This window comes from Onychomys torridus, chromosome 2 (assembly GCF_903995425.1).
Source record: "Onychomys torridus chromosome 2, mOncTor1.1, whole genome shotgun sequence".
NCBI lineage: Eukaryota > Metazoa > Chordata > Mammalia > Rodentia > Cricetidae > Onychomys > Onychomys torridus.
This window is the reverse complement of record NC_050444.1, coordinates 26,045,627-26,116,828: the sequence shown is the minus strand read 5'-3', so window position 1 is coordinate 26,116,828 and position 71,202 is coordinate 26,045,627. Positions and strand designations below refer to the sequence as shown.

The 71,202-nt window shown below is 42.4% G+C and overlaps 4 protein-coding genes across 7 annotated transcripts in view; 1 reads left to right on the top strand and 3 right to left on the bottom strand.

Moving 5' to 3' along the window:
• Positions 1-10,336, bottom strand: part of Impa1 (inositol monophosphatase 1) — a 20,455-nt gene extending 10,119 nt beyond the window's left edge. The window contains exons 1-6 of the mRNA XM_036179727.1: positions 10,225-10,336; positions 7,734-7,799; positions 7,133-7,266; positions 4,957-5,061; positions 2,745-2,790; positions 608-716 (exon numbers count right to left, since the gene is read on the bottom strand). Coding sequence (XP_036035620.1) covers positions 608-716; positions 2,745-2,790; positions 4,957-5,061; positions 7,133-7,266; positions 7,734-7,796 — 457 coding nt within the window. The 5' untranslated portion in view covers positions 7,797-7,799; positions 10,225-10,336. The remainder of the gene's footprint in view (positions 1-607; positions 717-2,744; positions 2,791-4,956; positions 5,062-7,132; positions 7,267-7,733; positions 7,800-10,224) is intronic.
• Positions 10,337-14,356: 4,020 nt separating this feature from the next.
• Slc10a5 (solute carrier family 10 member 5) lies at positions 14,357-15,990 on the bottom strand. The gene has a single exon (XM_036179779.1). The coding sequence runs from the start codon at positions 15,760-15,762 to the stop codon at positions 14,458-14,460; it is 1,305 nt and encodes a 434-aa protein (XP_036035672.1). The 5' UTR covers positions 15,763-15,990; the 3' UTR covers positions 14,357-14,457.
• A 3,786-nt stretch (positions 15,991-19,776) lies between these two features.
• On the bottom strand, positions 19,777-31,172 carry Zfand1 (zinc finger AN1-type containing 1). 4 transcript variants are annotated; one of them, XM_036179759.1, is made up of 8 exons: positions 31,100-31,172; positions 28,339-28,381; positions 27,547-27,586; positions 25,312-25,439; positions 25,137-25,228; positions 23,623-23,744; positions 20,276-20,431; positions 19,777-20,202 (listed from the first exon to the last, which is right to left on the bottom strand). In XM_036179759.1, exons 1-8 carry the CDS (start codon positions 31,152-31,154, stop codon positions 20,029-20,031), a joined length of 810 nt encoding a protein of 269 aa, XP_036035652.1. In that variant the 5' UTR covers positions 31,155-31,172; the 3' UTR covers positions 19,777-20,028. The 4 variants fall into 4 exon arrangements, with proteins under 4 accessions (XP_036035652.1, XP_036035653.1, XP_036035655.1 ...); XM_036179760.1 differs by having other exon boundaries at positions 19,777-20,199; XM_036179762.1 differs by having other exon boundaries at positions 19,777-20,199; positions 31,027-31,167.
• Positions 31,173-42,458: 11,286 nt separating this feature from the next.
• Positions 42,459-70,044, top strand: Chmp4c (charged multivesicular body protein 4C). Its single transcript, XM_036177281.1, has 5 exons — positions 42,459-42,648; positions 64,718-64,895; positions 67,081-67,195; positions 69,638-69,791; positions 69,983-70,044. The coding sequence occupies exons 1-5, from the start codon at positions 42,459-42,461 to the stop codon at positions 70,042-70,044; spliced, it is 699 nt and encodes a 232-aa protein (XP_036033174.1).
• Positions 70,045-71,202: the final 1,158 nt, after the last annotated feature.

The window sequence follows — 71,202 nt, the reverse complement described above, 5'->3', positions numbered from 1 at the left end:
TACATTATTTTATATGAAGGACTTGACCCTCACATAGACTGAGAAACTACTGGGTATCATTCTTAGGGATTCTCAGGTGGTTTTGCTTATTGGGAAGAGGTATAGATTTTTTTTTTTCCTCTGGTAAAGGTTTGTACAAAGCATAGGTTGCCCTAGAACTTGCTTTGCCCAGGCTGGCCTCAAACTCCTGATCCTCCTGCCTCTACCTACTGAGGGTTGGGATTCCAGGAATATGCCCCCATGTCCAACTGATCTCTGCTTTCACTGCATTATTTATGACTTATTGGCCAATAACGGGCTGAGGGGCATCCAGTCAACTGCAGGAATTCCAGGAGACTGAGATGGTGTGGCTGAAGCGCTAAGTCACGCGCCCCAGAACAGGAACCTGACGGACATCAACGTCTTTCCTTTGACGTCACCTAACACTGCGTGCACTTGCTCGATGATATTTGCTTTTCCATGTTTTATCACACTAAAAACTGAGGTCAGGAGAGGAAATAATACAATCTTGGGTCAGCTAATACTCCTACGTCCAGAGGTTAACATACACACACGTAAATTCAAGCACACTTGGCCAAGGGTACCAAGCGCCGGAAGACACACCTACCTTCCTGTTGTGAGACCCGAAGCTTCTGCCCATTACAAAAGGCACCTTTTCCTTTCCTGCCAGTATACATCTTATCTTCCACACAGCTATACACAACTCCAAACTCCATCTGCATAGGAAAGCAGGCTCTTTTAGCAAATTTGAGTTTTTTCAATTAATTAAAGTAACAAGAACATCTAGTATATTAATAAAATGAACAAATGCTCGACTGCAGCCCAAACACAGCAAGTCATCAGACCTTAATCCTTAGCTCCCCTCCCACTCAAGTCCAGACGAGGAAAACACACTGTCCCTCTCTCCTAGCCTTGGATGGAGGCAGCTTTTTGTTATTTTCTACAATGAACACTGTGTCTGCCTGCATCAGGATCCTTGCTCATCCCTCCTCTGACAAACTCAATCCACGGATCCTCCTCTTCTGGTATCTTTTCACATCCTTGTTGCTCATTTGAGTTCTTGCCCCCTACACCTTCATGCTGAATTTAATAGCTAACAGAAAGGTTCTGGGAGGTGTCGCTTTTAAGAGGCACCTGCCTTCTATCGTGTAAGGATTCAGCCTTCTTCCTCTCCAGCAGCCTAAGACGCACAGCCTCGGAAGAGAATGGTTTCACGGGCCACTAACCTTAAACCCCAGCCTCCACTGTGTGCCGATGTATTTATATTATTCACCCAGTCTCCTGGGTTCTATTAAAGCAGCCCCTTCACTATCAAAGGACGAAAAGTCACATTTTGTACTTCCTGATCTGCTAAGACCCTGCAGTCTGAGTTCTGCACTGCCCAGTCAGGCTACTGTAACTGTAAAAAGTCTCTGCTGACCCCAAGTGCTGAAGACAGACAGGCTGCCATCCTCAGAGCTCTTTAATACTCATCCAAAAGCTCCATGTTTCCCTGAGGTGTCCTTTAAAAGTAGACACCTCAGGCTTTCTACCCGTCTTGCATGGCATCCATTTCCCTGCTAGCACTTCAGATTCTCATGGTGCCTTCAAATCCACACATTCAACTACCAAGAATAATTCTGCCTCCCATAAATCCCATCACAGGAGTCTACGCTTTTTAGCTGTCTTGCGGAAACCTCTTTCAAAGAGGTCAAAATAATATCAACTTTGCCAAACTGTTCTTTCTGATAAAACTCCTTTTCTTCTTCCTCTTCTTCTTTTTTTTTAAAGCTGGCAAATTTCTAATTTTCTAAGTGGCAACTAACATAGCCAACTTCTAAGATGCCCTATGTTATGAACAGTCCCCCCATTGCACTATGGACAGAACTGTTTATATCCTTATATGCCTTCCTCTACATGTTCCCTTTCCCTGATAGCACACCCGACTGTAACAAACTAAGGATTCAAAAGAAGAGGCCACTTTCTGCTGAGGCTGAATTTATGCTAAAGGCTTATTTAGGACCACCTGGCGTGCTACGTGACCAATGCAGCCAGTAACCAAAAGCTTTGTACTAACATGTTTTTAGTGTGTGTGTGTGTGTGTGTGTGTGTGTGTGTGTGTGTGTGTGTACACGCATGCCGTGCATGCATGCTGCTAATGATTCACCTGAGAGGTTTATATACGCTAGGCAAGCACTCTACCACTTAGCCTTGGGTTTTTATTTCTGAAATACATTTTTGTTCATATTGATGAAATGCAGTACACGAGCTCCTGGAAGACAGCAGCCAAACAGCAGGGAATGAACAAAAAAGGGACCAAGCAGCCAACAGATTTCACTCTACTGGATTTCCCATGTAAGAATTCAATTATGTACATTCCTAAACACACCCTAATTCCAGCCATCCTTGAGCCCCCGACACCTCACTGCCTTTCAATGTCTCCCTACACTAACATCATGAAGACATGCTTAGAAATGTCCCACCTCATCTCTGAGACATTTTAAAGTCACATTAACTCCTGTCGTAGCTACGTGTGTCAAAAGTATGATAGTGGTTTGTGTTTCCTTTACTTGTGTTCACTTTCTCTTTCCAACTATGTCTTCTCAGGAAACAACCTTATCCACTGGAAATGCATGTGAAGATGTCCCCAGTCTTGTAGCTTATGTTTATAGTGATGTGGTGGCACAAACTGAACACCAGAAAGACTTACTTTTTCTCAGAAAAGGGAAGCAAGATATTTTATGAACCATACGTTTAAGACATACCTGTTTATTTACAACGAAGCCAATAGAAACAGCTACAAAAGGAAACCTTAAAAAAAAAAAAAAAACATAAACAAACTAACCAAGACAGAATTTAATTTCAACAAGTACTTATAAGATTATTTCAAATTAATTCTCATGACCCTGAAGATGGAATATATCATGAATTATGCATATAAATAGGAGAAAGAAGCAACACACACACACACACACACACACACACACACACACACACACACACACATGATGCTTCTACAGACATTAACATGACCGAAAGGGTCATAAGGAACTGGCAACAACGTCACTTCCAGAAATGGATCCTCTACCAGGCGATGGAGTGGGAAGACAATTGTACTGCACACCATCCAGCCCACAGCTCCTTATGTCAAATACTGGAAAGAAAGTAGCTATGTAGAGGCTTGTTTTTCAAAATACAACTTCAAAGTTCCTCAACACTGGTCACAGTTAGAAGGAAACATTCCTTTTAGTTTCCTCACAAGCAGTGAACCAGAGAGAAAAAAATTATCTGTTCCTGTTCTGACATGGAACTCGGAGCTGAGTGTTAGAAAAATAAACACAGTTAGCCAGTGATTTTTATGGTTTTTAGTTTGCACACAGATATTTTATATTCTCACACATAAGAGAATCAGAATTTTTTAAAAATTAGGTAAAATAGGTTCAAACATAACTGAAATAAGCTTAAATACTGATGAAAATCAGTATTTAACATGGAATTTTTATTTTAATAAAAACACATTACAATCTTTTGTTTTATTCAATGTCTCTCAAGTAGCTTCCATATTTAAAAGGCACAGTGCCTTGTCATATGTGGAGTCTATGCCTTATAGCTTTATAGACTTCAGTAACTGTCTATGCAGCATACACACATGTATGCATGCGCATGCAGTTACAACTTATCCTTACCACACCAAGCACTATACTTAGTTCTTACAAAAGTGTACAACAAGAATCCCAGAGAAGGAATTCTATGAACCAGGTGCTATTAATATGGCCATCTTACAAGGTCTTTTAAAAACTAAGGTATCACTAGGTAGTTTATGCTAGCCTGGAATTCAATGTGTAGCCCAGGCTGGTCTCAAACCCACGATCCTCATGCCTCTACCTCCCGAGTGCTAGAATGATATTATCATACCCAGGGTCATACTTCTGTCAACCTGATACATACCTAGACTCATCTGAGAAGAGGAAATTGCAACTGAGGAATTGTCGACATCAAACTGGCCTCTGAGAATGTCTGTGGGGCATTTTCTTAATGACTAACTGATGTAAGGGAGGCCAGCCCACTGTGAATGGTGTCATCTCTGGGCAGGTAGGCTTGAGCTACAGAAGAAAGGTAGCGGAGCAAGCCAGGGGAAGCAAGCCAGAGAGCATCCTCCATGGCTTGTGCCTCGGTGCCCTCAATGGTGAACTGTAAGGACTAAGATGAAGTAAGCCCGTTCCTCTCAAGTTGCTTTTGGTGATGGTTTTATCAAGGTAACAGATAGCAAACTAGAACATTTGGACTCTAAACATTTTTAACCTTTATTTCTATTTTATGTGTATGGGTGTTTAAATATCATGTTCATGCAGTGTTTGTGCAGATCAGCAGAGGGTGTTGGATTCCACAGGACTGAAGTTCCACATAGCTGTGAGAGGCCATGTGTGTGCTGGGAATCTAATCTGGGTCCTCTGGAAGAGCAGCCCGTGCTCTTAACCACTGAGCCATCTCTCCAGCCTGGTTTTATGTAATTTTTAAACTGAGGCTTAGGAAGACTAACTGCGCTAAGTCACAAAGCCAGTAAATAAGCTGCAGGGTTCAAATCTCAGTCGATCTGTAGATCCCAACACCCACCCCTTTTAGTGCCCTTTTTTCTCTTAGAGTGAACTTGCTGTACACACAGAGTATCCATCAGTGACCTGACCAATTCCTTTGCTGACCTGGAGCACCCATGTCATTCCCTCACACGTTTATATAGTCTCCACAGTAAGAAAAAGAATGGCGACCAGGCACAAGTCCATAGAGTACCCTTCCTTCACTTCCTCTTCATCTTAGAAAACACCTGCACAGGAAATGTACATCTACCGCTACATTTTATACAGTTTCTTAGAATAAGAAACAAAAACAATTTATACAACTTCCTAAAGCATGTATCTCCTTGCACAGAGAATCATCCAGTTAACAACAACAGTGATTCCATTAAAATTAAAGGCATACCTATGTACAAAGTTGGTCGTGCCGTCAATAGGGTCAATGATCCACGTGGGGTTGTCTGTGAAGACCGTCTTTTCCCCAGCCGCCACAGATTCTTCCCCAATGAAACTGAAAGCAAGAAACACAGACTTCTAACCTCTAAATTAGTGTTGGAACTTTAAGCTTCCTCTCCTTAGCTACAGGTCTACCATGAAACACAAGCCAAAGCTAGACTACGCTCTACTGTCGCTCGCTCGCTTGTTTTTTTCCCCCTTTTTTTTGGGGGGGGGGGGTCAAGACAGGGTTTCTCTGTGTAGCCCTGGCTGTCCTGGAACTTGCTTTGTAAATCAGGCTGGCCTTGAACTCACAGAGATCCACCTGCCTCTGCCTCCTGAGTGCTGGGACTGAAGGGGTACGCCACCATCACCTGGCCTATTTTCTTTCTAAAAATAAAACACACACACACACACACACACACACACACACACACACACACCATGCACGCAGGCACGCACACACACACACTGGCGCACGATGAAGATGACAAAGCTCTACTTTCTCCAGAACAAAGGCATGTGAAACAGTACAGACTCCTACATTCTAAATGCAATGCTGGCATAAATGCAGGATCTCCTTAAAATGACAAATTAAGGAAATACAGTGATTTCAAAAGTAAGAGCACAGGGAGGGTATGGCTGCAGTGCCTAAAATCCCAGCACTCTGGAGGTTCAAGTGAAAACATGAATTCCGGGAGAGGCTGGGCAAGAGTGTGACTTTGTCTTAAAATCAAACAAACTGAAATAAATAATAAAAAGCCACAATTCTCTAGTACGTATCAAGATGTAGAGCCCACAGCATTTTCTTTTGGGTGTGACTCTGACTTCTAGTGCACAGAACACAGCAGAAGTGACAGTTGCACGGCCTTCTCACTGGCCTGGTAGTTCTGTCTTGTTCACACTGCCTCTCCTCCCCCTATCCCAGGAGAAGCCAGCTTCCATGTAGCTCTGAGAGGATGCCACAAAAGTGCAGAACTGGGGAAGCTGCCAGGAGACAACCCACAGGGAACTGCAGCTGCCAGCAACCACAGATGTGAAAGGATCCTCCAGACCTACTGGAGCCTTGGTGACTGCACCTCTGGACCACTGACTGCAAGTTTCAGAGACCGCAGCCGGGGCCACGCAGCCCGGCTCCTCCCATCTTCCCAGCTCTGGTGAAACTGTGACCTACTAAGCTGATTTTATAAATGGTGTCTGAGTTCATTAGTTTCTTCTCTGTATTCTTTTTTGAATTTTTCATTGTTTGACATTGAACTGTCCTAATAAATATTTGTCCTCTTTCTCTAGGAAGAAGGAAGTATGTTCAGTCACAATTTTCAATATTTTTCCTTCTCAGTGGTTAAAAGGAGGCTGACATCGGCCAATGCCACAGGAAGAAGGGGCAGAACTACAGCCTACAGCTTTCAGAGGATGGCTTTTAACTCCTTAAAGATCTGGGGATCAGACTCGGGGACCTGCACATGCGGAGTGCTCCAGCGCTGACCTGTGTAAAGCCCGGAGTTCCCTGAGTCGGGGTCTCCTGGGTAGCCCTGGCCGGCTACACATCCCCATGCCTCTTAACTCCATCTCCCAAGTGTCAGAATTAGGGGCATCTGCCTGCCAGTCAACAGTGTTTCTGCTACATTTCTGTGTCTGCGCAGAGTCCTGACTTTAGGAATGTCTCTCAAACTTCCCAACGCTACCATTTCTCTCACACAGAAGGAACTCTGCAATGCAGGGGTTTAACTGAGCTTTTCTACTGTGCCTGCAGCAGCAGACAACTGCTTCCACCATCTAAGGAATCCAGAGACCCCTCTTCCCCCATCCCTAGAACCACAGTACAGGCAATCGACCTAACTCAGCACCAGGGGCTCCTTCTGAGGATTTGGAATCTTAACTAGTCAGGTACAAATACATAAAAGACTGGTCAGAAACAGTCAATGCCATCAGTCAAGACCACACACACTATCCAATGGCCCCGACATCACCCACAGGTGTGTCTTCTTCCTTCCCATCATCTTGGCCTGAGGGGCTCAATATCCTCAAACAGGCTCCTTTTCAAGCTTTAGTCAACTTATAAATCTGTGCCTAGAAACAATACTGGTCTCATGCAGAGATTACAACCTAAGCTTACTTTTATCACTTTAAACTGGTGCAAGAAATACCTGTGAGATGGGTACTTTTCCTTTATAGAAGAGAGAAGCATTTGTTCAACTTTCTGGTCGGTGACTGTTACCAAGTCAGCTGGAGAACTTTTAATCATAACATTCATGTCATTTTTCAGAGCTTCGCAGATCATCTAAAAAGACATTGTTGGTAAGCAAGTAAAAAATGTGTAAGTAATTTTAAACCAAACAAAAAGGTACATTACAAAAATAATTTCAAGCATTCAGTCAGTCTTGCATAATGTTCTCAATTTTTCTTTCAAAACTGTCTATGAAATAAGGCATTTTAGTGTTATGACCTTCTAGGTAAAATATTACATAATTTCATATCCTATTTTAGATTCAGGACTGTCATCACAAAAGCTTAACAATACACACTGGAGAATCCAGCTGGGGATGTCATGTAGTGCCAGTGCCTGCCTAACACACACACAGTCCCAGGTTCCATCCCTGCTGCCACACACACACACAATTCCACGTATTTAAAGTGTTCAGTAAGACAAAAAACCTAGACTAATCAGAACATGCTTTACCGAACAAGGCTGTACTGCAGTATCTACACACATCACACTCCAGCAAGGAAACTGTAGTTCAGACATACCTCTCCGGCCCGTCTTGCGAGGGTGACCGCATAGTCCATACACTCCTGCCAGGGGTCTGCCATCTTCTGAACATATCCAACACAGGGAAGCACAAAACAGTTACACACTCGGCGAGCATTCATTGACACAAGCGTCTCAATGAGAAACTCACTTGGTTTTGATTCAGCCCTTCGCTGGTTTACAGTTCAACATTTTTGCCCTGGATAGAGGCCCAGCAGACATCATTTTGAGACATCACATATCTCACCTCTACAGTAGAAAAATGTTTGTTACTACTGCTGTTCTGAGTCAGTGTCTCATAGTCCAGGCTGGTCTCAAACTCAATAAATAGTCAAGGATGACCTTGAACTCCTAATCCCCTGCCTCTACTGCCCAAGTGCCAGGATTACAGACATGTGCCACTATACTCAACTTAATAGAAGAATTATCAAAGCAAAAATAAGTTCTATTAAGTTGTCTCCCAAAGTGTCCATACAGTATCACATTTTGGGAAGTGGCCATGCTATATCATTTTGTGGGGATGGTGGGGATCCAACTGAGGCTTAGGTAGGTCAAGATGAGATCAAGAAATAGTCTAAAGGTTAGGTATGTGAGCAGGTGGGGAACAAGAAAGGAACCCCAGGAAGGCTGAAATAAAAGCAGGTTTAAAGACAAAGGACCAAAAGATGTCTGTGTTAACTGAATTCCGGGAAGCTAAGTGCTTTGCACATGATTTTTTTTTTTTTTTTAAATAAGGTTGTAAAGGTGAAGAATTTAAGGCATACAGATTAGAAATATTTGCCCAATGTTATACAGGCAGATTTTTACAGAATGTGTACTCAATTCTGATTTGAAAGTTCCTTGCTCTCTGTTGCAGCATTCTGAGGAAAGAAAACTCTAGGTCTAAAAATATATTTATAAAAGCAAAGGCGCCATTTACCTCCTAGGCTTCAGGGAGGGGGAAGCACAACCGTGTGACTTGCCAGCTTTCCGCTGGCCGCTACAAACCCGCCACAGGCCTGACCACACGCTAACAGGGGTTCTTAGCACAGAGAAGCATGGGAGCGGTCATGCTCAGAAAGGTGGCCTCTTTTATAAAGCCATAGAAAGTGACGCTGGGCTTCCTCGTTAAGAGCATCTGAACTCTCTGCCTCACTGCACAGGAAGATCAGCACAGGGACACGGAGCAGATGGAAAAGTGTCCACTGGCTGCTGCTTCCTTTTCCTGGAGACAAGGTGGGCTTCAACCGCTTGACCGTCCTGGCTCAGTTTCAGAATGCTAGCTGGGATTACAGCCACATGCCATCGTGACTAAATGCCTTTTCCTTGTGACACAAGCATTCAAGTAACTGTAAAAGACTTCTCTGAGTTATAGAACAAACTGCTTGGAGCTCTTCAAGAACGGTTCCCACTCCATCCTCCTTGCTCTCATTCCGCTCTCATTCCACTCTTCTCGTCCCCTCACACCCCAACTGTCCTGGGCTGGGTCTGCTCCCTCGCCAGGAACTGCTCCTGCCTCTCACAGGTCACCTGTGACAACACTAACCGCGAACAGAACACCTACCGATTCTCCAAGACCGTTTCAAAAGCTATCCATCATATCTTCAAGGAATTATCCAGCCAAACAGATATCAACCAACAGACATTTACAGAAAAAAAAAATGCTGTTGCTATACAGCCTTTAGTCATCTGTATGCGTGCTACAATCTTTTCAACCAGTCTGAATATATTTCTTGAGGAAAGGGGGCTGATAAATGAAATGTTCTGAGGTGCCCTGAAATTTACAGGGTCCACAAGAGGGAATAAGGGAAGTCAATTAGGTAACCGTTGCTGGGGTTTGTTCTTTTTTGTGGGGTAGGGGTGGGGGCATTAATGGAGAACTAAAAAAACCTGTGCGTTGAAATCCAAAAATACTGTCAGCTATAAATCTCAGACGTACTTTTTACCCTTGTTGTTGGTAGTTTACAAAATGTGCCCCAAGTCTTGGTCCTTTTCCTAGCTAGTAAATGGCTCAATAAACCCTTTTATTTCAAAGACCTCTTTGCCACAAGACTTGCTTTCATGGGGGTTATATTCTATCAGCCTTCACTTTAGGAACAAAGTCATACAGACTTTAAACTGTCTCTATTCTGTACAGCCAGCCACTCCGCTCCCCTGTCACTTGTCCCCGCTCCTGACGCAAGGCATCACCGGACCTGGGGCTGTCCATCCCTAACCCTGTGATTTCGGGGCCCAGGGAACTTGCCATATATTTCGGGACCCAGGGAACTTGCAGAAACCCTGAGGGTTTCTGCAAACTCGGGCGTGTTCTGCGACACAGCACCTCGGAGATCAATGACGGCCTGGCGAAGCCGCTCGGCTGTTTCCGGAGTACTCCGGAAAGCATAGCGGGGAGGAGAGACCGGCCAGGGCCCCGGCCCAGCATGGGGGCCGCTCGCCTGCAGCTCGTCAGAGCCCCGCCTCGGCCACCGAATACCGCTGCGCGGGGATGCAGCGACAGAACGGACTTACCTCCTGAGCGCGCCGCGAGGCTCAACTGCCGGGGTCGAGGGCTCGGCTCTTCCGGAGGTAACGGGGTGCTCCGACAGGAAGTCCCACCCCTTAAGGCCTACGGGCGGGGACCCGACGTCTAGAAACCCCGCCTTCACGTCTGGACTCAGCAGGGAGTTGCCAACCTGTACGTCCTCGGCGTTGGAAGGGCTGGTCTGGTTGAAGTTGCTCCATTCTGGCTTTCTTCTCTAAGAAGCCCCTCTTTATTTTGCAAATCTCCACTTTTGTCTTTATTTTTTCATGTTTTCCCATTTCCCTTTCTCCCATCTGGTCCTTGAGTTCCCATCCTGCTCTTTGGTCACAGATAAATTGGAGTTGTGACTGTCACTGTGCAGCTCTTAGTTGCTAAACTTGTATTAGGTAAGCCTAAAGGAGATTTTAAATTTTGATAATTGGCTATCAGCAGCAACTCTCTTTGCAGTAGTTCACTTAGATACCGGTTGTTGTTTGTTGAGGGCTTGACATGCTGCAGGCAGTTGTCTCCCCACCCGCCCCAACCCTCAGTTCTAAGGATAAAGCCTAGGGCTTTGTAAATAGTATACAAGCACCTTATCATGGAGCCACCTTCCCAGCCGTGGATTTTTAACAATGTCCCATTATGTAGCCTAGGTTGGCTTCTCAAGTCTTTGATCCTCATGTCATCACTTCTGGAGTTCTTCGGTTACAGGCATGTGGCACCACACCAGGCATCAGTTGTGTTCTTAGATAAGCATACAAAAGTGTTGCAACAATTTCATGAAGATTCTCTTCATTATACAGATAATGAAAATGAGGCTTGGAGAAGTTAAGGGATTTGTCCCAAACTCACACAGCATGAGCACAGCAGCCTGACTCCAAAGTCCACATACAGAGAACATACATGGGTCAACCAGATGGGCAACAGAAACTAGTGTATGGTTTTAAAAATGTTTCTTCACATGAAATGGTAGGTCAGGTCTGATGGCAGGCATGTTACTTTTAAGTGGAAAACTCTACCCATATGACCTACCCACAAGAGGACCACAATGTTCTTGCATAATTGCTTTGAATTCATTGCTTCTCTTGATTTAATCCAAAGACAAGAAATTGTTAATGATGTGCAACATGTCTCAGCAATGAGTGGCAGGAATGCTGAATCCAACCTGTAAACCTCACGAAGAGTCAAAACTTGTCTTTGCTCTTCTGAAGAATGCTGTCTTAAGAAACTGACTTGGATACCTTTATCAAATACTCTTGGCTTTTTTTTTTTTTTTTTTTTTTTTTCAAAAAAGGCCTTCAAGAACTGTTTCTGGGTTATCCATTGTCAACCATTTTAAAATAAAAATCTTATATGTATGCTGACAGGCATGGATATGTGAACAAATGGAATTCTCTAGGCCTTTGAGGAAATAGCATCTTTAAACCTTTCATGAATGAGAGTGTCCCACTGTCTTGGCAAAGCCGTTAAAATCATTGTAAGCATTTTAAAGTAAGATAAATGAGGGACTGAATGCAGGATTTCTTCACATTAAACCTATTGCTGGCTTCCTCCTTCAGATGAGCAGGAACTCCAGTTCTGTTTTCTCATAGCAGCTGCCGCTGCTTTTTCAGAACTGCTGTCAGGTAACTCGGGTTTTTCAGCACAAACAGTCCATTCTGTTGCCAAATGATTTCTGAAAGTGAAGTGCACAACAGTGTCTGATGTTCTGATTCCATGATGTCAGTGCTGCGAGCTGGTGCCACAAAGTCCAAACCCTGTCACTGAGTGTGTGAAAGCTGGTTCGGATGCTTGTAGAGACCTCCATACATGACGAGAGAAAAACTCGGAGATGATAGAAAGATTTTAAACACACACAGACACACACACACACACACACACAGAGAGAGACAGAGACAGAGACAGAGAGAGGGAGAGTGAGAGAACATGAAGCTTCTGTTGAGCTCTGGGTTTTACAGATTTAAAAACTGACACACTTTCAGTGTCATAAGTTTGATAATAAAACACAACTAGAAAGGAAGGTTTCCTGACTTGCAATTGGCAAATGCATGTTCATTAAGAGGTACCTAGTTAAGTTTGTATTATGTAAATACAGTTATATATTGAGCCTCTGAATGGGTGTTCCTGTCTAAAGGAGTCAAATACTCCAGGGAGGCAATCATTGTTTTTAAGATCAGGATAGCCACCCGTCCTCATACCATCAGGTGTTTTTATGAATCCTGTTTTTTATACGCTGGACTTAGTGACATAAGAAAGAGCAGATTTGTCTATCTTAAGTCAGCAGGAAACAGAAGGTCCCAGTACTACAGTACTATAGGCAGGAACACTGGCAGGGAAATATTAAAGGTTTAGGCTCCAAATACAGCTATCTGACATTTCAAACCACCAGTATGTATCTGTCAGTGTCAACAGTTTAAACGTGAACAAAGCAGTAATAATAGCTAACTCTGTGCCCTGCTAAGCAAGCACAGTAGACTCATCGAGTATAATTCCCAGGACAATCTAATGAGGTTGACATCATTATTTCAACCTTTTTAAAATAAGGGAATTGGACTATGGGGTAATTATTTTGTCTCCAACAACAAGAAAATAGTCAAATAGAGAAAGATATATCCTTAAGAGTGTTTTGTTTTTGTTTTTCTCCTTAATGGCTACATTGTCTTGGACAAGAATATAGACTGGTCTGGTCTTAAGTACTAAAAAAAAATGCATCAAAAATTTCAGTTATAAATGTTGATGATGCAGAAATCTATCCCAGGAAGTGCATGTAGAGGGGTGTGTGTGTGTGTGTGTGTGTGTGTGTGTGTGTGTGTGTGTGTTTATTTTTTTCAGTGTTGCAATCCAGGGCTTCAAATATGCCAGACAAGCACTCTTACTGCACATCCCTGACCAAAGACTAATTGATGACTTTTGGAAGCATGGTCTTCATTTGAGTCCTAGCTTGTGCTTTAACAATCTGTTTGAAAAAGCATATGGTAAATTTAGTGCTAGTATGATAGAAAAAAATCAAAATGGGTTTCATGCTTAAAGATGAGTAAGGAGATTAAACAGAACAGAAATTGCTATAAAACAGCCAGGCTGGCTTACACAAGGTATATCCTTGAGACACTAAACCTCTGCTTTACCCAAAAGCAAAGACCTGTATAATACAAAAGCTTGTACCTTAGGCAGAGCCAAAATCTGAGTCAAAAGGAACCTACAAAATGGCAAAGACACATGTAAAGAAGTGGTAGGGAGCAAACGGGAAGCTGATTAAATTCAGAGTGGAGGATAATAATACCTTTCCGGGGAATAGGAGCTTTATGTATGTAGCAAACAGGCTTCTTTGCAGGGAAATTATGCCATCCAATTTATAAGATTAATATGACTGATTAGAATTAGAAGAAAGAAGCCAAAGCTAGTTTGGAAAGGTTTGGGGAAACAAGAGCAATAGCCCTGGGAATGGGGAGGAGGCTGGTGCAGGAAGTGGATGAACATTTTGCAATAATAAGGTTGACTGTTTAAAAAAAAGGACAGAGGAGGGAGGAGATGTCCTTTCCAGATGAGCGGCAATGCCTTTGGTGTGGAGGATAGAAGCACATGTGGCTGTGAAAACAGAGCTGCTGTGTTTACTAAAGACAGGCTGTTTCCAGACTAGCTAGTGGGAGAGCCAGATAGGAATCTGCCTGCTCACCCCGAGTCATCATGTGCTGCTCCATCCAAAGAACATTCTCTCCTTACAAACTTAGGATACACAGGACTTACTGGTTATTTCCATTGCTGTTCCTCATTAAGGGGTTTTAAAATGATTACCTAACTAACACACTGCAAGGGATCTTAAGCTCCCTTCTCAATATGTACTGTAGCAGTCACTGGGTGCTCACTATGGATAATATATATATATATATATATATATATATATATATATATATATATACATACATATATATATATATATATATATATGTATGTATATATATATATTTTCACACACACACATACACACACATACACACGTGTGTTATATAACATACACATATAAACATATATAACATATTTAACATCTACATACATGTGTGTAACATACACACCTATATGTTACACAAATATGTAAAACATACACATACAAATATTAGAAGAAATAATCTCACCTCCCATGCCAAGCTTTAGCCAGATGACTTTAGAGCAAGCATTATTTATGCATAGTTGAATCTCCCACAGTGTCTCAGCCAGGGCAAGAATTAGGAGTGCTGTAAGTTTTAGACTAAGGGAGTTTTTTCAGTTTCTGTGCTAAGGGTTCCTCTTTTCTTACACTTGTAAACCAGAAGGAGCAGTAACATTTCACATCCAGAACACATGGCTACTGTAAAAGGAGCTACAGAGGCTTCATATGCCTTGGACTGTGAAAAGGAGAGCTGAATAATGGCCAGGGCTAAGAAACTATTCAACATCCCGCTTTCGATAGCAACTGTTTTGCAAACAGGAAGAGGCAGCAAATAGACTTTAGCAAAGGAATAGCCAAACGTAAAGCCCAGTGCAGGAACCAACAGTCCCAGAAGAAGCACGTCTAGGTTAGCCGTTTTCAGAAACACCAGTCCCATCCTGAAAGCCAAATAGATCCCAACAAACATTAAAGTCAAACTCAGAGGCCGAACTACTCTCTCTAAACAGACTGCTTTCTCAGGAGTCTTGTGCTTGATGACTACACCGACGGATATTGGTGTAAGGATGAAAAGGAGTGTAGACACAATCTTGAAAACAGGAACGTGAAATATACCTGCTAATCCTAGCAGCCTACTGTATAAGTACGAATTGACAGGCATCATTATCAGGGCCAGGGATGTTGATGTGCAAGTCATCAAAATGGCCAAAGTGACATCTCCTTCCAGAAGGAGAGCAAAAAGATAGCCCCCGCCTCCTCCTGGGCATGTGCAGGTCATTACAAATCCAAAAGCTTGTGCTTTAGGCAACCCCAAAATCTGAGACAGGAGAAAACCACAGAATGGCATAAGAAAAAACTGTGTGACTGCCCCAAGAACGACTGGCTGAGGTCTCTTCCATACTGTTTGAAGTACCTGGAATTCAATCTTGCAGCCAAAGGCACATTTATTTAAAAGGATCATCGATAAAACAAGCAGCAAGATGTATCTATTGACATGCATAGGTGCCTGGAAGAGGCTGTCTTCTGTCTTTCCGAGCACTCTGATTTTAACATTCTTTATCTCTTCGATGAGTCTTTTTTGCCTACCTTCGGAATCCCAGAGTTGAATGGTCAGGTTTGTCTCTCCTGGGAAAGTCATTAGGCGGATGGTAAAGTCTGTGACGTCCAGCAAGGTCTTGGTCACGTTCAACACCTGCAGCACCGTTGGATCGTCTGGTTTCACAAAAAGGTAGCTGGAGCTAGGCTGTTTGTCTTTATAACTAGACCTTACAACGACTGTTTCTTCTGCCTTAGCAAACGACAGTATTTCAGTATTTTGTATGTTCAGAAAACTGAGAAACGACTTCCTTGCTTCTCCTGGGGTCACCAACAGAAGTAGGATTACAAAAGATTTTCCAAACATTTTGAAAGGCTAGAGAAACCATATATGGCAACTTGGTTTTTTCAAAAAACAAAAAAGACTGTTCTTCTTGCCGGTCTCCAGTGGCAGAATGCATAAATGGGAGTTAGGTAACAGCTGGGGTTTGGTTGGGTCAAGGTCCAAGAGGAGGAAGTGCTGTACTTCAAACGAATATGGAGCCATCTAGGGAGTGATACAACCAGTTTAACTTGTAGTCAAGAAAAATGAGAAGTAAACTCTTGCATTTAACATGTGTCCCTATCACAAAAACCTAATCTCTCTTCCTGAGTTCCTTATTACCTGAGGATAAACTCTTGGAGTTATTATTCTTTTAGTTCTCTTTTGTCCTAAGGAAAATAATAAAATGAAAGCAGCTGAGGGGTGGTGGTGGTCCTAAGATAGATACTAAGGCTTGGGAATTCATTATTACTATTCCATCAGGTCAGAAGAAAACAGCATATCTACATGCTGGTGTGGCAGGAGAGTGTGTTGTGGGGAAAGAGGAGGAGAAGGGGAGGGGCTGAGGGAGAGGAAGAGAGAAGGATGTAGGGGAGAGGGAGGTAGGGAGACAGAGAAAGAGAGAATTAGTGAAAGTTGGCCCATGAAAGAAGACAGTTAGCTGAAAAGACTAGAAGCCCCTTCCTATTAAGGCTGTCTCCTAACAGAGCATGCGCAGAAAAAACAAACACCGTGTGGGGCTAATGTGCCAATCTGCTCTGAACTGGTGGCACTGAACTCCTAACCCTTCTCCAGCCCTGGTCCACTTCCGTCGCTTTTCCTGTCACCATCCGTGTGTCTGTCCCTAGTCCAATTCCTTGTTCGGGGTCACAAGCAATTGGAAATTGATGCAGGTGCCCTATGCACCCTGATTCACACCTGTAACACTGGGGCCCTAGACTGAAAGCCATAGTGACCAAGAGAGCTTCAACTTTGTTCACTTGAAGTTAGTCATGTGGCTGCCATCAGTGGCTACAATGGCTGCTCTTGAGACCATCCTTGATACGAATGGTTTTCTGGAGTTCTAGAGCAATCTATCAGGCAAAACAAACCCTTAGACTGCCCTTGGTGTCTGTCTGCAGGAAAATGTCAGGCACGACACCAGGTAACTTGAGAAAGTAAGTAGGTGGTTAAAGGTAGAGCCTGGCTGAGTGGCTGTTGCTACTTGGCATTTGGAATTCCACAGTGGAAAGGTACTGAGCTTAATTCTAATGCTCTAGTCTTTCTTAGTAGCATGACTCATTATGCACAGCTAGGGGTATGGGCGGCAGTCAACTGACCCTGCCGTGCCTCAGCTTCCATGGGTGAGGAAAAGCAATCCACAAACTCATCTGTGTATTTCCCAAATGAAAGGATGCCAAGCAGTAAAAGTTCAAGCAGTAATCTCCCCACTACTACAGATGTCTATTCTACTTGTATGTGTTAGAATACAAAGTGATGAGCTTCATCTTGGCATGGTCACAGTTTGACAGATGTCTTTCAAACATGAATTTGGCATCATTTAGTTCTATGTAGGACATTAAAAAAGCAACAAACACTTTTACCAGTGTGAGGACAGGCAACAGGACTAAGCTCTGTTTTAGGACAGTGTATCACTATGAATCTCTGGCTGGCTGTCCTGGAACTCACTAGGTAGGTCAGGCTGGTCCTGAACTCACAGAGATCCACTTCTTCTGCCTCCTGAGTGCTGGGATTAAAGGCATGAACCATCACACTCAGTTTCCCAAGAACTTTAAAGTGACAAAAACACCCGACACTGAGAAGGCTAACACAGTTAGTCACAAGTTTAAGGCCAGCCTGAACTACAGAGGAAGAACTTGTCAAAATGAGTCAAGAGCCCAGTGGGGTAGCTCAGTGGGTAGGGCACTTGCTGCCAGGGTGCACACGAGTTTGATCCCCAGAACCCACACAGTAGGAAAGTGCCAGTTCCCCCAAGTTGTCCTCTGACCTCCACACACATACTGTGGCATGTGCCCACATATACCAAAACTAAATAATGTAACTTAAAACAGAAAATGGGAGTTACCCTTACAATTATATGACCTAGTACCTTAATTCACAGCTTTGACCAGATCCAAACAATGTGAAGTAGGTATGCTTTCCCTGCTTTATCTAGAGTTGTGCTGTTTTATTTTGTTTTCTCTTTCAGGCTCTCCAAACCCTTCTTCATATCTGAAAACTTCGGGATGAAAAGCTGATCACTGTAGCTAGGAAGCATCCGATCATCCAGCTTTCTCATGTATTTCCTCATTCTTTAGGCTGATGCTCATTAGCATCAAGGTGGTAGGTACTTCAGCTGTTCATCTACACTCCTCTCCTATGCTTTGTGTGTTTCCCAGTACAATTTTAATTGACTGTCAGCAGTCAAAACTCTAGGAATGATGGGGACAGTGTAACCCTACCGTTTCATTAGACAGATTTAACGCAGTGCCCTGGGTTTGCTGCTTTCAGAGTGATTTGGACACAGGGAGTTAGGGGGACTGAGACTTACCCGCACATCTTGTCCTCTTTAGACTAAGCATGCTTTAGCCAGCAGTCCTTAGTACCAAGGATATTCCTCCCTGGTGTCCTCCAGACCTGCGGGCTCCACCAGCGAGGAGCTGACCTAGCTTACAGACAGTGTGCCCACTGTTGCTGTCCCCTCTGGATAGCCTTGTCCCTCTTGTCTGACCAAAGGGAGAAGACATCTTTCCATCCTCCCTAGGTTTCAATCCCTGCCAGCTTCATTTGCCCTCTTCTGTTATTTTTCGGCATATTTAGTTTTCATTCAGTTATATGTGCTGACCACCTACTGTGTGCAAGTAATTGTGATTAATGTAAAGTACTGATTGGTATTAAAACTTTCTGGTATCTCGAAAAAACACAAAACCAAACCAACCCAAACCATACCCAAGTCCTTGTATATGGATTTTTAAAAGATTATTTCTATTGCTAGTTTGATAGTTTCCAACAAAACAGCTATTGAGACATGGCTATATTGTCTATTCACTTGTTTGCGACCTGCCTTACAACTTTGTATGACAGTTCTAAGTACATGTATACATATCTCTATTGTGCCTATATTGGCAATTAGACATTAATGTGTCAAGTAGATATGCAGGCAACTATGTAAAGGCATGAATTCAGAACCTGATGAAAGCTAGAAAGTATCACTATTTATCACAAGGGCATGAAAAAGATGGAACTGAAGAAGACCAAATGAACATGCTGAGTTTATTCCTTTAATTAAACCTGAAGTCATGAAAATTGGCACAGAAAAAGGTGGGGGCAATTAAAAAATACTTGATTTCCTTCTCTAGTGTAGTTCTGTATCCACTACAGACAGAACTTCTCCTCAGGTGTAGACAAAAAGCCTCCCCAGAAGGCTTCTTTCAATGTACAGGTAAATGTAATCATTTTGGTGGATATTTTGCTTTGGTACAATGAAGGAGACTATAACAACAATGGCAGTCTGTCCATCACTCTTCTCATCTGCAATACATTCATACCAACAAAAGGTGATTCCATCGGAGAAAAGTCTTTACCAGAAATATATTCAGGGCAATTACATGATACCAAGAAAATAACTTCCCCTTCTTAGGCTTGAGATTTCTTATCCAAATACTTGGAAGACGGAATGAGAGGATGTCTAAGATTCTGCAGTTCATGTGCATATATCAAGTCATACATCATCATTTAGGTCTACAGTAGACTGTGTCCTCTGGCCCTGTAATCAATTAAGCTTAATCACAGAACTTGCTTAAAATAAAATCAACAGGGACTGAAGCATCTGCTATCTGCATCTTCCTCTGCCACAAGAAAGCAAAACCACAGAATGGTGGGTATGGTATGAGCTGGAGCTTAGAGTGAAGGTGGTACAGAACATGCCACAGCAGGAAATCAACAACAGGCACTGGCCTAACAAGAAACAATATATGGTTGCTGATGTTTCTACCCATAACCCAGAAAGAGTAATAAAAATAATACTTTGCAGGGTTGGGGATTTAGCTCAGTGGTAGAGCGCTTGCCTAGCAAGCCCAAGGCCCTGGGTTCGGTCCTCAGTTCAAAATATATATATATATATATTTTGCCATAACTATCAGTACATAGTTAAACTTCAAAACAAAAAACCTGGAACTTAGTAGAAAACTACTGATATAAATTATGATCTAATGGAAATAAATTATAAAAAAGCAACTTTTAGAGTTTTTAAAAAATATCCATAGTAAAAGAAATCAACTATCTATACAGAATGATTTCTACTTGTAAATTCTGGCTCTAATTCTTGAGTGACTATTCCAAGTAAGAGTCAACATTTTTCAAAGTCTGTTCTTCATCGTTAAGATATTCCAAAATAACATTTCCACCATTATATAAAGGGTTGTCCTCCCTAGTGATCCATGTTTCCAAAGTGTGATCCAAGGGCAAGGCTTCTCCTGAAGGGACGTGACACAGCCTCAGCTTCTGCTGAGAGAGAAACAAGTCACCAGTGGTAACGAACATCCCAGAACCTGAAGGGGGAATGCTGACTGCACATTACCTTGGCTGTCAGCTTGTTGTTTTCATTTCGAAGACTGGCTAGGGAAGCTGCGAAGTCCACCACCTTCCCAATGCTCCAGCGGAGGCAGAAGAACATGGCTTTGCTCTTCTCTTTGCTCCCCTTTGGTAAGTAGACTTGAAAGTAAATTCTTTCTGTCTGTGTAAGCAAAAGTTAACACACAGATTAGACCCATGATGCAAGACATTCCTTTCGCAGCTACTGGCATCCTTTCCTCTCTTCTTTTGCTCATAATAGGAAAACCCAACAATGATGTAAGTTTTAGTGAGAAAACCAATCGGGTGGCCCATCTAACTAAATGCATGTCCAAAGACCCAAAACCCTAGCTGTGCGATCTGTGTGATGACAACTGTGTGACCTTTTTATGTTCAGGGACTGAGGCAGAGGGAGCTCTCTCTTCTATGTCGAGTTCCAGTGATTCAGACCTGGACTGTAGGCTTCCCTCATATCCCCTAGCCACCCCTGAGTTAAGAATGAATTCAACCTGGACAGAGAGAACCAAGAAAACTGATGGATCATTCAAGAACATCAGAATCCCTAAACACAGGCCCCCTGTTCTTTCTGCTCGGAAACAAACTGGTTTCAACTGTACTTCCTGGGATCAAGTTCCCGTCATTCAAGAGACAAGGCTTTTGGTACAAAACACTTGTTTGTATGTGAGCAACTTTATCAGAGGCAGGGGGATTTCTGAGAACAAAGAGAAAAACCAGAGTACAGTAAAGCCCCAGAAAACACTTTATTAATAAAACAGGGCTTCAGAGGTGGGTCTCTACCATAGTCCGCCGCATCTTCCTGCGTTCTTCAGTTGTACTTAATTAACTTCATTAAAAAAACATAGGGGGAATAGGATCTTCCCTGATTCCTAAAAACTGCTTTAGGGAGACTGTCTTCACAGGTCAATTTCTGAACTATAAAAATGTTACTCTAAGTGAGGCATCTTTAATGGGAAATGTTGGGGAACAATCAAAGTTATCTTAAGAAATAACACAGTAAAACAATGCCTGAATTTAGATGTGTTAAGGTCAGTGGGATTTAGTATAGATAAAAATATTCAAAGACAAGAGAACCACTGCAACAGCCTAAGCGATGGCCACGTCCATCACCACCAGCCCTGCTCCCAGAGGACAGCAGCAAGCGTGCAAATAGGAAAAGGAAACCGAAAACTTACAGCCTCTAAACATCGGTCTTAGGACCAAAAAATGAGCTAACAGGAAGCTGAAGCAGGAGGTTCATGAGTTTGTAAATTTAAAAACAGCCTGGAAGACCCAGTCTCTAAATAAATAAACAACAACAACAACAAGAAACATAAAGAAAACTACAACAACAAACCCCACCGGCCATCAGGGCTTCAGAACAGGTAGTGCAGAGCTTACTGGTGGCTAAATGGGAAGTAAATAAAGAGATAAAGACAGGGCTCTTGGAGGCTCACAGCCTGCAGAGGGCCTGGTGTGGGACTTGGACTCCATATACTATCAGCTACCTTACAATCTCTTGTTTCTTAACCATTTCAGGGAGACTAGAATCCACAGAAGGGCTAAGGGACTGGCTGCTAAGTGCTAGCCTGGAAACTGTTCAAAGCCGTCAGTACAGAGGAAGGCACAAAAGCCGGGCTGTGTCTCCCTGACCCATACTGAGCTCAGCCCCAGAGTCTCCGAGCAGGAGCATCACTCGGCTTGGCTTAGGTTTGAAGCTGAGCTCTGGATGGGTGGGCTAGAGAGAAAAGACTGAACTGCCGGGAGGGACTGGGAAGTAAGGGGAGAAAAATCCAAGAAGCCCTTCAGAGTCAAGATGAACTTGTAGAATCAATAAACTTCAATTTTAAAACAAAGTGATGAACATAACAAATCTAAAAAGATATTAAAGTAAGTGATTTGGGATGCAATGAGAGACGTTACGTAATTTTTCCCATAAAAACGTTATAAAAGGAAAACAAGTAGAAGTAAAACAAGATGTAGATATTCAAGAAGAAATCCAAAAGCTAAAAAGACGGCTTCTAAGAGAAGAAACTCAAACCAGGTGAATGCCTATCCTCCTCAATTAAAAGGCTTAATTATTGAGACAATGGATTTGAAGGTCATCTAGAAGGCAGCATAAAGGGCACAAAAAGGAATTATAGATTCCTGGGGCAGCCTGGACTACATAAAAAGTTACCTTAAAAAAAAAAAAAAAAAGAAAGCAATCAAATGAATACAATGGCTGTAGGAGGAGACAATCAATATTCATCAGTAGGAAATGGGCAAAAAGCCATATCACACAATTCATGGGCTATGATGCACATTTTAAAGAAAGTGTCAGCAATGCTAGCACACAGGGTTTTTTTCTACTAGGCAATGGGCATACAGACAGAAGACGATTGCATAATCTATCTGAAACATGCTTGACTTTCATTTTAGCCCTTGTCACTATAAATATATGTATATGTTCATAGACACACATGTAGCGTGTTATGCTGTATGCTGGTTAGTGTTTTGTTGATTTTACACAAACTAGAGACAGCTGGGAAGAAGCCTCACTGAGGAATTGCCTCCATCAGATTGGCATGTCTGTGTGGCATTTTCTAGATTGCTAATTGATGGAGGAGGGCCCAGGCCCCTGTGGGCAGTGCCATCCCTGAGCACGTTGTCCTGAGCTATATAAGAAAACAGTCTGAGCAAGGCAGGGGGAGCATGAGTTCATGCCCCGACTTCCCTCAATGATGGTCCATGACATGGAAGCTGAAATAAACCCTTTCCTCCTCAGGTTGGATTTGGTCAGTGTTTGTCACAGCAACAGAGAAGCAGAGCCACATACAAATGGCTAAATGTTAATTAATGAATCTGTATTAAGGTGTGTAACTCTGTATGCTTGCATAGTCTGAGTTGTTCCTGGCACTCACTCCATAGCTCAAGTTAACCTTGAACTCTTGATCTCCCACCTCCGTCTCCTAGGTATTGGGATTTTAAAGAAACTATTTAGAGAAGGTCCCCTCCCTAAACACAAGAATCTTCACTGAAGAACAGGTGTTAATAACAATGCACCGAATAAACCTGAGATTTATTTACAAAAGTAAAGTAGGCCACAGTCATATAACGGAATAATGTGTAGCCACTGAATGAACCAGACCATAACCTGAGTACAGATAAATACCAAAAACATGATGCACAGTGGGGGAAAGAAGGCTACGTGGGGTTTATTGCCATCTCTACAAGAGGAAAAAATGCAGAGGTATGGCGTATTTATAGACTCTCCAGCATGTGACCTTTAGAAATGAGACATCAGGTTTAAGTTGCATTCAATGGAAGGCAGAGAAAGGAGACCCCATGAACATCTGACACGTTTGCTCTTCTCACCTGTGGCAGTGACTTGTCCCCGTCAGCATGCATCTTTAGCTTCATCAGAGCCACCTTTGCGGCTGTCCCGCTGGTTTTCGCGCCTTTCCGGCCTTTACTTACTGCCCCTCCTGCCTTGGTGTCTAAGGAAGAAGTATCAGCATGTAAGCACTTGCCCGTCGCAATTTCCAGATTTTCTTTCTTTTTTCTTCTCTCTTCTCTTTCCTTTTTTTCCCCCTCTTGTTTTGAGACAAGCTTTCCCTGTGTAAGCTTGGCTGGCTTGAATCTCACTGAGATCCAGCTGCCTCTGCTGGGATTTCAGAAGTACACCGCCATGCCCAGCTTTACCCTTATGGCCTTCAGCATACATAAATTGCACAGTATGGCTCTGTTAAGTATACTGACATGACTAATGGTCAATCTAAGTAAGTTACTGCTGTGGGAGGGCCCTTCTGTACGCCATGAACGTGTGTTGCTCTCAGTGGTTGATAATAAAACATGATTTGGCCTATAGCCAGGCAGAATAAGGCTGGGCAGAAGAGCTAACCAGAGAGACAGGGAGAAGGAAGGGTGGAGTAAGAGACGAGAGCCAGCCGTCCAGGAAACAAGATGTCAGAGAGCCCGTAAGCCACAGCCCACATGGCGATGCCCAGATTAATAAAAATGGGCTAATTTTAATGTAAGAGCTAGTTAATAATAACACTCTGTAATTAATATTAAGCCGCTGAGTGAATATTTCAAAGTGGCTGTGGGACAGGGTGGGACCGAAAAACCTCTGTTTGCAAGTTATACCTCAAAAAAATTCACAAGCATGTACTTTTTTGACCTAACCAATTTAATCTAAAGTGGCCACTGATGTTTTTATAAAACACTTCCGTTTTTAACAAAATTCCCACTCTTAATATGGGATAAAAGTTCTCTTGAACTAATATATTGCCAGAGAAACTAAGCTAAGTCACAGCCATGCTCTTTCCTAGTGCCTCATATTATCAGCAACATTCACAGCACAGCCAAACAGCCTTAGTAAAATGTATTCTGTAGACAAAGCTGTCCATCACCCCAACCTCATCAACATACCTAGCTATAATCCTTAACACCAGATCTAAGCTGCCCCCAAAATGAGACCATCTAATGAGAACTTTACAATTTTCTGATTTTCACTGCTCAGGAAGGCTTGTACAAAATTAAAGTGCAAGTTCTCGGGGCTGTAGAGATGGTTCAGCTGTTCAGAGCACTGGCTGCTTTTCCAGAGGACCTGGGTTCAATTCCCAGCACCCACATGGCTTATAGCTGTATATAACTCTTGTTTCAGGGCATCTGACACCCTGTATTCTCTCTGGTACCCAGACATACACACAGGCAAAACACCCATACAAATAATTTAAAAAATAAATAAAATTCCAGAATTCAAGTCCTTCCACTGGGGCTGCAGCCAAAACCTCCATAACTGGTGACCAGACGTTAGAGGCAGGAGCAGTGGAGTAACGGATGTCCGCCAGGAAGCAAAGCAGCCACACAAGCTCGCTAGGACTCACCAATAATGTCTTTGCCAAGCTTCTGTGTGGCAGCCATTCGCGGCTTTGGGATCTCCAGTTTTTCACACCCATGATCCGACTGATGACGGTGTCTACAAGTAACAGAGGAGCTGGCACTCGCTTACGTCCAACTAGACAGACACATAACGCTTGCACGGTTAAGGTGATTGATTACCTTAGGCAAAAGTTCTTCTCACAATAAGGACATATCACTGCCACGAGCTCTACTTCAGTACAGTCCTTGAATGAGCACGAGTAAGGTTTGTGATCATCTAGCTTCGGTCTCTCCTTGATTACATTCACCTAAAACAGTAAGGGGGAGGAAACTATAGTTCCCAGTGTTAGATGGCATCACCCACACCATTTTGCTTTAAATTTATTAGATTAAGTTATCTATTCTCACACACAAATTACAAGGAATATCTGTATGGGAAATGATTACTAGGCTTATTGTTCCCCTTTGTCATAACTTTTCTAATGTGTTATGATTACGTTTTGTTTTTGTTTTTTTGTTTTTTTTTTTGAGCTGTGGATCGAACCCAGGGCCTTGCGCTTGCTAGGCAAGCGCTCTACCACTGAGCTAAATCCCCAACCCTGATTATGTTTTAAGTTAAATTAAAATGACTATTCAGTTTCCTTACCTTTTTATTGAGACTGGGTCTTACTATGTAATATCCCAGCTGGCTCTGAATCTGCAATATTTCTATTTCGGCCTCCTGAGTGCTAGGATCACAGGGGTGTACCACTGCCCCTAGCTTATTGCCTACAGTTTTACCCCCTGCTTTGTAACAGTGCCACGTAAGAATGCCCTATAAAAATCTGCCCAAGTAGTCAACTTGTCAACCCTCAAAGGGGAGTCATAACTACTTCCTATGCCAGTTGTAGGAAATGAAGATCAATTTAGGACACAGAACCCTTAAAAATCACATGTGTAACATGCAGCAGTTTTCAAAAACATCAACTGTTTCCCATGCTATGTGGAATATTGTATGATCAGAAAATGTTACACCAGAATACAAATTGTTTTTTTGAAGGGGAAAAAAAAACAGATTAGCCACATTATTGAGCACAGAGAGTAACTACATTCTTAGAGTTAAGTAAATCTAAGAAAATGATTGCTTGAAATCTGTAACCCTAGGAAAATTCATTATATCAATGATGGAAACATTTATTATAATTAAAAACCTAAATTTTCTTCCAAATTTGCCGCAACGACCTAAAGGTAAAATTATTTTTACTTGGAAAAGTATCTGATAATGTAAGAGGTATTTGTAGAAATCAAATGGAACCATAAGAAAAAGAGCACAGAGGGCCAGATTTATATGTTTTTTGTTTTTTTTAAGATTTTATTTATTTATTATGTATACAGTGCTCTGTCTGCACGTGTCCCTGCAGGCCAGAAAAGGGCACCAGATCTCATTACAGCTGGTTGTGAGCCACCATGTGGTTGCTGGGAATTGAACTCAGGACCTCTGGAGAAGCAGTCAGTGTTCTTAACCACTAAGCCATCTCTCCAGCCCAGATTCATATGTTTTATAAGAAAATACAATACATTCCTTCCATTCCGTCTTACACAATACTAACAAGTTAGATAATTTCTGCTTTCCTCAAATAGATTACACCAAGGGTCCGATTTGCACTAACACCATGGAACCTTCGTTTTTTTAGAACTGAGAGAATGGAAGTGAAAATTCTTCAGTAGGACTCAGTGAATAGTGGCAAGGATAAACCCACTGAAATTACCTCCTTAAAGGCAGGTGCTTCCATTTCAGTGAGGGGAATTCTCAGTGAACTCCCCGCCCTTCTGTCTTGGAGAGAAGCGATGCCAAGTAGTATCTGCGCACCAAGCCTTGGACAGCTGTGCCAGATGTCCTCAAAAGGCACACTTGCTCTGCACTAAGCTTCCTCCTTTATTAGTAGTGATGAGGGTGTTACTGTGGCTTCTATCTTTGCCTTCCCTTCCATATCTACTCATATGTTTGGAATCAGGATAAGGATGTTCTTTTGCTCTTGATGGCCTAGGGCTGACTGGGTCCAAAAACTTGACTGCCAAAGAATCCTATCACCAGACACCAGCGAAAATGAACACTATAATGAAGGGGGCCGTGAACTGGAAGGACAGTATGATGTGGCCAATCATAAATGCACAGCCTATGCTATGAGTGGGCTTCCTAACCAGAAATGTTGAGAATAAAGACTATGAGGATAAAAAGGTATAAATACCAACCAGAGCAAATTTTCTCCAAAGAGAGGAAAATACTAGAAATGCAACAAAAGATTCTTTATATAATTCGTTTAGGATGCTAAACTTTAATGTCTAGTACATCAACTAACTTTAAATCTAATCAAATTCTAAAAGTGCATGAATACAAATATATAAATTATGTCAGATAAGAGAAAATAAACATACCTCAGGACAACCATGAGAGTCCTTGCTTCTGTGTTCAAGGCTTAAATAATTTCAAAACAGTGTTTATTTAAATGCAATCAATTAATTTACTTAATGATAACAGAAGTAATTCGGGCTATCTTAACATCTCACATCTTTACGGTGCATTATGCTCACTACACTCGTGACTTTCATGTTAAGAACAAACTGAAAGAACAAACCACAGAAAGTAGTGTCTACAGTCTCAAACGTAAATGTTTGCCTACAATTGAGTAAACAATACAGCACTCTAGTTATGCTTTCTTTGGGTGCTTTACAGTGCATGCAAACGTCAGCTTCTTCTGAAAGGAATCAGTTAAATGAAGAAATGCAATGTTAGGGCATGTCTTCCCAAATACCTGGATGGTGCACAGGTTATATTTGCAAGTGTTGTGTTCAATGCACTATCCATTTTAAGAGCTTTATAGGTTGGACTCTTTTCATCTGTTAATTAAAATACAGAAAATAATCATAGCTGGATTTTTAAAAGCTATATTCTTTATATGTGGACATTACTTTCTCATTGTAAATTATGATACCTATTCTTAAAATCCACATTTATGACTGCATTTCTTGAAACTTAAAAGATTAATGATATATATGTATAATTAGTCTATGACTAGTCAGTTTGCCTTTTTCACAAGTGATTACAATGCTGAATACCAACTGTCAATGGCTAAAATTACAACTATTTTAAAATCATTCTACTTTTCAGAAATTAACCCCATATTGAAAAACACCAAAAATCTTTTCAAATCCTACATAAAAACTTACCAAAATATTCCCGAACAACCATCACATACAAATGGAAGAAAATCTAAAATTGGAGGAAAATATGGTAGGTACTGGTCAGTATCTGATTTTGATTTAGTTTTCTTAAGCAAAAAGAATCTACTGGCCAATTCTGTAAGAAAAATTTTCTTTCGACTGTCCCTGTGTAGCAAGTCACCCTGTAATCTCCATTAAACAAAATCTATTAAATTTTCAACTCCAGGAAAAAGTGGCTGAACCAACAGGAGGTAGACATTATTCATTATGACTTTGTTAAATCAAAAAAAAAAAAAAAGAAAGAAAAAGAAAAACAAATAAACAAACAAAAAACAACTTTTTGGGGTGGTATTTTTGTTTTGTTTCCAAGATTTACTAGGTGTTGGTTTTGAGGACCATATAATGCAGACTCTGCATTTGGCATAAAAAATTCTTAAATCTAACTCCACTTAACATCAATCTAGCAGTATTAAGTAGATTACCTAATAATAAAGCCATGGATATACATGATGTAGAATATGTATGTATGTATGTATGTATGTATGTATGTATGTATGTATGTATGTATCTATCTATCTATCTATCTATCTATCTATCTATCTATGCATATGTGTATCAATCAGATGTATATCTCAATCTATCATACTTTACTAGTTATTTTGTCCTAATGTGTTTTGGAAAGTTCATACAAGTATCAATTCTCAGATTTGGAAACTAACTTAATAATTAACTTTATCTAATGATAAAAATAATCAATCACTTTTTGTGGGTTTATTTTTTGTTTGACACAGTTTCACATGGCCCAGACTGGCTTCAAAACTCCTGATCCCCTGACCCACCCACCCCCCTTTTTCAGACTCTAGAGTGATGGAATTACAGGTGTGAGCCATCATTCCCGACTTAATGACTTTCTAAATTGACTATATCTTAAACATTAAATTATAGCAAGTAGCCACATGAAGCTAGATATGCCAATCATACTACTTTCACAATGAAAACCAGAAGATACAGCTCAGTCCCCTTCAGAGAAAACTGTAATAGTCTAGAGAAGATGTCACCCTACAGAATGCTTTGGTCCAACACGTAAAGAGGTTGTAGTAAACAAAAGGGAGCCTCCAGGTAAGCGTTCTTGCAGCCTAAGGGCCTGAATAATGCCTCCCTCGACTGAGAAGTGCCTGATGAACTACCACTGTTGTTACTAAATAAAGCATGATGCTTCGAGCTTCAATTTGATACCAAGAAATTAAAGATACATGTGTCAATGTGAGAAGCTGAAACATAATAATCTGCAAAAGTTTTATATCTATTCTTAAATTTATTTATTTTGTGAGTGTGTGTGTTCTTGCACTTTGACACACATGTGGAGGTCAGAGGATAACTTTAAGAATCAGTTCTATATTTCCATCATGTTTGTGAGGCAGGATCTCTCTCGTTACTCCAGCCAGTGCCCTCTGTACATATGAGCTGCCTGTTCTACTGCCCCTGCTCCTGTCTTGTTACACACTGAGCCATCTGGCTGGCCCACTATGCCACTTTTCAATGTGAAAAACCGAGCATGTTTGCTATTGTGAGACTTTGAGTGATGAAGCATATATTATATGCCATTCAAGGAAGCCCAAAGCGAAAAGTTATGATCAAGATAAGTTCCTAGTATCTGATATCTCCACTTAATTTTAACTCTTTTCAACTAATCCCAAAGAGACAGATCTCAACTTAATAAACATGAAAGATATGTAAAACTGGAAGGGATAAGCTGTATCGCAGATAGCAGACATTTTTAGACATAAGTCAGCCTGACCAGATGTACAAGGCGGAACAGTATAACCCAGATGGCTAAGTTTTCATAGGAAAGGACCATGTGAAAACAAGTTTTGACCTACTGAGTGGTTCGTAGCTACAGTCAATGGTATGGGACATATCGAAGTAACAATGAATTAAATCACCTGTCCTGTTGTCTTTGCTTACCACAGGCATCACAACTGAATCCAGGCCAAATCTAAGAGTTGGATTCAGAAACTTGCTGCAAATTGACTGAAGCTGCAGCGGGATGAAGCCCTACATGAACATTCGGAGTGCAGTCCAGTCGGCAAAGGCTGTGTTGTCAGTGAGTCTAAGGCTTGAAGAACTTGCCGGCTACAGGAATATAACACCTACCACTAGAGTCTAGTTTATGACGGGTTCTCTGTCCAGTGGAGAGACCACCACCATACTATTTATTAAACCTTTCTAAAATGCAGTTTACGAATCTGCCACTAACCACTTAAGTGAATCCGGCACCAAAATCAACGCGCCGTTCGTTCAAACAGTGATGATTTAAACAGTGATTGAGTGGGAGAGTGCCTAAGGACCCACTGTAATAGTTTGAGGGTCAGAAACCCTGAGACTTCTAAAAGCCCGCGAACGCAGTTAAAAACGGATGCTGTTCAATTCATTCGTCTGAAAAAAAAAAAGCCTGAGACAGTGGATGCGCCCAGGTCGCAGTGGTAAGGACCGAGGCAGCCCTGATCTACGCCTTTTCAGCCGAAGGCTTCCTGAGCAAAGCGACCGGGAAGCCCCGAGAAGTCTGCAAGGTCTGCTTTTAGGAGCTGGGCGGAAAGCAGGGGGCCACCAGTGAGTGTCACCCCTAAACTGAGGGACAGCAACCCAAAGCACCCGCCTCCCGGAAGGCCGCACGCGCTCCGCGTCCTCCCTCACCCGCCGCCACCGCCCCAGCCGTCAGAACCCGGCCCAGGTCTCCCGCGGCCGGGCACGGGGCTTCCAGCGTCACCTCGCTGCCGGCAGTGCTGCACCTGGCAGTGCTGCCCGATGTCCAACTCCGCCATCTTCCCACGGCCGCAAAGGAGGGGCGGGGCGTGAGCGGGGGCGGGGCCTGCGGGGCGGGGCCTGCGCGGGGACCGGAAGTACGCTGGGAGGAGGTGCGGCTTTCTCAAGGTTGGGGCAAAAGGAGGTAGCACTCGGTTCCTGGAGCGGAGGTTTTCGCACTCGCACGGTTTGGAAAAACCCAGCTCCTCTTTTGGAAACCGCACCCACCGCTCTCCACGCTGAGCCTCCAAAATCGACAAAGGCCTCACGATAATTTCTTGTTTTTCGTAGTGACTGTAAAATCCCAGGAGCCAGCACAGACCTGGCGCAAAATGTAAGAATCAAGGGACGTACCTGGACACTGGTTACTATTGTCTTGATGATTCAGTTTGAAGTAAAAGCACACACAGTGGAAGCATCAGACCTTTGTTTCTACTGTAAAGTCTTGTTTATTTAAATGCTGATAGGAAAAAAAAAAACACAAAGTGCACAGGGCTCCTCGGTGTGGAGAGAGCATACTCACTCATTCACTTCACACTGCCAAGGCAAGCTGCCCCGACAGGAGGAAGGGAGCTGTTTGATGTCTCACGAGCCACTTCACAGCTGCGGAGAAGACGCCCTTCCTTGTAGGTGGGGTGGGAAGGGATGCCATTCCACTGGCAAGACACCCAACACCACTCAGAGTGGGTGAGTGACACTCAGAGTGGGTGAGTGACACTCAGAGTGGGTGAGTGACACTCAGAGTGGGTGAGTGACAGAGTACATGAGTGATGGAGTGGGTGAGTGACACTGAGTGGGTGAGTGACACTCAGAGTGGGTGAGTGACACTTAGAGTGGGTGAGTGACACTCAGAGTGGGTGAGTGACACTCAGAGTGGGTGAGTGACACTGAGTGGGTGAGTGACACTGAGTGGGTGAGTGACACTCAGCTGCACTCATGCCAGGAACCCAGGAAGTCTCCACTATCTCCCATGTGACTTAAGAGATTCTCCAAACAATGTTCTTGTGGAGAGTAAAGCGGATGACTGCCCCACACCACACTTCAGTGCATTCTGGGTATTAGATCGCAGGGCCTCAGAAGAGACTTGTAATTTTATACTTTTAAGTAAGTTTGAAACTGTTAAGGACTATGTGGACTTTTGAACTTGGACTGAATGCATTTTTGCATTATGATGCAACAACACTTTGGGGGCAGGGAGGGGAATGTGGTAGTTTGAAAGAAAATGGCCCCCAAAGGGAGTGGCACTATTAGGAGGTGTGGCTTTATTGGAATAGGTGGTATGCCATTGTTGGAGGAAGTGTGTCATTGTGGAGGTGGGTTTTGAGGTCTCATATATGCTCAAGTTGTACCCAGAAAGACAGTCCACTTCCTGTTGTCTTCTAATAAAGATGTAGACAGCACCATGTCTGCCTGCATGCTGCCATGCTCCCCACTGTGATGAAAATGTACTGAACCTCTGAAAATGTAAGGGAGCCACTTCAATTAAATGTTTCCCAAAAATGAAAACAAAAAATGACATTATGAAATTTGCCACCAAATGGATGGAACTAGAAAAACATCATCCTGAGTGAGATAACCCAGACCCAGACAGACAAATTTGGTATGTACGTACTTATAAGTGGATGTTAGCAGTTAAGTAAATGATAATCATGCTACAGTCCACTGACCCAGAAAGGCTAAGTAACGAGGAGGATTCTAGGGGGATGCATGGATCTCCCTGGGAAGGGGAAATAGAACAGATTTTGCAGGTGGACTGGGGTCAGGTGGGAGTGGGAAAAGGTAGGACCAGGTGGTGGAAGGGGAGGATGAAGGAAAAGAATGCTGGAAGAGATGACTGGAATTGGAGGGCATTTGAGGGGCCATGTGGAAACCTAGTGCAGTAGAAACTCCAACGATTCTACAAGGATGACCCTATCGAGGCCTCATGTAATGGAGGAATGGAGCCTGAACTGGCCATCTTCTGTAGCCAGGCAACTTCTTCCAGTGGTGGCACTGGGACAGCAATGCGGCCACAAAACCTTTGACCTACAAACTATCCAGCCTGCAAGATGGGCAAAGGCAATAAAAGGCACAGAACTTGTGCGAGTGCCCAACCCATGACTGGTCTAATTTGAAGCTCACACCAGGAAAGGGAGCCCATTCCTGATTGATGCCTAGAGGGCCAGAAACTGGAGGCCGGATAGTCCAGAGACCTATGTTAAAAAAAAATCAGTAAAATGATTCCTAATGATATTTTGCTTTACTCATAGATTGATGCCTAGCCCCGCTGTCATCAGAGAGGCTTCCTCCAGCAGCTGATGGAACAGAAGCAGAGACCCACAGCCAGACATTAGGTGGAGAGGGAGCTCTAATTGGATATCTCCATCGGGTCCCTCCCCTTGGAAGAGGAGGAAGAAGAATTGTAGGAGCCAGAGGGGTTGAAAATACCAGCAGAACATGGCCCACAGAATCAGCTAAGCAGGGCTCATAGGGGCTCAGAGACTGAATGGGCAGTCGCGGAGCCTGCATGGGTCTGTGCTGGGTCCTCGCCAAATATGCTGTGGCTGTTAGCTTGGTGTTTTTGTGGGGCTCCTAATAATGGGAGTAGGGGGTGTCTCTGAGTCTTTTGGCTGCCTTTGGGACTCTTTTTCTCCTTCTGGCTGCTTCTTTCAGCCCTGATATGAGGGCTTGTGGCTAGTCTTATTGTAACTTGTTATGCCATGTTCAGTTGACATCCCTGAGAGGCTTGCCCTTTTCTGAAGGGAAATGGAGGAGTGGATCTGAGGGAGAAGGGAGGAGTAGAGGGAGGGGAAAATGTGGCCTAGATGTGTTATATGAGAGAAGAAAGAAAAAAAAAAAGTTCATATGCTAGAGAACAGAAAATTATGTTCTAATCGAATGTTTGACACTTTTGGGCAGGACATTACATATGGTGTCCCTTAATGCTAAAAAGTTTTTAAAACTCATTCATGGCATGTTTTGAGTATTAATTATTGATACCCTGTTTTAGTTTTTATTGGTTGAAATAGGATTAACTCTGGCTTGAACTTTCTGGCAAAACTAAAGGTGTAAGAACATGAACTTGGGAAAGAAGCTATGACATGGGCATGAAGTGTACTTGCTGCTCTTCCAGAGGACCCCAGTTCAGTACCCAGTACAAATGTCAAGCAGTTCACAAACATCTGCAACTCCAGCTCCAGGGCATCTGGTGCCCCTTCTGGCTTCCTTGGACACCCCTAAATATGTGTACATAACCCACACACAAACACATAGACAGATGTGTTATTAATTTTTTTTACAAAAGAAAATATATTTAGTACCAAAACTGATGAGATTTAAATGTTAGGTTCTGTGAAGATGCCTAAACTATTAGCATAAACATGAAAAATTCAATAGTGTTTTATTTTTTAATTCCAAATTATAATAGGCAGGTATTGTGGCGCAGACTTTTAATTGGGAGTATGTGACAAGTAGCTAATGTGACAAGAGTTATTAGGGTCACAGACAGCTCTGGCAACCCTAACAATCTGTGCTCAGCTCCCTACTCTCGATTCACCAATTAAGGAGACAGTAATAATGAGAAGCAGAGAAATGAGATTTATTCAACCTGGCCACACTGGGAAGAGGAATAATGAAGAAATCCAGTGTCTGCCAAGTTCATTTGGGGGGTTTAAAAAGAAGACAAGAGTTATTCATGCCTATGTAAACAGTCCAGCTCAAGGTATACTCTCACCCACAACTGAACCGCCATTGTCCTGGTTTCTGGTCTGTCCTGCAATGTCAGAACTGTGTGAAATTTCTCCCTGAGAAACAAGTTCCTCCTCTGTCTGGAACAAAGGGTTCAACCTTTTTCTGGTCCCAGCATAAAATCCTAGGAAAATCCCTATCCTTTGGGGTCATTATTTTAATAGTATGGTAGCCAGAGGAAGGGGCACAAGAATCTCTCTTCAGAGTATATTTGCTCTTGCTAGGATGGTTGGAATAAAGCATCAAAAATACCTGTCAAAGCCAGTTGACTTATAACTGTAACCTCATCACACAGGAGGCTAAGGCAGGAGGACCACACTGAGTAAGAGGTCCTGTGTGATGGTTTTTGCGGCGCTCTTGCCCCAAAGGAAAAGCCATGACACGTGACAGAATCTACTAACAAGAGTTTTATCAAGACAAAGGGATAGATGTGATCAGGCCTGTGGAAGGACACGTGTGAGAAAGAGACCGGGGAAACATGGCGCTGCCTTATAAAAGCCAGGACACACCTGCACACACAGGACAATGCACAGAGATCGTGTGTATAACCATGGGCAAGGGTCACGCAGGGCGTATGACCTGGAAATGACTAGGCAGAGATAACTAAGTGTCCCGCAGGGCACGCACCATCATGGGGCATGGTTGGATTTCCTACCACTGTGTCCAAAAAAAGAAAAAAATGTTCACTGTTTAGTGAACAATTAAGTCAACATTGGCACATATAATCTGTTATAATCTTAATGAAGGAGAATAATAAAAAATATACATAAACTCCAGGACAGGGAACATAGGCAAAGTCATTTGTTTCACTCTGCTTGCCAGACCAAAACTAACTTTAACACATCGCTTGGTTCACATTTTAAGTGTGAAAGAGGAAAACTGGGGCGTAATAAGCAAGGTGGCAAGGTGGTGGTGAAGGAATTCACATCGTTATCATGTAAAATGCACTGTTAATTAGGTTTAGAGCTTGAGCAACAGCGATAAAGATGGGTCTCATACAGAGGAAGGTCTGTCATCACAGTCTGCCCCTCTCAGTATTATGGCCACGTTTGTGTGTATATGTGTGTGCTGTGTGTGTGTGTGTGTGTGTGTGTGTGTGTGTGTGTGTTAAAAAAATCTTTTAATCAAGAGTTTTTCACCAGTCAGTGCACTTGTAACATTTTCTTAAGTAATTACTCTTAAGAGAGATAATTTTAGTAGTCCTGACAGGCATACATAAAATTATTTTGAAATGACACCTTTAATTACATTTTGGCATGGGTTGAATCTTCAAGTATAATTTGTCTAATTAACTATGGAGATTTTTGATGATGCAATAACAGCTACTATTAACTTTGCTTCTTGAAATTCCTACCAATCAAAACAGAATGAAATCTTTTAAACTATGATTTATTTTCTAGCAAGAATATTCTGAACAAGGACAAATGTTTATCTCCTTCTCTAGTGTATGTGCTGTATGCTTTCTCCAAGGAAAATGGGCCATCATTTTGTCAGAACTTCTGTGCATGATAAGAGTATTTCTCCCACATTATCAGAATAATGATTCAGATTGTTGAATCTAGTAGGTGATTTAAATTTCTTATCAGCTATGCTCTCTCTATGCATCTATTTCTTCAACAGATATTGATAGTGTCTAGAGTGTGCTAGGCTCTGCTTTCCAAATTTTGAAGACACTGGTGAACAAATAAATAACAACCTCTGCTTTCTTGGGAAGCATTTTAGAGGTGGGGGAGATGGAAAAGAAACAGAACATAGATGTAAACCAAACTAGCACACAGTAGGTGGTGGCAAATTGTGTGGAGAGACAGTGCTAAGGAGGGACAGGAGACTGTGGGGTTTGACTTTGAGAAGATAGGGTAACAATTTCAAAGAGGAGGGGGTAGTAAGGACAGAATGAATAAGATGTGAGGAGCTTGTAGGAGCAGATCTCTTCAGAGGAGTAGCAAAAGTGTACTCTGTATTTTGGCCAGAGCTGGGAGGTCATCGGGACTGAACTAGAGCAGCCTGGGGGTGGTAGCGTGCATGGACAGGTATAATTATCCTGGTAGGAACAAGATATACTAAAGAGATGTTTGAGGCTTATCAGACTACTGAAACAATTGTCCTTGGAAAATTGGAATTTCCCCAAGAATCCCATGCTGGGAGAAGAAGAAGGCCAAAGGCTGAGGAACTTGTCTTCCAAAAAGAGATTCCATACAGTTCTAACAAGTTGTCAGAACACCTTTCAGGGGAGACAAGCAGAGATCAGGATGGGTAAGACCACACTTTGACCATGACTGCTCTGTTACACACATTTCTTGACTTCCACTTAAACATGAAATTCTTGTCAGGACCCAAGAGGAATTGGGGAGTGTCACTGGACCTCTTTGTTCCTCTTCCCAGTGTGAGCACATTAAGTATGTCTCTCTCATCCTTCAGCTTTTCCTATTATTTGTATGCTTAATTGTCTTATTGGGGGTTGGTGGACAAGATGAGGACATGGGCATTGACTCTAAGAGTTCCAGTAGCAGAGGGAATACTGTGAATAACAGGGTTTGATATTACTGTCTGTCTTGGCTTGAAGGCATTTGTTGAGGACCTTGGAATTATAGTAAAGTAGGAAATTACTGTAGCTTTTAACTCAGACTTTTCTGGCTCTGTGTAGGAGGACTATGGCAAGATCAAGTGTTTACAGGGTGTTCTGTTGTAAGTCTATTGATAGACTTTTGGTAAGAGATGACTATAGCTCCAAGCATAGTACAAGCTGTTCTGGTGGGGATAAGTAGTCAGGTTTACAGTCAAATCTAAGCACCTTTGGATTCTTTAACATCTTTCTAAGCAGGGATGGATAAAGAGCTGTTCAGACAAAACTAGTAATAGGCACTATATGCTTTCATTTCGAATTAGGGCAATCACATTTTTAGTTTTACAAAATTGCTACTTTTCATTATGATTACCTTTGTGCTGATTATGATGCATGAATGTTACATGCCGTGTGTATTTGGTTCTGAGAAACAAGAACTTCTGATGGAAAGAATGTGTACATGCTTGTTGAGCTGCTTAATGGATAACTATTTGATGCTGCTCCGCAGTGTGTTTAAAGGGTGATTCTTCTTTGTTGCTTTGAGAGCTCATTTGACATTCTAAAAATGGATGCAATTTCAAAGGGTAGCCAAAATGTATCAATTAGCCTGACATCTAGGTCTCTTTAACAGATCTATAAATTTCCAATTTCCTTTGCCATCTTAACCATGCTAAATCATCTTGAACAAGATCATTCTTTTGAACAACAGCTTTCTTATTAGCTGAGATCAATCGAGATTAGAAAATGAAAAATACTCCAGACGCTGAGAACTTTTTATGAAACCACATTTGTAGGATGAATATTGAATGAAGATTAATGTGTTATTTTCAGCTTCTAAATCATTGATTTACAAATTTATTTTCTACATCTCGCTGCTGGATTAAACACTAATGTATGTGTGGATGGTTTACTTGCTGGCACGCATTATCTTTCTCCCACTGAACTTATATATTAATGGAAGGGAATGACTTTTAATTTTAAATGTGCTTTGCTTTGCATACTGCATGTGGTTCTAAAAGTGCTACACATTACACTGGATAAAATGGTTTTCTGTTGAATTATAAATCATTGACCAGATTCTTCATTTTAACTATTGATTGATTTTATCTCTTTGGATAAAATACGGGACCCTTAGTGCATGTATAGATCCCATGTGAGATCTATGAGCCTTTGTGAGTCTTTGAAGAAATCTCACCAATCCTTTACTGTGGACTTCCTTCAAACTCTAATACTACAGATTAGCAATATTCCCACATATTGTGTATAACGTATATTGTATTATAATTCTCTTTAACATTCTTCCATATCAGAATACAATATACTACTTTCTTAACTGTCTGTCTTCCTTTAACAAGAATGTAGGCTACAAAAATACACTCAAGGATTTGTAGAGCTGGTTCAGTGATGAAGAATACTTATTGCACTTTAATCCAAGCACTTGGGTGGCAGATGCAAATGGATCTCTGTGAGTTTGAGGCCAGCCTAGTCTACAGAGTGAGCTGCAGAACAGCCAAGATTATATGGAGAAACTCTGTCTTGAAAGGAACAACAAAACACACACACACATACACACACACACACACACACACACACACAGAGAGAGAGAGAGAGAGAGAGAGAGAGAGAGAGAGAGAGAGAGAGAGAGAGAGAGAGAGAGAGAGAGAGAGAGAGAGAGAGAGAGAGAATACTTATTGCTTGTCTAAGTTAGGTTAGGGTTTATATTGTGTGATGAAAGACCATGACTGTCTTAGTTAGGTTTACTTACTATTGCTATGATGAAGGTGATTCTTAAAAAAAGAAAGCATCTAATTGGGGCTTGCTTACAATTCATAGGTTTACTTCATTGTCAACGTGGCAAGAAGCATGGCAAACACAGGCAGACATTGTGCGGGAGAGGTAACTGAGAGTTCTACTGTAGGATCTGCAGGCAGCAGGAAGAGAGCGGGAGACACTGGGCCTGGCTGAACATTTAAAACTTCAAAATCCATTCTCAGTGACACACTCCCACGAACTAAGCCACACCTACTCCAAGGCCACACCACTTATTCTCTGTCAAGTAGCACCACTCCCTAATGACCAAGCATTCAAATCTATGAGCCTATGGGAGCCATCCTTATTCAAACCACCACGATTACCAAAAGCAACTTGGGGAGGAAAAGATTTGGCTTACATACCCCGAGTCCTAACTAAGTGAGGGAAGTCAAGGCAGGAACTCAAATGAAGGCAGTGTTGCTTACTGGCTTGATCCTCATGGCTTGCTCAGCCTGCTTTCTTCCTAAATCCAGGACCACCAGCCCAGGGATGGCACCACCCACATGGGCTGAGCACGCCTCTATTAATCATTTATGAAGAAAAATGCCCTACAAGCCCGCCTACAGCCCAACCTGATGGAGGCATTTCCTCAACTGAGGTTCCCTTCTCTCAGATGACTCTAGTTTGTGTCAAGTTGACACAAAACTAGCCAGCACAGAGTTCTATCATGAGTACCAGAGTTAGGATTCCAGCATCCAAACTGGGTGGTTTACAAACACTTGTAACTCCAGCTCTAAAGGAGCTGACTATCTTCTGGCCTCTCTCCCAGCATGCACACTCAGAGATAATAACATACAAATAAATCCTAAAAAAATCCACTCAAGAAAAATGATAACTAAATGGATAATGGACTTTCTTTTACAGGGGCACTAATTTCCTTGTGAAAGTTTTGATGACTTCTATTCATTTTTCAAATTATGGATTATTTTTCACTTTTTCTCCCAACCTCTTCTTTGATTTCATGACAATATCTGTTTTCTCTATTATTTGTTTTCATAATCTACAGATTGCTCCTAAGAAACTGTTAGAGCTTTCCTTTACCAAGTCTATCATTTGTGAGATAATTTGTTTAATTTCTGGGTTCTCTCCTAAGCTGTAAGCTCTGTGAAAATAGAAAATAATTCTGTTTGTTCTTAGTTATATCCCCTAATATCTACACCACAGTAGAAGAATATAGAGATGGTCTGTGTGTATCTATTATGCATATAGTATTTTGCCTGCATGTGTCCCTGCAGACCAGAAGAGGACACCAGATCTCATGACAGATGGCTGTGAGCCACCATGTGGGTGCTGGGAATTGAACTCAGGACCTCAGGAAGAACAGTCGGTGCTCTTAACCTCTGAACCATCTCTCCAGCCCCATACTTTTTTAACTCAAAAATTTTTGAGACTTTCATATGAGTACTGTATTTTCATCATTACCAGCCACCAACTCCTCCTGTCTCCCCTCAACTCCCTCTGAAGTTCATGACCATAAGTGTGTGTGTATGTATGTATGTATGTATGTATACATATACATAGCCATGTGCATATATATGTATATACATATATATGTATATACACATATACATATAAATACTGAGACCATTAAGTGTTGCTTGTATGTATATGTATTTAGAGCTGGCCAATTGGGATTGGCTAACCCTCACCCCAGGTGAAGCTCTACATGCTATTAATAGTTGCTAAGAGAAGGATCAGTCTTTTCCATGGGTGAGCCCCCGATAGGATCTATTACTTTCAAGGCCTCGTAACAACCCCTTCCTTCCCTTCATTTCACATTATAATTAAGCAAATGTTTAGTGAATTTCTCTTCTGGACCATCTGGGGGTGCTGTATATACAATGAAAAGAACATAATCTTACTATGTAGCCTAGGTTAGCTTGCTTGGACTACAGGAGCACACCACCATACTTCACTGGGAAAACCAGAGTGAAGATTTAAGCCTGAACCATCTCTTCCACTTTGATAGCCTGTGTAAATTTGGCCAATTCACACCCAGTTACCAATTGACTCTAAGGTACTTCATTTATTGGAGAAAAATAAACTATTTTTCATGCTTAAATGTGTGGTCTTGAGGAAACTTCACAAAGGTACTTTTGTTTAGTTAGGTATGAGTTAACAGGGTTTTTTTTTGTTGTTGTTTTTTTGTTTTTGTTTGTTTGCTTTTTTTTTTAAAGCTGTTTACAATAAACCCACAGAAATAGCTATTATTTTCTCAAGTTTATCTACAGATGAAGGATCATGCGTATGGTATGTGTGAACACACAGTGGGTGCTCAAAAGATTACAGCTGTTACTACAAATTTTAAAAGGTGAGTCCCTAACCAGCTTGATTTCCCAGCCTTAGAAGACAGTCAGGAAAGGTGGGGTCAAGGGACCAGCAGTGGGAACAGCTGCATGATAAAATGTGATCAAGGAAGCAAGTACAAAAAATGTTCTAGAGGCTTTTAGATAATTAACCAAGATACCGCTTACATTTGGATACATACCAAATTAGAGCAAAATGTATGTTACTAATCATGCTTTAGATGGACAGTAGGAAATGTCTCAATGTTCAAGTTTTTGCCAACTTTCTGCTAGACTCACCAATGTTGGATGAAAATGGACGAATTTGCTCTGATGGCATGCGACTCTGGCTTACTGTTCTTAAGTATCAAGGTGAATTCATCACTGATGGATGCTGTCTTTAGCAGTAGTCTGTTTATGATCACATATAGACTCTGATGATGTTCAAATACAGCAGTGTGAGGTTTTGAAAGGCAGAGCATAGACTAACTGCCATGGGCCATTTTTTGGCAGTGCACTTTAGACAGGTTTTCAGTTGTATTCTAGCATCTGACCAAAGACTTTGCTCACTCCCTGGCATCCCCAGGAGGTGGGGCTGACAAAATGACCATGGAATAAAGATGATATTATTTTCTCCAGGTATTTTCTACTTTCTGTTACTTGGATATTTATGGAAAGGTGGTTCAAGCGAGGATAAAACCGTCCCTCACTTCTGGCCAACTTTTCTCGGCTCCCTGACTCCCCCAGGGCTGTGGCTCCGGCCGCCCTGCCTCCTCCCCGGGTGGCCATCCGAGGGCGGGGCCGAGCCGGGCCAGGAAATGCCCGGGAGTGGGTGTCACCTGCCGAAACAACTTGTTGACTCCCAGGAGCACGGCCGGCTCGGTGCGCGGCTCACCTGTCCCCAGCGCGCAGGGCCGCTCGCCCCCCACTGCCCAGCCATGAGCAAGTTGGGCAAGTTGTTTAAAGGGACCCGCTCCTCCCGGGCCCGCGCCGCTCCCAGCCCCCAGGAGGCCCTGGCCCGCCTCCGGGAGACCGAGGAGATGCTGGCCAAGAAGCAGGAGTACCTGGAGAACCGAATCCAGAGGGAGCTCGCCCTAGCCAAGAAGCACGGCTCCCAGAACAAACGAGGTAGGCTGTGTCCCAGGCCAGGCCGCTCTCACCCACTCCTACCCTGGGGACCATCTCCAGCTAGGCGCCTGTGTCCCCCTAGGCCATCTGGTTTGCCTTTCGAAGAACTGACCTGACCCCCAGGGCCTGGTGAATGCGATGACCTAAACCAGGCACCTGCCAGGCAGGCATTATGTTCAGCTCCAAAAATCCCAATAATCTCGATGAGCAACATTTGTATGTAATATTTAAATGATTTAAATCAATCTAGGATGAACCAGAAATCAAAATTTTAAAGTCGGGATGAGTATTGCTGATCATTTTCTTTTGTCTTGGGCTCATGTCTTGGGTTTTAATGGTACTTCTTTATCAAAACTCTTTTTTTATGTGATATTTTGCTCATCGTCATTTTGTGTATTATTTTGGAATTGTAAGAATATTGCATCCAAAGGAAGTTTAACTTGTGACTGCGTTTTCTGGATCCCCTTGGGTTTTATCCTTGGCTTCCCACTTTCTAGCCCAGCTCTGTTGATTCTATTACTATACATACCAAATTTCTCCTGTATGTTTATATTCAAGTCACACATGCAGCTTATGTGTAAATAAATCTCTGGGGAAGTGTGGTCTAATATACTCTGGTTACTTGATCCTCTGCTATTGAAAACTTCCATTGTCTGTTGAGTAGCCCAATCTTAAAAAACAAAACAACAGAGTCAGAGAATTAAATGTTAAGTTTCTTATCACTGGCTTTTAGTCCACACGAAGGACTTTGAGTCAATAATGACTGTTGGTGAGGCTGTCACGCCTTGAACCTTTTGCTCTATGTCAGAGTTCACTAGTTTGTTCATCATAGTGCTTTGTATAGGAATAGGCCTCGCCAGCACCTGCAGTGTGCATAAAAACCCAGGGAGGAAAGGAAGTGATTTTCACTCACTCGAAGTGGCAATTGTGACCCCACGTCTGGCTTCTTTACCGCATCAGTGGTTTGGGGGAAGGAGAGAACCTTCCTCCTTCTCCCCATGCCATCCTCTTCTCTCCATCTTTCTTTTTCATCTTCTGTGGTCTTGGGGGGGGATACCAAGAACAGAACACAGTGCCTCATGCATGCCAGGCAAGTGCTCTACCCTTGGGCCACACCCCCAGTCCAGGTTAGTCACAGGGAAGCCTTGGGAAGAATTAGCTCATCCTTATGATGCCTCTTTTGTTCAGCTCTGGAAAGCAGTGATGCCTCAGGGAACTGACCTTGAAAATTCCACCTCTTATAAAAGTGGGCCTGATACACACGCTCTTTTTTTTTTTTTTTTAGACAGGGTATCTCTGTGTAGCTTTGTGCCTTTCCTGGATCTCACTTGGCAGCCCAGGCTGGCCTGGAACTCTCAGAGATCCTCCCGGCTCTGCCTCCCGAGTGCTGTTATTAAAGGCGTGCACCACCACCGCCCGGCTACACATGCTCTTGTTACCTGCGATGGAGAGGCCAAGTTTCATTGTTCTCTGTTATTGTCTGTAACTTTTGCCACAGCGCAGTACGGCTTAGAGCTAAGGACTGGTTTCTATTTTCATTCCATGTTGAAAAGTATTTTGGGAACTTCTTCGGCGGCACTTGCTAAACAGAGACTGTGCCATTATGGCTGGCTAAAAAGTCAGTGGTCACGCTGTGACTCCACCCTTCCTCTTAGTTTTTTGTGCACTCGTAGGTCTTGCTTTGTGTCTGTCACAGCGCAGACACCTTGTCGTTTATTTGGAACTGTGTGTACCTTTGTTTCCAGTGGTAACTCAGTGAATTTGCTTATGGAGCATGAAATGTAACACAATATGGATCATATAGAATGAGATGTAACATAATGTGGGTTATATTGGTTTCCAGAGATGTTCTCCTAAAGTGTATCACATGATGAACAAGGACAGAATGTTTGAATGGAATGCTGGGTACCAATCCAGCTTCCTTACATAGGAAAGTTACAGATGCTCTTGTGAGCAAGTAATTCATTGGAAACAGAATTGATTTATCATTGAGATTTGTGAGTTCACTGATAGACCAAGCCTGGGCCCTGTGGCCTTGGGATTGAGCAGAGGCTGGCTGCCATGAGACCATCTTTAATATAAGCTTTGGGATGAATTCAGTCACAAGTCTGTGCATTAGAAGCACCGTCAATATATTGTGTCTCCCAAATAAACCAGATAACTTCCTAGACATGCAGCCATTCCCTTCCATTAGCCTCTAGGAATGCTTTCAGACATACAGGAAAATAAGATGCTACAACACTGAGTGCTAAAAGGTCCATGTGCTGCACAAATTACAGCTGTAATTTGCACTGTAACCAGAGAGATACAGTGTGTTTTCAGTGGAAGCTTTGCTTCTACAGCCAGTCACCTAATGTGTCAGCATCCTAGCTGAATGGCCGGGGAGCATGACATCAGAAACCACAAGTTCTCCAATGATGAATGTCTCTACACCATCAGAAGCTTTGGCAGCATTGTGAGTACCCAAAGGGAACTTTGTGTTACTGGCGAGATGAGTAACATCTATTTATTTATTTGTTTGTTTGTCTGTCTATCTATCTATCTATCTATCTATCTATCTATCATCTATCTAAGACCTAGAATTCTCTATGCAACAGTTTAGACAATAAATCAAGCCAGGGTAGACTTCTCTGAAGCCCAATCTTTGAACTACATGCCAAATAATATGTATAATAAGAACCATATGAACTTCCTTAAGAAGCTAACTCAGGATGCTAATGAGGCCCCATGAGAAGCTCCTCACGTGTTTCTTCTGGAGTAAGCAGAGGGCAGGCATGGGAAGTAGATGTTTCTCATTCAGGTTTATGAATAACAACAGAAGAGAAATAGGAAGAAAAGAGTCCCTCCAATTTACCAGTCCTTTGAATATCAAATTATAAGTTCTTAAGTTTAGTGAACACCAGTGTAGTTCTAGACTGACCTTGAACTCAAAGAGATCAGCCTGCCCCTGCCCTCCAAGTTCTGGGATAAAAGGCATGCATCACCACTCCTGGCTAGTTTTTAAATAGGAATAACACATGTTAAAAGATGTGTGGGTTGACTACAATTGTTCAGAGATACTTTTCAGTCCCCCAGGGTTTGAACCGGTGATGGGAAAGTTTCGAACCCATAAGTAAGTATCAGCATGGTACCTGTTTGATCTCCAATCAGCCATAGTGTCTGGTCACTGGGTGAGGTAGATTCCTATGGGATGTTCCTCCCATAGGGCACATTCTGGGGTCTGTCACTGCCTGCCTCAGTATTTTAATCATGGTGTACTGGAGCACCCAGAAAGACAGAGTTAGGGCTACACTGATCTCATAAATTAGATAGACAAATTGCTTTGCCAACTTATTGCTGGATATTTGTTTAACAACTACATGCCGATCTGTTTTTCCTGAAAATTGGTTGAGTTATAACTAGCAGTGAGGAAATGCAGAAGTAACTAACTCTGACCTCTGACCTTAACTTCTTTAGAGGTTATCATTGCCAGATACCAGAAAATGTGACTATGAACACAACCAAATGGGCTCTGCAGCACCTGGGGTATCATGATAGTCAAGGACCTCATGGTCCCAAAGAGTGAACAGTTGAGACAAGAGTTATAATTTAATTAAAAACTTTAGGAGGCCAGAGATGTTTAAATGCAGTTTATTCAGGTTATGGGAACTCTTGCTTTATGGCTAGTGGTCTGTTTTGGGCAAATCAGACTTATTATACATCACTTAATTCTTTGCCATGTCACCCAGAGCAATGTTTCATCCTGCCTGTCTGTTGAAGTCACCTGAACATTGGAGTCTTGTCCCTAGGGATTCAGAGCTAACTGCTTGGAATGGGCTCAGGTATCAGGTTTTCAAAAAACGGCTTCCAGCTGATGCTGCCCTGATGCCTAGTTCTGGGTGGGAAATCTCAGTCCATTGTAATTTTCTAGTATTAATGAGGTGGAAATTTCAGGTCTGTCCTTCTCCCCAGCTTTCTGGACTTTTCCCATCCAAGGACAATGAGTATTGGTATGCTTCCTTGAGATAGGACAAGCAACCTAACTCTTGGTGCCCCAGGCTGGTGGCCTCCGAAGCTGAAGTGCATGGTATCTCAACATACTTCAAACCCCTGCTGACATGTTGGCTTGGCAATACCCTTGGAGGTGTCTGTTCTTATTTCTTCTTAAGGTCTATTTTATAACATCCCAGATAGATGGGGGGATTCTGCTAAAATATAATATTCCAATTTAATTGTTATAACTTGACACGGAGTATTTGGTGTGGGAGTTCAGAGCCTGGGCTTTAGAGCAGTCAGCCCTGCTTTGATACAGTCCCCACTGTAACTTTGCAGCTTTGATGTCCCCAGACCAGTCAGCTGGCCTGTCTAGTTCCTTCTCATATGACAGTGATGTCACAGACACTCAGAGCTGTGTGGATGAGGACACCACTGGATAAAGCATCATCAATCAGCTCCCAGTCTGTAACAACTTTATAAAGTTGAAATTGCCTTACATCTTGTCTTCCAGAACAGCACTGGCTAAAGCTCCATCTCATTTATTTATATATTTGAGGACAGTAGTCACTTCTCCAAGTCTCCCTTGCCTCAACTTCCCCATTTTCATTCCCTTGAAGACCTTTCTTGTGCCAAGGCTGGCTTACTATGCTGGGCCTAGAGAGAGGCTGGTGTAATGCCTGGGACAGGGTACTGTGACCCTCGGAGTGAGTGCTGCCCTGGCTTGATGACTTTGTGGCTCCTTCTCCTGACTAGTCCTGGCCCTGCTGCTTATCTTGTCCCGGGCCCCAAATCACACGTTTGGAGCAGGAACTCCAAGTATGTAATTATGTGAGATGGTGTGGGTCCACGTGAGGGTTATCTGTAGGCCATACGCATTGAGCGTGCTGATAGAAACAGACAAGAAAAGGTAAGCGGATTTGGGCAAAACCCCTCCGGTGGCATTTTACATGATTCCAGAGAAATATGGCGCTGAGCCTTTGGCTCTCCTCCTCAGGGGTCTTGTTAGGGGAATGAATCTGCAAGCAGAGTCCTCTGTGGAAACAAGCTATTTCACTTTGGATCCTGGGCTGTGAATGGACAAGGTTGAATTTTCTGTTGGAATCCAGATGCAGACACTTCCTCTGGGATTGTATCCGTATGGAGTGGGACTGTGGACACAGGCCACTCTTACCTCAGTGGTACGTGGGGGCCCTCTGCACTGTTGATTTAACTTGGTAGTATAGTTGTCTTTGCCAAATTCTCCCAGCGCAGACACTGGGGTCATGGGTGTCAAGAGAGCTACCAAGCAGTCAGCTGGTTGAATGCCAGTCCTGTGAGGACGAACGCACACACAGCTCAGGTAAAGTGAGACAGCCATAAACTGCAGGAGCACGAGAAAGCCTCCTGGGAGAGGTAGCTTACCTGATGACCTCCTTTCTGAAGAGAAAGCCCGTGGCTCTTTGACCATAGCATTTGTACTCTGTCTGGATGCTTACTAAAATGCTCGCTCCCAGATACCTGGGGAGATCCACTCTGAACGTGGAGCACAGCCAGTGATGCTGATCTCCACTAAACTTAGGAAGCTGTGACTTGTGACTCAGCGGGCCACTAAACTGGGGGACTGACTGCCATTGTTTTCTTCTGTTGTTTCTCCTGTTGTCATTCAGAAGCCTGGATGAGAAATGTCTACTTTCCATCCCCTCTGTTTACTCCAGAAGAAACATGTGAGGAGCTCCTTACGGGGCCTCATTAGCACCCCGAGTTAGCTTCTAACACACACACACACACACACACACACACACACACACACACACACACAAAGAAAGAAAGAGAAAGAGAGAGAGAGGAGAGAGAGAGAAAGAGATGCAGAGAGAGAGAGAAAAATAATAAATAAAAATTCTTTTTTTTTTTTTTTTTTTTGTTCTTCGAGACAGGGTTTCTCTGTGTAGCTTTGGAGCCTGTCTGGAATTCACTCTGTAGCCCAGGCTAGCCTCTAACTCTCAGAGATCCATCTGCCTCTGCCTCCTGAGTGCTGAGATTAAAGGGGTGCGCCACCGCCACTGCCATCACCCCCCCCCCCCCACCCCCACCCCTGGCAAAAATCCTTATCTTAGGGTTTCTATGGCTGTGAAGAGACACCATGACCATAGCAACTCTTCTAAAGGAAAGCATTTAATTGGGGCTGGCTTACAGTTTAGAGGTTTAGTCCCTTATCGTTATGGCAGGAAGCATGGCTACACGCAGGCAGACATGGTGCTGGAGAGGTAGCCAAGAATTTTCCAGGCAGGCATCAGGAAGGGGGAGTGACACTGGACCTGGCGGGAACATCTGCAACCTCAAAGCCCACCCCTCAAAGGCTACATCTCCTAATAGTGCCGCTCCCTATGAGACTACAGGGAGCCGCTTTCATTCAAACTACCCCAATTCCCATACCTACTTACACCCCTTTTCCTTGTTCAAATCAGTATGTTAAGCTTATGTCTAGTATTTAACATTTATTCTTATTAAACAACATCTCCAGTTGTCTTAGAATTAAAAAACATTCAATTCGTATTTTATGTGTACTATTTCGTTTACTTGAACCAGCTATATCAGACTTCTTCATTGTTGCATAAATATTTATTAAAACATCTGCAAGGACAAGGCCCTGTGGCACGCTGTGAGAGACCTCGTTCCAAGATGGCTGCTGCAGAACTGCGGCACCTTCCATCTAAGATTCGGCCACGCCTTACAATGGCCCTCTGGCAGATCAACACTTGATGAGAGATTTTTATTCATCTAGATACGAAACAACTGAGCTATATTTCTGGTCCTTGTCATCTTATTTCTGTAATTTTCTTTTATCTAGTCACACCCTCTATACCTTGTAAATGATGTTTCCCAACCTAAAACATCAGCACACATGTGTGGTTCACAGATGCCGTTCAATGGACTGATAATGTGTTAGTGTCGTCAGACTCACTGGAGAGCTTTTTACAATGACTCACCAGAAGACTCTGTTCCAAAGAGACTGAGAATGAGTGACAGGATTGATGTGCTCAGTTGTTTCTGGATGATTCTGTTGTGGGTTGGGTTAGAAGGCCATGGGTAGCCCATGGCTTTCCCTTGTACCAGTATGCCGCCAAGAAAAGAAGCCATGGAGTTGGTTTAGTAGTTCTCGTCTTTGGGAAGCCCGATTGGATTCTAGCAATTGCTATGTTCTTTCCCAGCCTCTCTGAGTGTAGACTTTTGAGTCCTTCAAATCTGTGTGACATGAATTTTTGTAGTTTTCTTTGATTTATAATGTTTTGCATTTTATTGACTTAGCCAAAGTAAGTCAGAATTAAGTAGAAAATTTATTACTAACGCTGTGATTGTACCATAATCATAAACCTTAAACACTTCTGAGAAGCTGTGGCAGGGGTACTGTGAGCTACTCATGGGTATATTTAGTGTTACCATTGTGTTTGTTGGTATTCAGAATACTTAGGTTTTTTTTTTTTTTTTTTTTTTTTTTGGTTTTTCGAGACAGGGTTTCTCTGTGTAGCTTTGCGCCCTTTTCCTGGGACTCACTTGCTAGCCCAGGCTGGCCTCGAACTCACAGAGATCCACCTGGCTCTGTCTCCCGAGTGCTGGGATTAAAGGCGTGTGCCACCACCGCCCGGCAGAACACTTAGTTTCTTAATAGAAAAGAAAAGTATATTTGAGCCAATGACCTTTAAGGCATGGTACCTAATACTCCATTTTTTTGAGTTTATGATTCTGACTTTGTAGGTCAGTTTTGAAGTGGGCATCAGTGATCTGTCTTGATGTTTGTCTTTGTTACTGTTCCATTGCTATAAGGTGACACCATAGCCAAGGCAACTTAGGGCAGGAATCATTTAATTGGGGGCTTGCTTACAGTTTCAGTGGTTACCATGTCGAGGAGCATGGTGGCAGGCAGGTAGGCATGGCACTGGACCAGTAGCTGAGACCTTAGATCCTGATCTAAAGGCAGGATGCAGAGAGGGCGAGACTGGGTCTGGTGTGGGCTTTTGAAGCCTCAAAGCTACTCCCAGTAAGATACCTCCTTTAGCAAGGCTGCACTTCCTAATCCTTCCTAAACAGTTTTACCATTGGGAAACCAAACATCTCATACATGAGCCTATGGGTGCCATTCCTATTCAAATCACCACAGTTTTCTTCCTTCCTTCCTTCCTTCCTTCCTTCCTTCCTTCCTTCCTTCCTTCCTTTCTTTCTTTCTTTCTTTCTGTAGTCATAAGTACATGTGACTATACTTATTAGGGATAAAACTGCACAGATACTTGAAATAACAGATAACATTGGGGATTTTTAAAAATCATGTGCCTGAGATCTTCACCTTAGTAAAATTACCTGGTCCTTCATATTTAGTAGAAGCTGGTTATTATAGTTTCTCTTTTTCTGATTATTATTTGGTAGTTCTAACAAGCACACAAACAGTTTCAACATTTAAATAAAAAAGGAGACATAAAGGGGGGGGGAAAGCAAGCTTAATACATAATAAACCATTTTCAGATTGGTTCTCTTGCATCACAGACGTTGGCTGTTTCTCTCACACAACTGGGGTACACAGGGAACGAACTGCATGGAAGGAAATATTTAGGACCCATTCTAAAGCTGTGAGGTCATTGTTTAATGTGACATCTGCACCACCGACTCTGCCCATCATTGCTAAGCATCCTTCCAGGCATTCCTGACTTGTAGGCATTTCCTGCAGCAGCTGGGAGTGCGTTAGGATGGGAGAAGCCTTCTTTCCACAGCTCTGTGGAACGCCCTCCCCACTTCCTCAATGCAGCCTGCTTTGGACGCAAAACCCCAACACAGTTAGTCACTCTCCGGGACAGAAAACACTCAGCAAGCAAGCATGAACATTGACTTTTAAAATTACAGGCAAAGAAAAGGAAATCATTCTCTGGTAGAGTTGAGAATCTTAATTAGAAGTTAAATTCTTGATTAAAAAGGTTGAAATTTGATATCTGTCTTAAATGAAGTAAAGTTTGCATATTTATACTAGGTTTGAATAGAAATTTAGGATAATAAAATTATTACAATTATTATAACTCATTTTTATTTTATATGTGTCAATGTTTTGCCTGTGCATCACATGTGTCCACAGAGACCAGATGATATTGTTAGAACCTCTGAATCTGGAGTTACAGACAGTTGTGAGCCACTATGTGGTTACTGGGAATTGAACTTGGCCTTCTGGAAGAGCAGCCAGTGGTCTTAACCACTGAGCCATCTCTCCAGCCCCTACTGATTAAATTATTCAATCAAGTGTTTGTTAAACATTTTGTACTTTAAAACTGTAATTTCTTGTGATACTCTTTACAATCACAATATAGAACCATATTAAATATGCATAAAGTGATTATACAAGCCTGTTATATATGCCAAGTATATTACATCCAGAAGCATATCTCCCCTGTAAAGTTAAGCACAATTGCTATTCCTGACATTTTTCTGTGAATATCCACTAGTTTCATACTCATACATTTCCCCTACATTTTAAATCTATAAAGTTTACTAATTTGTGAGGTTATGAATAACACTAGTAGCAAATAAAAACAAACACTTCCAGTTAGTTATGTATTCTGCCTGGAGTCAAACAATTAATTGGTTTTTTACAAAGACTATCAAGCAGATTTTAATTAATTTATTTGTATGTTGCTCCAATAACTGAGTACTTCACCTGCTTGGCAATTGGTCTCTGAAAAAATTAATTATAAAGAAAGAGAATTTTGCTGGGCATTTGAAATTTGTCTTTTGTGCTTACATTTTTGACAACTAGAGGACAATAGCATTTTTTGAATCATGAATTTTCTCTCTTAGATTTACCTCCTCTAATATTCTCTTCCATGATAATCTGATCTCATCTTTAGAATGAGGACATAAGCTTCATTTTTATCAGAAAATAATTTCAATTTTCTTGGTTCATTTGCGCGCGCGTGCTCTCTCTGAAAATGAAAGAATGTACTGATCATGGGCTTTCTAATGGTTTATATTGTGCGATATTAATCAATCACTTATGTTTTACAATTGGTTCTGAATTAGTGGTTTGCTTACAGAACATACCACTTCCAAGTGCTCCTGCCTCAGAATACTGTTCGTTTATTTTTCCAGTTTCGTTCTCTCTTTCCATCCCCACATCTATCTTCCCATTACATAAACCCACACATCACTGTTGTGGTCTAGCTTCTTTTTTTAAAGCTTGATATTTACCCTCTTTATGAAATTTACTACCGGGGAGCCCTCTGAAAATATGTAGGTTATACATAGGGACCAGCTGGTGTGATTTGCTGTTATTTTCAAGGTATATAGCTCCTGGTTTCCTATATATCCAAGCCAGAAAGTTCACATTGGTCTGAGATTTGCAGTTGGGTAGAAGTCATGCATTTTATTGATCAGCACATTGAGTACATGTGTAGAGAGCTTTGAAATATCTGTGTGCCCACTCTACCCTGTAGATCTCTCCTGTTTTTCTCCACTACATCTTCTCTGTCTCTAGAGACCAAATGTCATTTATGCATGTTAGTACCCATGGGCACAGTGCTCATTACATACTTGTAATAAATGCCACCTCCCCTGTTTTTCCATAGGGCCTCCAAAGTACTTCACAAATCCTCTCTCACTGAGCCCCACCCCATCCATAATAAATGTGTATGGCTTGTGGAATGAGGAATAGATGATTAAGTGCCAATTTCGTGTCTTGCCTTATTGAAATCATCACTTATTTCTTTGTTCTTCAGAGCCTAACAGTGCCAGGCATACAGTAGATACTCAGTATGTACTTAAGAGATTGAAATGAATGAATAAAGAACATTTATTGAAAGTGTAAAAGTTCAAGAAAATTCATAATGGGATTATCCTAGGCAAAAGTCTTTAAATTTTATATTGTTTCCTCGGCTGTTTTGAATTTCACCCATGACTTTGAACAGTACTGTTTAAATTGTATTGTGGGAACTAAAGCCATGAGCCACTTATGGAAGCATTTCCTAGTCAATAATTTGCATATGTGTAAGTACAGGGCTCACACTAAAATTCCCCAATAAAACATGATCGTGAGACTTTCCAGTAAAAATCAGAAGATGACATGACAATCATGTATGACATCTGTCTCTTAAGGACTCTCCTAACTTGGCTGAGTTTTCGGAGCCTCATTATTGAGTTCTTCCCTAGAGTTCATCATCCACTCCTGGACAAGAGAAGGGCAAGCAGGTGAATAGTTCACAAACAGGCCTACCTATGTTTACTGCATTTGCTGGCTCCTCAAAGGTTCTTTTATTGTTTGTTTGTTTGTTTGTTTTTTGTTTTTTGAGACAGGATTTCTCTGTGTAGTTTTCATGCCTGTCCTGGATCTCATTCTGTAGACCAGGCTGGCCTCAAACTCACAGAGATCTTTCTGGCTCTGCCTCCAGAAGTGCTGGGATTAAAGGTGTGTGCCACCATTGCCATGCTTCCTCAAAGGTTCTTATGGTTTAAAAATGGCCCTATTTATACATCTTGGATGAAGGGGAACAGACTAACCTTTAAAGTCAAGTTTTCTTACTTTTTATTTTTTTAACTTTCTTTTAATTATTCTTTGTGTCTTTCCCATCATGCATGTCAACCTCATTCATTTCCCCGTCCCTTTGTATTGTATCTACCCTCTGCCCTTGCAACCCCTCCCAATAAAATTTAAGATTTTTTTTAAAAGAAAAAAAGGAAGAAAGGAAAAATCCTGTCATGGAAGCTGTGGTGTGACACAGTGTGAGCCATGTAGTAAACCCTTTTCTCTACATCTTTACTTGTAATTGTTCATTGCAGAGAGTCATTGGTCTGGTTCAAGGCCTCCGGTTTCTGCTACACTATCGATGCTGGGCCCCCACTGGGACTGCTCTTGGATATCCTGTTGCTGCCCTGTGTTGTGGAGATCCTGCAGCTTTGGGTCTGCAGGACCCCATGCTCCCGCAGATCATAGATGGGGTGGATGTTGGGGTGGTCCAACTCATAACCCTGGTTCTGGGCCTGGGTAGTTGCAGGATTGGTCAGCCTGTCAACTCTTCCCTGTCTTAATCACCAGGGTGATTACTCCAGCTAGTTAGCACCTTGCAGCCATGAGCAAGTGGTGGGGCCAATTCTCCTGCTTTCATGCCCTCAGGGTCCACTCTCCGACACTTAGATTATCAGAGCTAGCTCTACTGTGTTGCCCAGGCAGGTTGCAGGGGCCACTCTCCTGAGTGCTGCCGAGCTGGTGAGGGGGAGGGTCAGCTCTCTCACTCTTATGACCTCAGCTCCACCTCTCACACCCACCACAGGTGTTATTGGCAGAGGGTGGGTGGGGAGGAGGCCATCTCTTCCCTGTCTGCACCACTATATGGCAGATGAAGGGCAGGACCAGATCTCCCATGCTCATGTTCTCAGGCCAGTTCACCCATAGGGTGAAATCATTAGGGTGCTGCCCAGGTGAGGTGCTGGGCCCAATTTCCTGAGTGCTGTAGGTGGTGAGGGGGAGGGTCAGCTCTCTCATCTGTCCCAGGTGGTGAGGGGTAAGGGAGGCAGCTCTCCCACACTCTCAACTTCAGGACTGGCTCACCCACACCTCTACCATCTACTGTGCTCCTCTGTTGTGCTGCCCAGATGAAGTGCAGGGCCCACGTTCCTGAGTGTTGTAGCTGGTAAGGGGGAGGGTCACCTCTCTTGCCAGCTGGAGGCAGTAGAGGAGAGGGGGCAGGGCATCTTTCCTCACCCCACAACCACCCCACAGGTGAGGGGGTGTAGCCAGCTATCCCACTCTCCCACCCTCAGAGCCAGCTCACCCACGCCTCTGCCAACAGGATCAGGCCTACTGTGCTGCCCAGGTGAGGAGCAGGGCCTGCTTTCCTGAGTGTTGCAGCTGGTGAGGGGTTGGGTCAGGTTCCCCACCTGCTGCAGGTGGTGAGGGGCGAGGAGGGAAGGGAGGAGGGCATCTTTCTGTAGCAGGAATTGTTTGAAAGTCTTGTTAATAAAAACAAACCAGGAGCCAGGTATTGGGGGTAAATGCTCAAAGATCAGAGAAGCAGAACAAGCCACAGCCAACCTCACCTTGCCAACTCCTCAGCCGATCTTGTTTCCTCAGATTGAAAGCCTCTGTGTCCTCATCTGAATGGATCTCAGCTGACCTGCTGCTAAAAGCCCAAAAGCTTAACCAGGCTCTAGTTCCTGGTCCTCACGCCTTATATACCTTTCTGCTTCCTGCCATCATTTCCTGGGATTAAAAGTGTGTGCCACCATGCTTGGCTGTTTCCAGTGTGGCTTTGAACTCTCAGAGATCCAGATGGATCTCTGCCTCTGGAATGCTAGGATTATTAGGCCACTATTTTCTGGCCTCTGTGTCTATCTAGTGGCTGTTCTGTTCTCTGACCCCAGATAAGTTTATTAGGGTGCACATTATTTTGGGGAACACACTATCACCACATCTTTCCCTCATCCATGCCACCACATAGCCTATGAGAGGAGAGCTATCTGCTTTCCCATTCTCACACCCTCAGGGCCAGTTCACCCATACTCCTGAGAACAGGATCAGCTCTATGGTGCTGACCAGTGAGGGCGGGGCCAGTTCTCCCTAGGGTTGCAGCCAGTGAGGGGCAGGCCAACTTTGAACAGCCCTGTCCTCTCTGCTTTTGGTGGTATCAGGAGCCACAGACATCAACAGAAACCACAGCTGCATCAGAGCCATGAGCCCAGACATGGGCCCCAGCAGCAGTCCAGGCCTAGAAGGATGTCTTACTTATAATAAGAACAATGAAGTGAATGAAGTCTTTTTTGCTGTCTTAAATTATGTGACACCGATTTCTGAAAACCTTCCTCTTTTGGCGACATGGTAGACTGGTTTAATTTTGGATTGCGTGGATAATTCTTACATTTCATCCTCAGTCCCCAGTGAGTGGTTGAAATGTCCCGGCAGGTGTCCTGTTGGAGCAGGGGTTCTGCAGCTCTCCAGCCTAGGGCACATTACTGCTGTGGGAGGAGACAAACCCCTGGCTGCTTCTCACCCAGAAGAGAATACAATAGGTGCCATTGTTGTAGAAAGACTATTGTCAAGGTTTCACCGCAGGAGAATGGAAGATTGAATTAGACCTTCAAAGTGAGTTAAATTACATGGTTCCGAGAGTGTCCTTTGCCAAATCAGAGCAATGCTTGCTTGTCACTCTTGTTTGCCTCTGGAAAAAAAAAAAAACAAGACAGTTGTTTCTCATACTGTGTACTGGGAACCCAAATCAAGGCTACTCCAGCTGGATCAGTGGTGTCATCACTCCATGTAACATCAGCTCAAGGAGACTGACTTGTACTTCTTGGCTTTTAGGGACTGACAGCTCTTGTCTTAATGAATGAGAGAGAAGCTTTAATGTGCTAGGAAAAAGCCATAGTGGTTTTCAAGTGTCTTGGGATTAGACTCAACAACACAGAAGCTGTTGGCTTTATTCACACAGGTTTAAGATAAACAATTCAAATTTCAATTCTGAATGCACATCTAGATGCCTGGCTTCTTTGGAACACATGGTTGAGTGGCCTCAGTGGACAGAGCCAGCTGTGCTACATCTGCTAAGACAAGGCTATACTCCCATGTCATAGGGCCCTGCCTCTTAGTGTTCTGAGATGGAGGCCCATGTCTAGTGCCATGTCTTGCCACCCCGGCACTATCATCATCATCATCATCATCATCATCATCACCATCATCATCATCATCACCATCATCATTGTACAGAATCTTTTTACTCTCTCTCAAAGAGAAAACAAAGCTGGCTTTTTGAATTACTTTCTCTCTGCCTCACCCATTTTCATTTCTAGTTGACTTCTGAGTTTGGGACTCTGGCATATCTGCAGTTTGCAGAATCAGGAATTATAGTACAGAGTTGAGATGCCAAATCCAGATGAAATTTTTCACATTTCTCCCAAGTATTTTGAATGCAAGAAACAACATGTTGGCTTAGGCATTGAGAACGGTGGGTGCTTCTGCGTGGGAATGTGAAGCACAGACAGAAGAATCAGGTGAGCCAGCTAGCCTGTGTTACACTGCTGTATATGGCAGGAATAAAAAGAGAGACCTTGCCTCAACAAGGTGGAAGATGAGAACCAACTCTTGAAAACTGCCCTCTGACCTCCACATGCATGAAGTGGCAAGTGTGCACCCCCATAGGTGAACATGGACATGCATGCAAATAAAATAGTGTCTGATAAATAACATGGGTAAGGTTGGGTGTTGTATCTTGTAGCTCCATCTGTGGGATTCTGACTACCCGTGAAGGAAATGATCATGATGTTCTAAATCTTAATGTTTAGACACTGCAATGGATATTTTTCATATTTATTTAGCCTAATGCCTAAAAACTCGATGTCTCTTTTCCATGCAACTACACAATTTATATAAAGTCAGAGATTTGAAAGCACATGCTCCAGAGCACAGTGTTCTGTTGTCCTCTGGGTGTGGCTTTTATTATCTGGGAGAGGAACGTTATAAAACTAAAGAGGATCACACACCTAGGTCAATATGCACCCAGATTATTAAGTGCTTGAGACAGGACTAAATCCCAGGCACAGACCATAAAGCTTCTCTTGTACCGAATTCTTGATTTCTTGATTTTCAAGAATAATTATAGGTGTTTTAAAATAATAAACATGTCATTTTTATTAATGAAGAACTTAAAATTTTCTTTAAAATATGAAGAACACTTTTGGGACAAAATGCAGTGCTGAGATTTCATTAAGCACAAACCCTGAACCAGCCTGATAAGACAGGGATGATATACTGGGCTTCTACTTCCAAGGTGTTCAATAGAGGTGTGCATTTAGAGTTTAGCTTCTTAGGATACTCTGCTGAATAGCATTGTTTGTTGTACCTATGGAAATATGGGGATGTTTTATCATATTGTGTTCATGTTGGAAGTTATCCTGAAAGCAATGGGCAGTTTGTCAGTAGTAATTACAAATAAGATGTACAAACTCATTAATTGGGGATGTTATATAGATAGCTAAATATTTAGTTAGCTAAATAAAACACAAAGAGTATATAAGGTGGTTTCATAATTTATCACTAATCCTTTCAATTCCCTAGTCTCTTTTAATATTAATTTCTAGACTAGCAAACTGAAATTTAAAATGAGGGAATGACTTTCCCAAGAGCAGATATTTATAAAGTCATAGAAGACTCACACTCCAGGCTTGAGGGTCATATATTTCCTATGGTATTGTGCTATTATACAGGTCCAGAGAGTTATGGAAATTTTCAATTAATGCTCATTCATTTCACCTCCTGTAAAATAGCTAATACTATTGCCTTCTCTTGTTATTCATTGAGGATCAAATGTCACAAATCTTATATATGTCACCTAACCCCAGTCTGGCTGTGAAGAGACACCATGACCAAGGCAACCCTTACTAAATAAAGCATTTAATTGGGGGCTTGCTTACGATTTCAGAGGCTTAGTCTATTATTGTCACGATGGGGAGCATGGCAGCACACAGGCAGACATGGTGCTGGTAAAGCAGCTGAGAGTTTTACATCCCAATCCTCAGGCAGAGAGAGAGACTCTGGGCCTACCATGGGCTTTTGAAACCTCAAAGCCAACCCTCAGTGATACACTTCCTCCAACAAGACCACATCTGAAGAGGGAAAGAGAAAGCAGACCCTAAGTAGACCTTGAGTTCCAGCTGGGCAGGTGGGCAGGGAGCAGGGAGGGCAGGGAGGAACATTAGTGTTTGCAAAGAAGGTGAAAACATCCCAAACCCACAGGAAAACCTCTAATAGCAAGTGCAGGAATCACCAGCTGTGTATTATGCCCTGCCATGCACGGAAAGCATGGCCCTTCCTGCACAGGACTATGGTCTACTCTAGGAGCGCTCGGATATAACAACACACACAACGTACTCTTCTCTAATCTTTAATTTACAAATATAAACCTGTAGAAGACAAGAATGTCAAGAGAAGGCAGTTGCATGAACAAAATGTATCTTAAGTAAAGCAAGCAGTGGTCCCAGAAGACAGACAATGTTTGGAATATAAAGGTTATCAAGCTTTTGTTAGCATGTAGGAAGATTGAAGAGGTCATTGCATCTGTGAGGCAAGAGCAAGCTGCCATTAGTCAGCAACTAGGAAACTAGGAAATGTTCTTTGAAATTAAAAACATCATTGAAGGCAAGGTGTGGTGGTATATATTAACATCATGACTTGGGAGGCAGAATCAGGAGGATCAGGAGTTCAGGGCCAGCTTGGGTCACAACAAGACTCTATCTCAAAAAACTCAAACAACTTTCTTTTCAACTTGAGTCCACCAGAAAGCTTCCTGCAAAGAAGCATGTTGAGAAAAAGAAGGGTTGCTCTTCTATCAAGGAGGTAGTGATGCTGGAATACACCATGAATATTCATAAGAGCATCCATGAGTGGTCTTCAGGACCTCACAGGTACTCAGAGAAATCTGCAACTTTGCCACAAAGGCCATTAAGACTTCAGAAGTGTACACTGATACCATACTCAACAAAGCTGCCAAGGCTAGAGCAAATAAGGAGTGATCCATATTGTATCTATGTGCATTTGTCCAGAAAATTTAAGAAGGATGAGAGTTCAATAAGCAAGCTATATACTGTGGTAAACTATGTCTCCGTTACCGTGTTCAAACATCTATAGATATTGGTTGTGGATGAGAACTGAGTTAGAGTTACCACTGAAACACAAACTAGTGCCATAACAAGCAAAATACTTTTAAAAAATCAACAGAAACAAATACAGCTGAAGATAAGTTAGGGATCTAGAGAACAGAGTCAAGGCGTCCTAGGACTTCTATAAAAAAATACAGAGATATTAAGGAAGACAATATTTAGACTTACAGGGATTTTGAAAGAGAGACAAAAAAAGAGAATGTTCACTAAGGGAGCAAAGATTTAGCTAATAAAATAAAAAATATAGCTAATAAAATAAAAATATATATAGCTAATAAAAAATAAGGATTTCAGAAGACAGTACATAGGAATAACAGAGGAGAAGGAACGAAGGACACAATAGAAAACCATTTTCTCAAACTGAAGGTAGACCTGGCTCTACAATATGGAAGTATCCAGCCACCATATCGAGAACCACCGCCATGTCTGCACATCTGCAATGAATGAGGAAGAAGCAGATGACCCCAGTAATCGGAAGGCAACTCCTTATGCTACAGTGGGCTGATTAGCTGCAAGACTGTGGGAGTGGAGCCCGGGCCTACCGCAAAGGGGTCATAGAGGGCATGAGATGGAGATGGGGCCAGCGACATCCAGCTACTTCTTACGTGAGGATCACCATCGACTAGAGTGCCTGGGCTACTCTAAGCAGAGTCAGGCATGTGGACTGCAAGAAAAAGTACCGCTCTGATCTGCGTGTGACCGACCCCAGAGTCAGTACCATCCCCGCAGCCTGTGGTGATGAAGAGGGAGTGGACCTGTCACCCCGAGAGTGCCTGAGCCTACGCCCCAGAAACAAGGAAGAGTTCACTGACTTTCAGTCCTGGGTGTGGGGAGTTTGGGGGGATTATGTGTTGGGGGGAGTACCCACTAGATGGTTAGTTTAAAAAAAAGGTAATGCCTATGGTTAGTTAAAAAAAGAAAGGCAATGCCTATTCATATACTGGTAAACTCTCATAACTTCTAGGTAAAAATAAAATATTAACTATTTTCAGAAGAATATCAGGAAAATATTAAAACGAACTTTTGGAATGTTACTACCCTGACACGGTGGAATAGTATATTAAAATTCTTGAAATAGTTTTAATGAAGGAGTCTGTGAAACTTTAAATTAACATTTAACTTTTAAGTAAAGTGAAGACATTTTAGACATGTAGGTATTCAGAGAATTTTTATGTATCCACCTTTATACATTTACATATATTAGGGGTGTGTGTGTGTGTGTGTGTGTGTGTGTGTGTGTGTGTGTGAAAATACTTTCCTGAACAAAGAAGACTCACTCCAGAAAATTCCTTTGAATCTAAGAATGAGAATGATGTGGGATACAGGGAGCAGTAATGAGAAAATAGGAGACAGCAAACACTGTCATTTAGTGTAAATAACTGGAGCTGTGATGTTTAATTCGCGTATTAACAAGTCTTTTAAAACTGAAGGGATAAAAAGATGAATAATCCTCAACTAACAATACTGCTGATTGTTGTTTGTAGTAATGTATTTTAATGAACAGGAGCATCTCATCTTAAAACTGACTATGATGCTCTAGGCTTTCCTCAAATTTGTGACCCTCTTGCCTCTGAAATGATGGATTATAGAAGTAAATTTTAAATTATTTTAATTAGATATTGTAGACTGTGACAAGAGAGTCTAATTTCCAAACATTAACATATGGATCTTAATTAATTTTCAACAGGATTATAAAACTCCTCAAATACATTAAATGTAAATACAAGTATAATCCATCAGAGGAATAAATTTTGTATATCTCAGGTAATCAAAGTAAGAAATGGCCGGGCGGTTGTGGTGTATGCCTTGAATCCCAGCACTCAGGAGGCAGAGCCAGGCGGATCTCTGTGAGTTCGAGGCCAGCCTGGGCTACCAAGTGAGTTCCAGGAAAAAGCCGCAAAGCTACACAGAGAAACTGTGTCTCAAAAAACAAAAAACAAAAAACAAAACAAAAAAAAGTAGGAAATGAACAAAGATATTTATAATTTCACATAAAGTAAAAAAAGAGGACAAAGAGTATAATAAGCAGAAGATGCATAGAATATCATATCAGATAATGAAAAAGTTATTACAATAAATGAGGCTAAAATATGTATTGAATAGTGACTATTGAATAAGCTGTCAATTATTCAGTCCAGCCTGGACTACATATAGAAATCTTGCCTCAAAGATAACCAAATAAGCTAACAAACCATGTTTGAAATAGAGATTTACATAAAAATTATTGTGGCAGATTATAATTTAAAAAAAGGCCAACATACTAATTTAAAATAAAGTAAAATGGAACTTAAGGTAAAAGAGATAAAATGAGATGGGGTATTTTTTTGTATATGGGTTTTTCAAGAAGTTTTTGCACAAAAGTCAATGACGATCTCTTCTGTATTTTGCCAGCATGGATGCTGACTTCTGTAGTACTGAGTGTCTTCATTTGGTTCTTATATTACTTTCACTGTTTGCTTGACCTTTTCCTTCTCCTACTATGCCACAGCTTACCCGTTTGCATTTGGGTTAATTTTTCTTTGTACTATCTGAGGAATCACAAACCATATTACCTTGCTGCTATTAAGGTGGACTCTGAATTCAGATACAAAGATGGCATGGTGTGTGTGTGTGTCCACCTCTATTGTCTTCTTGGCTTTCTGCCTTTGATTCTGTGGCCTTCTCAGGGTGGAGGATTTCAGTAAGTAAGCCTTTGTTTTCTCCCAGGTCCTTGCTTCAGGCAGTTACTGGGTCATTTGTGAGGGTGGCTGAAGGAACAGAGCTACATCAATCACTAGTAAAAACCACCAAGAGGTCATGGCTGTTTGAGTGTCTGTGAAATGACAGTGGAAAAATTATTGGAATAAATAACCAAAGCCATTGGATCTACAAAAACAGATTGACCGATGCAGACTTGGGAGGTTTTCTTCTCAGAGATTTGTTGTGATAACATTCCTGTTTCCTTCTGAATCCACAAACCACTTGACTTCTGTTGCATGAATTCTAATTGGTCTTAATAATTAAGACCCAGAGTCAGATATCAGGGTGAAAGCTGATAGATCAGAGAAGCAGAACAGCCAGCTACTAGAAAGACTTCTTACCTCTACCGAATCCTCAGCTTGAAAGGGCACTGAGCTCCTGTTTCCTCCAGCCTTACATTCCTCTCTCTGCCCAGCCATATCACTCACTTCCTGTCTCCACCTCCCTAGTGCTGGGATTAAAGGCATGAGATCCCAAGTGCTGGGATTAAAGATGTGAGCCATCATTGCCTGGCTGTTTCTCTTTTAGACTGGATCAATCTTGTGTAGCCCAGGGTGGCCTTGAACTCACAGAGATCCATCTGCCTCTGCCTCCAGAGTGCTGGGATTAAAGGTGTGTGCCACCACTACCTGGCCTCTTTGGCTAACTAGTGGTGTAGCTCTGCACCTTGATCTTCAGGTAAGCTTTATTTGTTAGATCACGAACAAAATATCACCACAGACTTCATTTGTCAAATTGGCTTAGTTATTATTTATCTGTATATTACAGATATTATAGCATACTTTTACTGTTCTCTTCTTGGATTTTCCCCAAATGCCTTGGCAAACTGGATGTTTTGAGCCCTTTGAGAGGGTATCTCACAGGATACCACAGTCAAAAGGACCCTCATGGTTTTGTGGCTTCCAGGTGAAGCAGGTAAAGGACAAGGGGCGGTGGTTATTCAGATCTTGTTTCTGAGAAGCAGTGCTCTACCCTCTCAGCAGAGTGCTGTCTGGCTCCTGAGCAGCACTCCAGCTGCACTGATTTTAGGACACTCATCTTAGATGTGACTCACTCACTTCAGATCTAGGTGTTCAGCCTTAGGTTCTAGCTGCTACAAGCTGGCTGCCTTCAGCAAGCCACTGCATTTCTTTGAGTCTTAGTAAATTTGCCTTCGAGAAAACGAGGCTATATTTGACAGCTATTAAAGTCCTTTCCTCTTGTAAAGATTGATAATTTTTTTGTTTTGTTTTGAGACAGGGATTCTCTGTGTAGCTTTGCGCCTTTCCTGGCTCTTGCTCTGTAGACCAGGCTGGCCTCGAACTCACAAAGATCCGCCTGGCTCTGCCTCTTGAGTGCTGGGATTAAAGGCGTGCGCCACCACCACCCGGCGATAATTTTCATATGGCTTTTCTTAATGTATTTGACCTATACCCCATCCAGAATTAGCATAAATATTTCTGTGGCATATCTTGTGATGATGAAAGTTGACTTTCCATCCTCTTACACTTGCCAGATCGTAGCAAGAAAGAATAACAGAGTGTTTGAAAGAGAACAGCTGCTATAGAGGCGGAGCGACAAATGTTCTCTGTAAGGGTCTCAGGGCTGTTTAATGTGCACTCTGTCTTCAGGTTTCAGCAATTTTGAGTCCATGCGTGGTCTGAGCATCTTAAGTAAGCGTAGTTGTTTCTTCTGATACAAACACTGGTTCTTCCTTACTTAGCTGCCTTGCAGGCACTGAAAAGGAAGAAGAGACTGGAGAAGCAGCTCACGCAGATTGACGGCACGCTTTCTACCATCGAGTTCCAGCGTGAAGCTCTAGAGAGCTCGCACACCAACACTGAGGTCTTACGGAACATGGGCTTCGCAGCCAAGGCGATGAAAGCCGTTCATGAAAACATGTGAGTGATCCCCACTCCTTGTCCTTAACGTTGGGAAGAGCCTGTGAAATTGTGTGACGATTTTGATAGGATTGGATCACTGGTCAACATGTTGAATGGAATGCTCTCTCAGAGGTAGTTTTGAATTTACAGTGACAAAAAAAAAGTGAAGGAAAAAAAAGAAAAAAGTATAGAATGTTGCTTTCAATATTGCTCAGATTCTTTGTGAAATCCCATCTATAAAGGGCATAATTCTATGATTCTAACAGTGCCAACATCGGTGAAGGTGTTAGAACTGTAGAACAGTGGTGTGGGTGAGAATCATCTAGAAAAAAGCTGGTGAAGAGCATTCTGATACCCAGACTCCTTGAACTAAGACCGAGATTGGACCTTTTGTTTTAACCAAGTTCCCCAGGCTGAGACTGAGACCACCTAATATTTGAAAACCACTGACATAAAGTGTTAATCCCTAGGGCCAGGGTTTATAGTTTTCTGGTTGCAATCCCATTTCCAAAGTTGACTATACCTCGGCAAATGACTTTCTCTCTCTCCTTGATCCTGTTCCCTCACCTGTAAGTTCTTCTTACTTTCTCTGGTTGTTGGGGGAACTCGGTGAGATGCTAGCTACACCCAGCACAGGTCCTGTTCCGAAGCGAGCACTCAGCAGCCAATGCTCTGAGATGTGAACACAGACCACTGTTCACTGGGGAATGCAGACCTGGGACCCGGGTCTTTGCTGATTGGGCATGTGAGAGTAATCTCCTGACCAAGGAGCAGTAAGTGCTGAGGGATACAGACTCCGTTCCAGAGGAGGGGAAGAGGCAACGGTAGCGGTCGGGATGTTATGAAGACCTCCCTGAGACCATCTTCTTGCCTTGGTATCAAGCAGCTGCCATTCCGACACTTCAGAGATCATTATGTGCATGATTGGACCCCTGGTCCCCACAGCTGTGGTAAACTGAGTGCTGGAGTAGATTGCAAAGCCAGGTTGGTCTCCAGGTCTCTTAGGAGCGTGAGACAAGAGTGTTCCTTGGAGAGAAGCTTAGTCTCAGTCCCGTACATGATCATACATGTCTTGTATGCCTTTAAATAAATACATTTACTACTTGATTAGGATTGAGCATAAAGGATAGTGGGAAAATGATAAAAAGAATTCTTTTTGATTACATATGAAAATATGTTGAAGTTCCCAGTTTTTTTCAGTAGTAGAGTCTGAGAAACTGAGAGAGAGAGAGAGAGAGACAGACAGACAGACAGACAGACAGACAGAGAGGAGTTCCACTGGGCTCACACTTTCAGTGCTGAGAGTACTTAACAATGAAGGACCCTGTCACTTCTCTGCTGTCTAGTCTGCTTGGCCTGGATTCTGAGTTGGAGGAATGATTCAGAAACTGTTAATCAAACAAGGTAGAACCTGGCCTGTAGACCTGGAGACTAACATGAATCAGCTGTCCGGAGCCTGGCCCCACCTGCCTTTATTTGCTGAGGTTGTAGCTGGGTCAAACCCTGCTGCCTTTAGCAACCCCCCCACTCCCCCCCATCCCCCATTATCTACAAGGGAAAACCCTCGAGGATTCCGAATTTCAGAGCTACTACAATATAGAAAGTGATTCTCCGGCCCCAAAGCTTAGTTTCTCTATGGAGGTGCTTCAGGATTGGCTGCTGGGAGCTACTTTGCTATCTTAGTCAGGCGGTCCTCAGCCATCAGAGGGACCATACACACGGAGGTCCCACGTGTGCTACCACACACACTTCCCAGACTGATCTACAAATAGTGTTAATCTCACAGTTATTTTATTTCAAGTTTTTCTCGAAGGTGGAAATATTGAAAATACATGTGATTGTACAGGGTCACTACATTTTTTTTGACATGTCAATTTTTGGTTTTTTTTTTGTTTTTTTGAGACAGGATTTCTCTGTGTAGCTTTGCACCTTTCCTGGAACTCACTCTGTAGACCAGGCTGGCCTCGAACTCACAGAGATCTGCCTGCTTCTGCCTCCCGAGTGCTGGGATTAAAGGCATGTGCCACCACCACCCAGCGTTTTTTTTTTTTTTTTTAATTGATGAACATTGGACCAGGAACTTTTGTTATGGTGCTGAAATAACTAAAGAATCCATCTGAAATTAACTTGTTTTCATATAGAATTAAGTCTAGATTCGTAATTGTAAGGTGAAATTCTAAAATTGCCACAAAATGCTCCCCAGGGACCTGAACAAAATCGATGACTTGATGCAAGATATCACGGAGCAGCAGGACATTGCCCAAGAGATCTCAGAAGCCTTTTCTCAAAGGGTTCAGTTTGCCGATGGCTTTGATGAGGTAGGTGCAACACTGAAGAATCTGGTTCTGTAGCCGCTATCGAGGGCAGCTTCCTATCACATAGAGCAGCCAATTTGTTTATTGCTTTACAAATAAATGATGTTTATTGGAAGTGCTGTTTTCCAGGAGGGAAATGAGGTGTTTGCAGCTGATTTTGAGGAAAGATGACTATAGTTTGGCAAACAGCTCCTTAATTAGGTTTTTAGCTATTAAGGAAAAAGAAAACAGCATGCTGTTATGTGAAGTTAGTGATTTTTAATGGTTAGAGTATAAATAGTCCCATTATGAGGGATCATGTGCTCTCACATCTGGCCAAATAGAACAGACGGTGTCACTCTGTAGGCAGCAGATGGGTTTTGCTCTGTGGCTGTTAAATTAGGAGTTAGGCTGCCTCTGTTTATTACTCAGTCTGTAAAACAAGTAATTGTGGGTGGCGTTATTTACATTCCCATTCCATTCATATCAATCAGCCCCATAGTCGACAAAGACTGTAGTTACGTTGGTGGTGTCCACAATGAGAATTTCAGTGGTTCCATTTGAGTAACACATGTCCAGGATGAGGACATTCTTAGCCACACTCCTGAGGGACAGAATAGCACAGCTTCCTGTTTCTATATGATATGACAGATGACAAGTAACAAGGGAAGATGTGGCCCAGAGGGTCTTAGGAAATGACAGTCTGCTGTTAGCAATGTTCAAAACTGATATGGGGCCGGAGTTGGAGAGATGGCAGAGGTTAAGAGTGTTTGTTGCCTTTGCAGAAGACCTGGGTTCTGTCCCCATCGTTCACAACATGGACCAAAATCATCCACATTGCCACTTCTGTGGGATCTGATGCCCTCCCTCTTCTGACCTCCATGGGCACCAGGCATGAATGTGGTACACACACAGATATGTAGGCAAAACACTGATACACATAAGGAGTTGGTCTTTAGGTCAGATCAGTCATGGCCTATTCTTGCGTAGCACTCAAGGCAAGGATGGTTTCCACTCCCCTGAACATTAGAAAATAAGGAAGAAGAGCCTGCAACAGGAAGTTATCTGGCCTTCAAAGCCCTAAATACTACTGTCTGGCCTTATGTAGAAGAATATGAGGATTGTGAATTCAAGGTCAACCTTGGGCCTCATAGAAAATTCAAAGCCAGCCTGAGATACACAGAGAGGCCTTGTCTCAAAACAAACAATGGCAACAAAACAATGAAATATAAGATACACATGCGTGTGCATAATTCAGGCATATGCTTCCTGAATGTAGGGCATATTTATCCTTGCACTGTGTAGTGAAGAGATCTCAATACATTTGTTGAATGATGGGTGAATAAATAGACTCTAATTGGATGGATACACAAATATGCTAGAGTGTTTCTGATAGTTTCCTGCTGGAAGACTATATTTCCCAGCTCCTCTTGTGGAAGGCAGGAGGAGGTAATGGAATGTACTGTAAGTGGCCACATCCCATTCTGTAGGCATTTTGTCCATTTACAAATGTGAGTGACAAGATGTCCCTTTGCTGTGAAGAAACATGGTGTTGCCTCAGGTCAGACCAAACCTCCCTACCTTTTCTCTCTATGGCTGACTTAGGTAATCAAACAATTTCTCATTATGACAGCCTCAGAAGCATAATGAAAAGTTTTGTTCTGACTACCACTCACTTCTGCAGGGATTCCCAAGGTAGGTAGATATGAGCTAGCTCAGATCAGGCAAGAGGTGACTCGCGTTCTTAAGGTCTCAAGCTGATGGGAGCTGTCTATAGGTATTGAGTAGAGAATGGTATGATTAAGCCATACTTTCTGAGGTCATTGTAAAGGAAAAATACATTATACTAACTTCAAATTTTACTGACACAAACACATGACCATCATTCAGTGGTAGAGCACTTGCCTAGCATGAACAAGGTACTGCTGTGTTCCGTCCCCAGCACTGTCAACAAAATCACCTAAACACACAATTTATATTGACTTTAATTGTTTGATTTAGGAACTATGGTATCTTTTTTTTTTAACTTTCTGTGTAACATATCATTCTATGCTTGTTTTATTTTCAATCGTATTAACTCAAAAATATTTATTTCCTCCAATTAAAATCGCAGAGATTCTCAACAGGAGAGAAAAAAAAAAAAAAAAGAACGTACCGGAAAAATGACAGTCAAGGTGTAAATTTCCAGAACCTGAGGAGATTATATATTCAGCACAAATTACTTGAATGGCTGTTTACTGGAGTATTATAAGATTAACTACAACAAATTTGTACAGCCCAAAATATTCATTTCTAATCATTGCTCAGTGTTGGAAAAAAAAAAAAAAAGCTTAGTTTTAAAATAAATATTCCATTTCAGTGGGTTCCCACATATCAATTGGGTAACAGATGTTTTCCTTGTTGTGTTTAGGGAACCCCACCTCCTGAAACATTAACTCCACAATTCTTTCTCTGTCCCGTGTTCAGGATGAGCTGCTGGCAGAACTTGCGGAACTGGAGCAGGAAGAATTAAATCAGAAGATGAAAAACATGGAGCTTCCAAACATACCTTCCTCTTCCCTCCCGGCACAACCCAGTAGGAAGTCCAACAAGCCCTCCACTGCACACCGATCTCGAGCAGGTCTGTTACCCACCCCATGCCCTGCGTCCACACGTATCCTCGGAACAGTAGGCAGGCCTGGTGCTTCCGGAACAAATCACTCCTACCTGATTTGTATGAATAAACACATCTTGTATGTAATTTCTACCCATTTTCTATGCTGGACGTGTAAATGCCACTGATGACTCATCTTCCTCACTCTTGTGTTCCAGCGTCGTCCAGGAGGACAGAGGAAGACCATGACTTCAAGCAGCTGGCGGCTTGGGCTACTTAAGCTAAAATGGAAACGTCTGACACCCGAGTTCTTGAACTACTCATGAGACATGAATGCTTTTTCAAAGCTTACAACTTCGCAGAGACCTGTTCTATGTGTTATTGTCTTTTCTGTAACAGTTGAGTCATGCGTAGACACGGTCAGGAATGGAAAAGGGCTGGTAATGTCATAGAAGACCCTTCCAGACTGATGGAATAGGCACAGTCTGCTTTATTTACTACTGTATTTCTAGTTCTGGCACATAGATGATTCTTTGTATATATGTATTGAAAGAACACTTATTCTACTGACATTAAATACATATTCCAGCTCAAAAGTCATCCTCGAGGGATACCTAGGGCAACTGGGGGACATGTCTATGCAGATATAAGGCTGCTGTATGCAGCCAGGTCACCCATGGTAAATGTAAATACACTTCTAGAACAGATTTGAAGAGAAGTCTCCAGTGAGTCTATGTATACATAGTTTCAATTGAGTTTCACGGTTGAAAATCTTCAGGGAGCTTTAATTGACATTTATTATGCCTGAGTGAGGCAATGCATGCATCTCCCCAAATGTCTGAGAAGCACTAACAGTTTAGCCTGCTGAGCAGGACTCTCCCGGGTGTGATTCAGCCACTTAGGAAGCTGAGTGAACACAGGCAGGCCATTATGGTGATGTTTTCTCTGCACAGGAATGTGCATTCTTTTCTGTGGTGTGCTCTCTTGCACTCTAACAAAAACAAAACAAAACAAAACAAAACCCCAAACACTCCTCAGCATGCACTTTGTAAATATATTAAAGTACTGGCAATTCAGCACATATCTTGAGTGAAATTTTGCTCATAATTATCTTTAAATAAAAATAAATTTTAAAATTAGGCATCTTGCATGCCATATCACAGCCTGTAAAATGACAAATACCGTGAAGCAAGATGTTCTGGTGTTCTCTACCCTCCTTCGAGCAACGCTGTGGAACGGAATAGTGCCAGGCTTGAAGTAGGGGTCAGGGGTTTCAGTGCCGGCTCTACACTGGCATAGCGGTCTCTGAGCCCTTCTTCTGGCTTTGAAAATCTAAGTGCTGGGCTGGATGATCCCCAGTGGTCCCATTCTGCTTGGCACTTGCTCTTTCTTTTGGCACTCTTCCTGCCCTATACAACACACATACCAAATTCTCCTC

What these genes read in the sequence shown, in the direction of transcription:
- Slc10a5 (XM_036179779.1), bottom strand. Translation starts at nt 15,762, where the DNA reads ATGTTTGGAAAATCTTTTGTAATCCTACTTCTGTTGGTGACCCCAGGA.
- Zfand1 (XM_036179759.1), bottom strand. Translation starts at nt 31,154, where the DNA reads ATGGCGGAGTTGGACATCGGGCAGCACTGCCAGGTGCAGCACTGCCGG. An exon ending in GCAGCACTGCCGGCAGCGAG is followed by an intron (nt 28,382 to 31,099) that starts GTGACGCTGGAA and finishes CTCCAATTTTAG; the next exon opens with ATTTTCTTCCATTTGTATGT. An exon ending in ACTCTCATGGTTGTCCTGAG is followed by an intron (nt 25,440 to 27,546) that starts GTATGTTTATTT and finishes TTACTGTTTTAG; the next exon opens with GTGAATGTAATCAAGGAGAG.
- Chmp4c (XM_036177281.1), top strand. Translation starts at nt 42,459, where the DNA reads ATGAGCAAGTTGGGCAAGTTGTTTAAAGGGACCCGCTCCTCCCGGGCC. An exon ending in CGGCTCCCAGAACAAACGAG is followed by an intron (nt 42,649 to 64,717) that starts GTAGGCTGTGTC and finishes TTCCTTACTTAG; the next exon opens with CTGCCTTGCAGGCACTGAAA. An exon ending in TGCACACCGATCTCGAGCAG is followed by an intron (nt 69,792 to 69,982) that starts GTCTGTTACCCA and finishes CTTGTGTTCCAG; the next exon opens with CGTCGTCCAGGAGGACAGAG.